Below are 72,089 nucleotides of genomic sequence, written 5' to 3'. Positions count from 1 at the left end.
TAACAAATTCCCAGTATTTTTCAAGATATTCACAGGTAACTAATCTTAAACTTCTTTTAACCTTATTTCACGAATATATTGAAAACACAGTTGATAAATAGTAAACAATTAGTAGACACAACCATCGCTTATATGAACAAACCAAGAGCACGAACACAAGTTTCATAATATTATTGTTCTTGCAGACTCAACTATGCTATTGGTTGTAGCTGTTAGTCTTGGTCTTGGTTTATTCAAAAAAATTGTAAAAAAAAAAGTACGCTAGAATTCTATAAGGTTATTTTCAGAGCTTAAAACCGGTTACAGTTTTTACCGAAAACCGGGAATTTCCCGGAATTTTGGGGAACCTATAATCGGTTACCGTTATTATAAACCTATTTGTACTCTCGGTTATCGGTTACCGGCTACCGTGACAACTTTTCAGCTAACATAAACCTTATAATAACGTAATATGTTTTAACCGGTTAAGAACCGTTTACCGGTATTTATAAATACTGACTACCGTTATGCATGAACTATAATAATAATATGTTTAATTTATTTTAGCTACATAAATGATTAAACGTTCGTAGATGGTTTAATAAATAATAACTTTTTAAAACTATTCTTAAATCATACTATTATATCTTCGTTTTTTTCCCTAGTCTAAATTCTAGTAATAATAATTCAAATAATTGGTATTCTACATTTCTATTTCCTATCTACTTATAACATAAAATATTGTTGGTTGGTAATGACGGTACTCGATAGTCGATAGTCCCGGTCCCCGGTCTCCTTCATAATATATTGTACTGGGAAATCTAAAAATAGCTTGATTCCTATAGCAACACTAATATTGTATGAAGTATACGGGTACAAAGGTGTAGCACAATTTTTTTTTTTTTTGAAAACCGGTATTTAATCGGTTACCGGTAACTGACATTTTTTGGAAGTGGTTATCACTTAACGGTAATCTATAATTTTGAATATAGTACCGGTAACTGGTTACCACTAACAACAGGATCGGAATAAAACCGGTAACCGGTATCCAAAAAATTATCGGTTACCGCTAACGCGGTAACCGATTAAATTAATAACGGTTTCAAGCCTTGGTTATTTTATCATCTCTAAAACACGACTTTTCAACTTCAATATATTTATAATTCAAACATAAATCAGTCCAATAATTATTTAACCATTACCTACATTATTTACCATTGCACATATTGAAAATTTAATTTTTGTTTCCTGATTATGTAACACTATTACGACACTTATGTTATAATAAAATCACTATCTTTCTGACTATTCAAGATATCCATGTCAATTTCTTGACTAATATTTTAAAATATAGCTGATAAATAAAAATTGTACTTTTTTAGTACTTACGTCACTTACCGAGAAATACCAATGTACGTATGAGGCACTACACTACAATACTACAGTTAATACACTGTATGCACATTCCACTATACAATACCGCAATATACACGAACGGCGCACGAAATAGAAACAAACAAATGATAGGTACCTACCTACCATGATGACTTCCGGTTATTAATATTATATTCAAAGTAGGATGTATATAAAAACATAAATAAGTACTGCGGTTTACAGACAATTCATATTAGATTGTACCACAGATTAAATAATATAATCTGTGATAGTACTACTTACTACTTATTATGGTAATAGGTAATGTGCGAGAACATAAACGTCTATATCGAAACAATGAATCTTCGATATTACGAAGTTTTATGGGCAACAAAACAAATCTATATTATAGAGCAATTCGTTAAATACAAATGTGGTTATAATTTTGTTTGCTTCTCAAAAATATTTTGTTAAATGGAAAATTTTGTTAAGAAGACTGCAACACTGGAATTTATTGTCTCCGCCTTACAAAACGAGTGCTTCACATACCAAATTAACGCTCAGCAGATCATGATTAGTTTCTTTAGTTTACAAATTAGAATGAATCGACCAATTATGGAACTTGATGGTAAAAACATTATCTGTGTTTTATGTAGGTTTTTACGATACTTAAATTATTTAACAAGATTTGTGTATATAATATAGTTTAAATTAAAAATGATCATAACTCACTTGACAACTTAATCACCGTAAAAAATCTACATAAGTACCATATACCTACATAACCTAACCTAACATATTGTTAATTCTACTTCATTGTTCCTACCTAGTATATTTTATTATCTTATATTTTCTCTGTTACCATGATAATTGTTTGAGCTATAATGTTTTTTTCTTAAAATAAAAGCACATTTAAAAATAATGAAATCTATATAATTAAATTATAAAATATCGTCAGGAATAGAGGCCGAACCACGGTCTCCGCTTAGAATCAGTTTTCGTGTACAGTAATAGCATTTATCATTAAACTCGAATTCAATACGTCCATGACGTAATACTTGTCCTACTCATGGACAAGGTACAATCGAAACATACTTTACAGCAAAGAAATTCCTCTGGTTTTTTGTGTTTTGAGCTGCTCCCGCGTAGCCCGTGTCCACCCCCTCCCCCCACAACCACGTCCGATTACACAGTGCCGAACGCGAAGTGGTATTTACGTTTCATATTTTACTCGTCTGTTCGACTGCAGATGTTAGCTCGTTTTTATTATTTTTGTTTTCATAATATTATTATTATTATTTCATTCCGGACCACTGCTCACACTCAAATGCGCATTTAGCTTTTTTTCCGCGTCTAAATTATAATAATATGTATATACGGATATTCAGGAGTAGTCGATGTGGAGGGAGGTGGGTGAATATACGTCTTTTTCTCCTCCATGCTCCCGCGATTACCATTTGTTTACTAAATGAAAATTTATTTTATTTATTATATAAAATTTTATTATTATGCGAGTAAATATTTAAATATTTTTCACATTTTTCCACGGCCATTTTGTACGAAAAATATTAACTACACCGGTGTTCTATATGACGTGCTGTTTAAATGTTTTGATTGGTTTAACGTATCCGTTTAATTACATACAGTAAATATCGATTAATTACAGCGAAAATATAATATATCAAATTATGTACTATAAATTAATATAGTATGGCCTTAAAATATAGGTCTTAAGTCATAACCTTTTGTATTATTTAAAATATGACGTACGTATGTGTGCATTACGCCTTGGAGTTCCCATATTTTCTAACTTCAGAGTACCAAACGAACTAGTCGCACTATACAGTTACGTAAGCGACAGGGCTGCAATCGGGTTGTAGATGGATTAAATTAATCTCCATAGATTGTGGTTAATGCAATCCGTGTAATTACGGGCTTGTAGCTGAATGCCTCCGCCTTTAATTTAGTCGGAGACATCCATAACATCAACATTTAACATAATACAATTTACCTATTGTACTATTGTTTTACAATTTATTTCAAAGAATTAACATAACGATCATGTTCTTCCATTCGAAAAGGCTTCGCGCACTAGTTAATCGAATTTGTTTATACGTCCTCAAAATGGCTGCGCACAATAAATTACAACAATTACGGTTTCGTAGTAAGAAACTCTCTTGGCAGCTGCGTCATCTCTCGTAATAATATTGATAATTTTATTAGAATATATATCTAGTGTACATGGTTTATCATAATACCCTATAATATAATGGTTTAGGCATTGTCCACTGATAAATGCCAACTGTAGTAGTCAACGCACCGCGACGCGAAACTACACCATTCATGAGCTAACATTCGAGACTTATAGTGATATCAATTTCTATATTTCTCTCGGAAAATCAATTAAATACATCAACCGTATAACCAATAAATATTATGTCTTTAGTAAAACCTTTTTAATATAAGGCGATGAATGTTCAGCACTTGGAATAAAACCATAATGATCAACATTACAGTAGGTATACCAATTATTATAAAACAAAAATTCTATGTATATTATTAGGATTAAAAATTTTGGAAATTTCACTTGACCTAGTCGTGGCCTATGGGTGTATTTTGCAATACAATGCTTAGCAGAAAAAAATTTATCCTCAAAATAATCACCTTATTTTGAGGATATAATTTTTTTTGAAATTTACGAAAACAAAATGTTGTTATACTGCTCACGACTCTCATCTCGTGTTAATGTAGTGGACAAAAAAGTATAACCATATATAGTTTTCAAGCTTTTATTCACAATTTTAGATAGATACGTATGCAAACAGTGTACAGAGTGCGTGTACAAACCGTTGCATTAAAACATCTTTTTTTAACAATTGCACTTATTCATATTATGATCATAAAGTAGGTATACGTTGTATAAGTATTCCGCTAAAAGATGCAAATAAAGAAAACATTATAGTACTATTGAATTAGCCATTTATAAATGGATTTTAGGGATTGAAAATTATTTTTTTAGGATTCTGTAGGTACATTTCAACTTTTGAGTTCTACATGTTGTAATATACAATCCTGCATGCAAGGCTGACTTCCTTCATTGTTTCCCTACATTTCCCAAATCCCAACGTTTAACTATAGTAACTAGGTATAGCTACACTGTTTGATTTCTGGAATATTTCGAGCGTAATTTTCGTCCGTTGTTTACGTGTATTGTATAACAAATAATAATAATTATGGTCATTATTTACACATGCATACACACAGACACAAATAGATTAGGCCACTTATTATTTTGTGTATTATGTACCAGGTACATTGTACCTACAGCTCATTGCTGACTAAACCACTCTTTGCCACGAACATATTCTAATAGGTAGTTATTTTGTAGAACAACCAATTTCTTTGTATTTTTCGATCAAAATCTTTTGGCAGAAAATCGGCAAAACGATTTCCCTTTTCCATTTTCAGATTTTCAGATTTTAAATATTGTTTATTATTTTAGTTATATTCGTATAATTACATTTAGGTACACGATACTATTTATTTATGCGACACAGCGCACAAATCATTTGGTTAATTTACGTGAAGTTTGTTATATATTTTAATTTAAAATAATGTAAACAACTAAAAACAGTTATTTGTATACAAATATTCTGGTTTTAAAGTTCTTGTTAGTAAAAACGTGATTTGATGGGTTGTGGTTTTTTTTATTCAGCCCTCGACTAAACAAAAAAACGAAAGACAAAAGTTATACTTATGGGTATATAATATTTTTTGTCGATATTCTCCAAACCTCATCCGTCAATCAGTCATGTTTTTAAATATTGTTTCCGAAATGATGGCACACTTTGTTCACACAGGTAGTTCCCAACTTTGACGAAACTTAAATCAATGTTAAAAACTGATGGAACACTTAAAATTTAAATAAATATCGTTGAAAATATGTATATCTTGAAAACCATACTAAATAAAATTATATGTACTATTATTGTTTATTGTACAATGCATATTATTATTGATGGTATTGGATACAGAATATATTAATTGTATCGTTTATAATATTATGTTATAATATTATTATATATATAGATACCCTACCTAATATCTATAATAATATAAATTATGTATATTGAATATGTATATTTATTTAACCTGAATAATAATAATTTTTACCTAATAGAAATTATTATTGCATAAATATTCATGTAATCATAAAATATAAATTTTTTTTTAAATTTGATATAAAATTTTTCAGTTTATTTCTGCTTTTAAATGTTTGATATTTTATGTTTACATTTAAAACGTTCCGTTAATATAACAATAATTCTTAATTAACGGAATGAATTCATCTAAAGTCTGAAACGCAACTGATCAGAAGACTATTATTACATATTATATGTTATATTTAGAATAAAATAATATTTTTTTTTTATTGATCCTTAAGCTCTGCATCTATGGCCATTAGCTGTTAGTAGAGTTGTATTGTGGTGGTGGTAGGGTTTTGAAGTGGTGGGTTTTTACACGTGAGTGTTTGTGTTTGGCAGAATTTTTGATTGGGCTCCCGTAGGTATCTGTCATGCCCGGTTGGGGGATGGTGGTACTTGTTCTCCGGACACCGTGACATGCCAGAAGAAAAATGCCACCCGTGACCAAGGAATCGAACCGGCGCCGGCTGCGTCGCAACCGACGCCTTAGACCGCTCGGCCACTCCGTCCCCCAAAAATAATATATACCTAATTTAAATTACACTTTCTTTTATGTATTATATTATTATATTTATATTTTATTAAAACCAAAGTAAATATGAACAAAAATATTACATCTGTCAAAATATATTAATTGAAATAATATTTTCCGATTTTCGCCAGTTATTTTACTATAATAGTTTTTATTGATTTTTTTCAATAACGATTTAAAATTAAATATTATTTAGGTGCTACCATTAACATTTTTACATTTATTTTTTGTGAGGCCGTAACGTATCGATTTTTCAGTGTGCATTTATAATGATGTGTTTAGAAATGGCTAATAGTATATTATTATACTTAATGAGAGTCTTTTATTCTGAAACTGTAGGCCTGACACAGGTTTTACTAAAAATGCGCATATTATGTAAACGTGATTTTACGTATCGTCGGTTGAAAGATTAACTATCCAATATTGAAGTAAATATAATAGTTATATTGTTAAAAAAAATTCATAACGCGTTGAGCCATTATAATATGGACAAAATATGTTATATTTTCATGACACGTTTTTTTTTTTTTTAGAAAAGATTTTGACAATCTGCACTGATAATACGTGGAAATAAGTAAGTACAAATTATGAGAGGAAGAGAGTTATGTTGAAATTAGTTGCGAAAGAAAACAGAAAACTTCACGTATGTAACCAGTCGGATTTCATAGTAAGTACCTATCTAACCTACCTAGGTATAGATATCTTTACGTAAAAAAATGTCCGTGGCCAATTCGACAATAAATGAGGATAATATGGATTTCTAATCATAAAGTATTGTAGACAAACGGCTATACTATTATATAATTCACATACTATTGCTGTCAATTCGTCAAGATAAAGGTCACCAGTAGACCCAGACAAGTGGCGTGTCTTGGGGTAAAATGGGGGGGGGGGGGGAGCACTTGCAGTCATCAGCATCAAAATATTTATTTTTACTTCTTTAGTGAGTAGTTGTTGAATAATAGTTTTGAACAAAACATATTATGTTATATTTATCCACAATTTGCTCATTTATTGTGGGTGCATTGTTTTAGGTTTTCAATAATAATTATGGTACCTACTCAACATGATTTGACTACTGTTATTTCAGTGTGAACAATAATACAATTAGCATCTACCTAACCGTCATGTAGTCATACAACAGATGAAGTAATTAAAAGTCAGAAAAAACCATTTAATTTAGTTATAATATATTTTGAGTGAATTCGTCTTACAATAAAGTTTGTTAGTTTTGAACAAACTCGTGTGCAAAGTTAATAATAACACTTATTACCTTTGTCAAGGTGCGGAAAATTCAGGAAATTTCAACAGCCAAACTGAATGCTGAGAAAATTTCGATCTAGGGCAAACGGGGTGAGTGACGGTGGAGTCTTCGAATACTTTCTTCATTTAGTGCAGGATTCCCTGAAGATCAAATATAACAGTATATTTTATATACGATCAATATGTATTAATTAAAGTGCATCAATTAGTTTAATATACATTTCGACATGGCTCACAGTGGGTGTGTGAAATGTAAGTGTAACACAACAATGGCTAAGTATTATTTACTAATTATAGGTACTATAATTGTAACATTTGTGAGCGACTGACATACGATAACTTACAAATCTACTAGCTAATTAGAAGAAATATTTTCAAGGAGACTTCTACTACAGAATTAGAGCAACTTGAGCGAGCACAGTTGGTAAAATTGGATTTCACTAGTGGGAAGGGGTGACTTGTGAATATCACTGGAACATTCACGACCACTGGCGAATTAAGACACTTCGGTGTATTTATAAATATTAATGGTATTATTATAACAGCGAGGGCGACCTCAGTAAAGTCGGACTACCGATTATATACCATTATTATTATTTATTATTTTGAAAAATTTTAAAAACGAAAAAATCATCATAAATAGATATATAATATAAACACTATAATATTATAGTTCACTGCAAATAATTATAACACCGTGTTTTTCTGTTGTCGTCGTGAGCTGATGGACAAAGTGTCGTTTCTAGACTTCGTCGTATTAATGTAATATACTATATTATATCATACCTACATATCAGAATAAAAGCTGTAATCGTACAGTAAACGGGTCCCATGGTGCTGAATAGAACGTCGGTTATAATGACACAGTGACGATGTGACGGCGTCGACCACTGTGGTTTTTTTTATTGATGTCGGGCGTATTCATTTTGACGATTACGAAACGCGTATCAAGAAAAAATAATAATATACGAGGGACCCGTGCCAATACAGACGACGCGTGTTTAACGCGGGACAATGCCAAAAATCTAAATCGCCGACTGTTTTATATATATAATATTATAATACACGTAATCAAACAATAATAAATGTAGTCAAGTCCAATACAATATCGATATCGGAAAACGCATACAGTATCGATATGTCTCGGGGGTGTTGAGACATTTTTCTTTGGCAAACATCGATTGAAAATCATATTATTGCGCCAAACAGGTGCGGACTTAAAATATATTTTTCCGTTATCCCTTAAATGGAATACGCAACGCTATACTATGCTAAATGATGTAATAATATAATATTAACTATACAAATTATTTATATTGAGAATTGACTCCGTCAATTGACCGGTGCTTATATTATACCTCTACTATAATAGAATATCGCGATCGATTTCAGCTAGACTAACAATGTGCAGGTATTTTCCGATAGCACTCGTCGGTGTCTATACAATTTGGTTGTTTGTTTGACATTAGTTTTTACTAATGTGGAAAACACGAGTTAGAAGTGTATGATATATTTTTTGATGTGGATGGCTAAATAGTTGCTATGTTTATTATTAGTTGAAAATAAATTCAAGTACAAAAATTACCACGAGGAATAGTCGATACATTTTATCATAAGAATTTTAAGCAAAAAAATAAAACATTACGCATAAATAGTTTGAAAAAAAAACAAAATTACATATTACGTTACGCGAAAGAGGCAATGCGCAAGACTTATATTATTATATTATTTGGCTATCAAGCTTACGATTCGGAAATATGGATCGTGACGTTTTCGCAATCCTCGATTTAATTATAGTGTAGTAGTCCCTTCTCGTATGGTAACAACTGCGCACCACTTCCCTTTGCAGGATACCGCGAATAATATCCAAATGCACAATTTAACACTCCCAGAAAATGAGCTAGCCCGGGAGCGCGTACCAAAGGTCCCTCGGGACTGCTTTAGTAGACCGATTTAGTCTACCCGATAAAACGCATTTCCAAATATTATTCCTACTGCTACCTAGTTGCTCCACGTCCGCCGACTCGGTCGAAATCATATAGTACGACTTAGACAATATTATATATATAAACATTGTACACTGCTGCAGTCGGCATGATAAGTATCACTGCCGTAAATCAGCCATATTATATATCATTCGTATATAGTATATATATTTATGACGTTTTTGCGTTTACTTTTTATTTGTTTATTTATTGTTATTATTATTTTTTTTTCTTTTCTTTTCGGATCTTGCGCACGCGAATCGTAACGAAACAGTGCCAACACCGTAGTAGCGTAGCATTCAAAAATAGCTCCACGACGCGACCCAAAAGACAAATGACCGGCGGCGGCGGCGGTCGGGAGACCGTTTGAAAAGCGTAAATATCGCAGAAAATATATATTATGATGTGTATATCTACCTAAATTATCCGTTTGCCCTAAGGCTTGACCGACTTGTACAAGACTATCGCTGCCGCCTGGTCGGTATATACGTTGATACGCTTTCAAATATGAAATTATGTTATAATTTAATACAATTATAATTTCGCCGTTCGAAAATGTTAATAGGTCTTAGAACCAGAGTAAACGATTACCGTGAATGGTTACGTTGAAATGACGTGGATGGGAACTGATGGATAATAATTGGCACTTATCTCCCTATTTTGACAATTTTGGAATCGTGACCGACCGTTAAGAAACGGCGACCATTGCATAATGTAGTGTATTATACAATGGTATTTGTAATGAGAACAAACACTGCAGAAACTTATAACAACATACATTTTAACCGCGAACATTTTGTCATAAGTGTCGTGACACTGTCCAAATGATTAACTGATACACTCGTAAACAACGCTACTAACAATTATCTGTTTTTCATTTTGAAAAAATAAATTCAAATAATATATTATATATAATATTTAATAAATTGTACCCATACAAACGATCGTGCATTGCTCATGGTTTCCTACTAATAAAAATATAAAAATACCCAACTCATTTTTTCGGTAATTAACGTCAAAAGATCGCCAGAAATGATAAACGACAATCATACCGCATAATCAAGCCCGGATTATGGGTCATTTGGGCCCCGAGACACCACCTATACACTTAGTGGGCCCCTTTCAACTTTAACTTCAGAAAAATTGTATCACTATATTTTTAAGACTATAACTTCTATTTTATAAACTTCATCATATGGTTATCAATTATTAGAATATCAGTATTATATTTATTATCATTTAGTAATTTTTTGTGGTATTTTATTTTATAAATATTACTTACTAAAATTATTTGATTTTTTTAAAACGGTTTTGAATGCATTAAAAAAAATTAATATTTTGGGGATAAATATTGACCCCAGGACCTTGCCCCCTGGACCCAACATGCGCTCAAAACAGACTTGCACATACTTTGGACTTCTGATACATTAGCAGTGCGCATAACGCATCCAAACGTGTAAGACATTTTTGTCCCCTTACAATAAATTATTAATATTTAACGACAGGTTTTTCGCCAATATAATAATAATATTATGTCATAACAAGCGTATTATGACGAACCCACCCCAACGTTTGAACAACATCTTAAAGAGCGCGGGAAATTGTATAATTATACGGAATATCAAATTATTGTCGTTATATTATTATTGTTATTATTGTTGTCATTATTATTGTTATCATTATTATTACGGTGTCAAACCGAACACGGCCATAACTAGTCGAAAACATTGCTCATCGCCACTTGAAACGTCATATTCGGCGCACGCGTCCCACTTTCGTCCGCCGCGCAATTTCATACACATTCGCGGGCACCAATAACGGCGTTTTCTGCGTAATTGGTGGCCTACACTTTAGCCCACCGCCGCCGTTCGCACGTGCAACGTAGTTTAATTACGACCGTGTCGCATTTGCGATACATTGTGTTTTAGTTTTACCCCCGTCCAACTGCCTTATTATTATTATTATTATTATTATTATTATTGCTATTATTATTATTATTATTATTATTATTATTATTATTATTATTATTATATATTAACACGGCAGTGGGACCCGTAGTAATAGTCATCCACTTTATCGCGTCCCCGTAGTATCAAAACGATGTCAATCGATATTATTATTATTAACGCTCTCACTGCTGCAGCTAAATTGTTATTATACATTATAATCACCTCGAGCCTTTCGACGTGCAACTATAATATAGACGTTATACATGTTGAGGGGTGTTAAAGTTGTATACAATTTACTAATAATTACTTTATATTCATTTGTTCGCAATATTTTTGATAATAATAATAATAATAATAATAATAATGTTATCAGTCATTTAAATAAAATATTAATAATAAATAACTAGGTATTTGAATTTAAGGAATATATTCTCCTGTATTCAGTTGCAAATTTATTTGTTATAATATTATATCTTCAGTTTTTTTTTTTTTTTTTTTTGATTGATTTGTTAGATCTTTTTCAATATCTGACAGTGATATGTTTGCAAATCGATCTTGTGCCATGATATATTGATATTCCGTAGCCAATTTTGTATTCATTGCATTATATAAATTAATACACTACAGTTTAAGATGTACATAACTAATGAAGTTTTTGGGGGTGCTGACAACAAATTTGAGTGTACTAACTCTAATCAGTAAGCATCCACAACTAGCCCCGTCTAGCAACTGCCTATGGCGTGTCACATTTGTACCCGCTTAACTAAATATCGTGGTTATTAAATATATTACTAAAAGAGCTGCAATGCATTTGAGATTCGTGTTTGGTTACTAATTCGTTCATATAATAGTAGTCGTTTTGTTTTAGTAGGTTATTGTTCAGGTTCGCCTGCAATGGTGAGCTGGGGAATTCTCTCGGATATTTCCAGCCATATACGGTAGAAATATTTATGTATATAGGTATACTAATAGAAAATTGTGTTTGTAAAAAATGTAATTCTTTAAATTGTGTTTATCAATAGATTAATATATTATATTATTGCCGTTCTGTTTAAAAAAAAATGTATAATCCAATAAAAAATCATTATTTTGTTTATGTATTACCAAATATAATTATAAATATGATATGGTTGGTATTGAGTGGTCTTATAGTAATATAACGTACGTTTATGTTGAAAAGTATTTAGTTATCTATCGTAAATTAGTAAATAAACAATTTTAAATACGACATTCATTATTTTGTGTCATTCAGTCAATGGTAGCTGACGCACCAGCAGACCAGTTGGTAGACACGATCTCGCGGGTGTCGAAAGAGACACGGGATAAGGCGTTTCTTTTCGTTATGATAACGATCTTAGCATTTGAATTTAACACATTCGTTGCAGTGACCTTAGCAAAATCTTATCAATTACGAGGTCATCTCAAAACCTACTATACAGCAGAGTGACTTCTCCACTTTTATTTATGTTTTGAATTTATAATATTTAATATAATTAGAATGAGTTTAGAATTATTTTTTTGATTTCTACTTAAGGGGACGCCACACCCGCATGTCCAGTTATCTCAGTCTTAGAAACGTACCAACACGGCAAATTTTACGTTCAAAATAATATATTTTATTCTGTAAATTATAAAACTCTTATGACAATGATCATAACTTACTTAAAAATAATAATATGAATAAAATCCTCCGAGTTTTGTTTTAGTAGTTATTGTTTTTTATACTTGGGTGTCCGGTCTCAGTAAAGTTATCGTGTATTTCGTCTTAGTGGATTTGAAATTCTGTTATAATTAAATTTTGTTTTATTGTTTGTAGTTAAAGTTGTTGAAGGGTTATTATTATTGTAACGACGCATTTGCTCAACTCTAATTTAGAGTGCGAAGTGAATAAAATGTATTTACGATAATTATGGCACGAGTATTATTGGCGCGTACTTACATCAGTAACCAGAAAATACTCGTATAATCTACGGTTAAAGACTTTTTCGAGTAATATAATACATAAATATACACAGTACTACTTACTACACGTTGTAAGTATACAACAGCGGGGGTTTCCGTTTTCCGCTAAAATGACCCTCGCCCGTTATCACCATGGCCGTTTTCCGCCAAAGGTTATATTCCGATTTCCGCCAAAAAATATTATTAAAGTATTTAAGATATTTTTTTGAGAACCTCTGAACTAAATTCATCAAATAGTAATGATTACGATATTATTATTATTTCATCTCAGCGCTATTCGCTATCAGCCGTTCGCTGTCAGTCTGCACCTGTCAGTTGAAACCACGGTGTCAAAGAAAAAATGTCCGAGAAAATTGAAGTGATAACTAGTAACCGCAGTCATATTATTATGCTAGTATACAAACATTTTAAATTTACACATGCATACACGTCAAAAGACGCTATTACTCGGTGGAGGTGCTACGAGAAACAGTGTAATGCTAAAATTTTTACAAAAAATAATAATTATAATTACGTACTGGTGAAATTTGAATGTAGTCATACACCAGATCATAGTGCTATCGATAGACGTCTAATTGACAAATTATTAATTCAGCCTGTAAGCGTAAAGCGGTAGAAGATGTAAGCATGAGACCCAAAAAAATTATTTAACGGGAAATTGGACAAAGTTCATGTACTACTATTTCCGTTAATGACGTAGATCGTGTACGAAAAAATATGTACGAAAGCCGACGAAAAGTTCTTCCAGCTAATCCAAATTCTATACAATTGTACACGACTCATTACGAGAAATGAACATTTTGGCGATGCAAGGTGAACCGTTTTTATTATTAAACAATGATTCTAAAAATGTTTTGATTTTTTCATGTGCAAAAAATTTAAATTTTTTATGTGATGTCCAAACTATTATATATGGATGGCACTTTCCAATACAGTGCTAGATTTTTTACTCAAATGTATACAATTCATGGGTACAAAAATGGGCACTATGTACCACTCATATTTTTTTTTTGCTGCATGACAAGAAAACAGACACTTACATTTATATATTAAATAAAATATCGGAGTTGTGTGATAACATGGGTCGTCTTTTTTTACCAACTAATATAACTTGTGATCTCGAAAAAGCTATACTAAATGCAATTGATGAAGTTTGGCCTGGGATGAATGTAGTTGGTTGTCGATTTCACTTGACCCAAGCATGGTATCGATAAATTCAATCTCTAGGTCTAGACGTCTAGTTACAAATATGTGTAATATTGGTATGTGCCGAAGGCATACCTTTGGTTTATTATTTTTTAGTCCCAGTGAAGTAATGAGTTGTTTTATGGAAGATTTTATGCCACAGTGTCCATCTGATAATCGTGTTCTAGCGTTTTCACAATATTTATTGAACAATTACATCTCAAATACAAGTACGTCCCCCCCCCCAAGTTACTGGCGGAAGCAACTTCTTCATGAACAAGAACCACGAATGCGTATGAATCATTTCATTCCGACTTCAATCAATCGTTATATAAAAACTCACCTTCAATATTTACGTGGGTTCAGAATTTGATTGATGAGGTACAGACCAGTGTATATTGTAAAATGTCAAGCGCGAATCAACTCCACGAAAAATAATTCAGTTAAGACAATTAAAAAATGAAAAATACATTAAAAAATACATATATGGGCATTTAACTAAGTTCGAGTTTGTCAAAAAAGTCTCTTTTTCGTACAGTAAATATTCAAAATTATGTTAATAATCAAAAATATTTTATACTTATACTGTCTTAACACACAATTTGTTTTAATTTTAATTTTTATAGTAATGTATTATTTGGACGACAATATATCGTATAATATATACTATATGTATCGTTTTAATTTTATTGTATATTATAAAAGCGTATACGTTTGGAAATACATTGGGTGTACCTATATAAGAGGTGAATAATAATAGCAAGATAAGATATAGTCATACAGATAATAGTTTATGATCAATATGTGTGATACAAGGTTAGTCCATACATCAAATTCTGTTCAGGGGTTCTCAAAAAATATCTTAAATACTATTTTTTGGCGGAAAACGGCCATGGTGATAACGGGCGAGGGTTTTTTTGGTGGAAAACGGTTACGCCCACAACAGCAGACGGAATTTCGGACGGTTTTATGGCGTACCTATATAAATGGATACACGAGCGTGCGATATAAATTGAAATAATTTAAGCTCATAAATAGATTAATAAATATTATATTGTTTGATGTAAAAAAAAACTGTGCATTTGTTTGTTGCATTATTATATTTTATCGTTTTTACGAGACAAAAATATAAATTATGGAGCATATTTTTATTGTTGTGTTTGTAATATTAAATTGCAAAATTATCGTTAATGAACGATATAAAACCAATTAAATTAGAACATTTCATATAACCAAACCATTTTAAACATTAAACACAGAACAGTTTTAATATGAATTTTTAATTTTTTGTTCAGTCGTTTTAATGTTATATGAAATGAATTATTACCTACTTGTTTCCCATAGTATTAATAATAATAAGTAACTAAAAAGTGGTTTTTATTTTTTTGTTTTGTAGTAATAGTAGGTATAGCCTGTTTTAATTTTTAAATAATATATTGCCTATATTCTTGTTGTGTCCAATGATACACATTGTATATTGCTTGTAAAAAAAAAAAAATTATATATTAATAAGTTGAACAATTATATAACAACGTTATAATATAGTATGACCAATATTAATTTGATTGGTACAGTATTCATTATTTATAGTATTATAATTATAATTATAATTATTATACCACGTACTAAGGTGATAAGTCATTTGCTTATAATATTTTATAATGTTTTATTTTTATATATTATTAGTTCATTACGAAGATTAAAGGACCAGTTTAATCTCTCGAGGCGATAATTCCCCCTTTGAAGGCTAAAAGAGATGAAAATTAACTTTTTTTTGTAAGTAACAAAATCTAAAGAACTCCTTGCTGCATATGTCTCGATTATATTCTCATTTACCTCTCAAGAGAGATTAATCAATTTGAACCCTTTCATTAGGATCTGCCATTGTTTGCACCAACACTACTCACACCCAGCACAAAATTACACTAATGATACTATATAATATATATATATATATATATATATATATATATATTCAGCAGATTACACGAGTAGATAAAATTATACAGATACCTGTAGATCACAGTATCCTTACGTAATCAATTTAAGTTGTTTGTCGTACTTTTGCAGAATTATTTAATAATGATAACAATAATATTAATAATTAATATGTATATTTAGTTAAATGGTATTCGATAATAATATGGAATAGTGATGTAAATACTTTGATGGTTTTCTCTTTGTATCCATTAAATACTTTATATACATGTAACTAAATAGATTTTGAGCTAAAAGAGAAGGAGCTCCTTCTTTTTTTTCTTATTTTTAACTTATGTAGTCTAAAAACTATTGAATAGTTGAAACCATTTTAAAACATAAATATTAATTTATATAAACATTCTATTAGAATGGCTTTATTATACTGGAGTGTTAAATGTATCGGAAAACAACGTTTTTGGGTAATAAGTGTGATTATGATCGTTTTTTTTTTTTGGCCACATGTAATAATTATGTGCTGACTTAGATCTTAATTCAAATTAAAATCTTAAATTAAATAAATTAAATAGTCAATTTAATTATGGTTTATCAACAGCAATTCCTTAGTAAACAATGTTAGACTCGAGCTAATCTAAATTAATAATAATTATAATAATAATAAAACAAAAAAACCAAGTACTTTTACTATAGGTTAATAATATTATTATAAAGATAGAATCAATATAATCCATGTTTATGCATATTATCAATTTGTAGTTGAATTAACATATTTATTTTACCATGCTAATGTAATGGAATATTAATTTTATTAAATAAACGCTAAAAGAAAAGGAATTTTTTTACATTGTATTAGCTAGGTACCTAAACATTATAAACATTAAACATAATATATATTCATAGGAATGAATAATTTTGAAGCGTTTTAAATTAAAATATTTTTTACACCCTTATAATTCTAGCGATTTAATAATATTTTAATAACTTTGAATACGATTTTAAATTCAGCAATAATTATTATTTACTTAAAAGTATATTGTGTTCTGAATGTATATTTGAATTTTTTTTATGTTAATAAAAATATAAAATTATAATATTATAATGTTTATAAATAAACAAATATTAATAAGTTTTAATTAAAAAGTGTAATTTACTCTAAAAAGTATCATGTTAAGCACTAAAATGATATACATTTAATCTTCATTATTTTAATTACTACAAATGATAACATGTTTATAGTTTTATTTCCGAAAAAAATGTACAAATAGATAATAATATAATGTCACCAGAAAAATCGTTAAAAAACCCCTTATATTAAATACTTAGCATAAGACGTTTAGTACTTGACACCGCACCGAGTAAAAAATTCTTATAAGAATTCCAGACATACCTACGTCAAATTCCATATAAAGTGATCAACGAACGGTCATTTAAAATACATATTTTATTTGTTCATATCGGAGTTACCAAAAAAATGAACGAAATTCTCGCTGACTGTATGTTGAGTAATTTTAGAAAAAAAGCATTTTCCCGAGAATGACGATAACATTTTTTTTTCAATTAAATATTTTTCCATTAGTCAAACTCATAATATAGAATATATAGTTATTTCATGTCAACAATATTATTCTCTTGAACTAACGATTTGAAATAAAACAATACATGTATTATACGTGATGTGAATAGTTTTATTCATAAATAATAAAATATTTCTACTGCAGTATAAGTGTCACGCGTGTGCCGTTCAAACTGTGTTCCAATAAGACTCCAAGTCGAGGTGATTTTATTATTTAACTTCAATATCTCAGTGGCATTCGACCTATAGTATATTTTAGTTTTTTTTTTTCATTTATCATAATAATATTTCTGAATACATTTTTGGGACCACACAATCTTCGGGATCGAAAGTATGGCTATTGTACTTCAGGTAATATTATATTGTTACCTTGGTATTCTGTACTATTTTCATAGATATAGATGAAAATCATATAAAGTGTATTGTAAAACTTGCACAAGTAGGATGCATACAATCTATCTAAATAATATTTTACTGATAATATAAGATACATTTTTTGACGGCCAAATTTATAATATTACAAATTTGCGTTTAAAGTTTTTTTATTTTTTTGTAATTTTGTGATGCTTTCGTCCCATTTTGTCATAATATAAATAAGTCGTGAACAAAAACTAAGCAAAAAATACGGTATAATTAAAATAATAATTACAAGTAGCATGAAGTTATAAATCTATGATAAAATAAATTAATTCATATTTTGGAGGCGAAGCGTATATAAAACGTCATCCCTTTAACAACAAATTAAAACGAATATATTGTATGTGTCAAATACATTCTCTTATAATATAATTTATAACTTAAAATATTATTTTATAAAATAAAATTTAATCTCATATCAAGTCATAGGTACTCATTATTATGTAAGCACATTGTATTTTTATTTTTTCGTTTTAAACATTAGCTTTATTCAGGAGAAATTAAAATACGACGTACAATATTATATAATTAGTACAACAAGCAATTTAATTACAATGAATTATTAATATCGTGAAAAAAAAACCCACTGACGGAAGTCTCACAGTGAAGAAACCTGAGATTATTTTATATTAGTAAAATGTTAGAGGTCACAGAAACAGTTTCGTTTGAGTCAGACGGGAAGGGTTACTAAAAAAGGACCCCAGGTGAAAATATTATTCCTTACGCCTATACTGGTTCTAGAAGAGTATTATTCTTATTACATAATATAATACGAGTTTATAAGGGATAATGGAAGTTTGAACGTAGGAGTTGGCCTAATCAGACGTGTGAAGTCTGCACTTCAACTTCTAGAAATCATCCCTAAAATATGAGAGGACCAGGTAAGCATATTATTATTTAAATCTAGAGAAATTGTTTACTTACGGTATAATTGACGAATATAATTATAAATTTACTGACATTATTTTTAGAAAGAAATTTTACACACATTTGTTGTCACTGTTGTACACTTCGTATTAAAATGAAATTATTATTTTTTTATTTCGTAAACACATGTGTGGGAGGTAACAGTGTTGTTAAACGTCCATATCGTGAACCATCTGAGAATTGGTCACACGTTTAACATGATAATTGTATCTTGATAATGTTTGCTGCAGCACATAATTGATTATTCTAACTGATATAGCTAGTCAACAGTTTTGCAAGGTCTTATAGAATACATACGAACTATTGTGGGGTTAATAGATATGATAATAATTATAAAATGTATTAAAAATTATTAAATTTTTTATTAATTAAAAACAATGACTATTAAAAAATGTACCCATACTATTTTATTTTTAATTACAACAAAATAATATGATTCCCCTGCAATGCAATTGATTCGGTGTTTAAAAACCCACGTGATTACATAAAACATGAGCTGATTTTAACTTATTGATCGGCGTTCATATTTAAGATACCTGTACAGTAATTTTTGATGATGCCATTATCGCATAGTGAAAATTGTTTAACCAACAATGGTCGATATTCTGTGTGTCTTATCGTTTTATTTAATTCGTTGGACGCGTTGAATTTAATACGTGCAGGTGAATCCAAATAACTGGTAAATTGAATGATACCGGTTGAACAGAATGGCATTGTACGAACCGTTTGATCTGCTCATCAAATTTAATTTTGCCAATTTGTACACCCAAATAAAAATCCAAGTGCATAATATAGTCTGTAGTAAGGTTAACGTCTATAACGGTTTATAAACACATTATCTACCTATACCTATATATATATATATATATATAGTAAAACATTATTAAACGATTTACGATTTTTTCATTGCACCGATATATTAATAATGATATCGACATTGAAATATGACCATCTGCGCATATTTTAATTGGTTTTAAGTCCCACCGGGGTATACTTATGGTAAATCATATTATATTATTGCGTGCATGATATATAAGTGTACCTATATAATATGATTATAATAATATATAGGTAGCTACGTACTTGTTTTTTTTTTCCACTCGTTGTTTTATATGCTCTTCTATAGTATAACGAGGACCTTATATCTTTGTCAATATAGACATAACACGCGGAGACCCGGTGATAATATGATTATTGGAGGAAAAACGGCCGAGAGTTGTGATGACAATAATATAATGTACCGGAGGAGTAGAAACTAGTAAATAATAATCATTTTGCATACTGCCAATATACAGTCACACGTGGGTACTCAACTAGTTACGTATAATTTGTGGGCAATGGGCACATTATTGTATATTATATAGTATTATATTTTCTGTTCTCGTGTGTGTGTGTTTCTTTTTACTCCTTTTCTCTCCTTCTGCCGCATCAGTCGGCGCAAACTTCGTCGTGGGTTCCGTTACTCCGGTTTTTGCCAATATTTCACGTATTGTCTTTGCTGCGTGCACCCGGAGTTCGCTCAAATCCCGAGTTGGCTTTTACTCAGATTCGCCATTATTATACGACAACTCGGGACGTCAGTCGGTGTGCTGCAGCTTGCACGGGCCGAGAGCAGGGAGAAATGACGTTTCGAATAATATGTAAATTCGCCATTGTTCGGCAAGAGTGCGCGGGGGGCAATAAAACATATGGTAATGAAAATATCACGTGCGGGACTTGGGAAACGGACGGGAGGAGACGGCTGTGGCGGTGGTGGTGTAGAATCAGCGACGGCAGGAGTGCCGTACAATGTGTTGTATTTATATGTATATTATAGTTACCGTGCGACGGGATTTGTTCAGCAGGTAAATCCGCCGTTATTTACGTATATGTTTTAAGGGTTGTGCGACCAATCTCCCGTGCCCGTCGAAAGCCTCGCGAGACTTGTCCAAGTCGCATCCCAGTGTGCGTGCGTTGTCACGCATAACAATTATTATGACTTAAACCTAAGGTTTTTAGGATCAACGCGATTCGTTTTTCCGACACAAATCCGGAAATGTACTCTCGTATGGTATTTATTTGATTAAAACAAAAAATAATAATAATAATGATTTTGATATTTATTTTTTTTCTTACGTTTCATGTGTGTTTTACATTAATACATTATATTATAATAATTCGTGGACATAACACTACACTTTTTTACGTTTGGTTCATTAGATCGGTTTGCTTTAAGACATTAATTGCCTACACGTAATATAATATTCTTGTATTGTAGATTAGAACCGACAACCGAGTGAGCAGTCCAGCTGGCTATGTGAGATGTTCTACTTCAGATGATGAGACACGAGTAGGTATTTGAAGTCAATTTAATAATAATACTGTGCTTTTAATGTCATAACTGTTAACAAATTACAAATATAATATTAACGTAATGTTTATAAACAACTTTATTTTAGTAAATTAAGTTAAGCTGATTGATCACTTAGTAAATTGCTTTACCACACGATTCACTAATCAATACTAATAGAACCTACATAATGTTTATTTAAAATTATTAAAGTTTGATGAGGATCCTTAAATAAACTAAGAGCGAGCCGTAGTACCTACTTGAGATAATACGCGAAGTTGTATATATTTATAAATGTTTGTTAATGAAATAAGAAGGTAAGTATCAATTTATTAATCATACGAATAATACCGAAATATTATTGACTTCAGCTACATTACATAATGTTATACGTATTACACTGTGTACGCACTGAAAAACATATTAAACGTCATATTTACAACACAATATGTATGACACAATGTGGCGTATATTTCGTGCCGATTAAAAATAATAATTAATACAATACACATAATTTACACGCGTTAATAGGAAATCGGATTCACGTTTTAAGATTAATAATATCCACACGTCGTTTACGTACATTTACGGTGAATAATTTCAAAACATATTTATATATTATATTTCAGTTGGCACTTCACGGGCACCATATATACTTCAAACTCTTAACGGTAATTTATTATAGCTAATTATACCTATCCGGTAACAGTATATAATATTATAAAGTATAATGTGATGATAAAACTGTGAGTAGGTACTTCATATTTTCTAAAATATTATTATTAAAATATAATATACCAATACGCTACTTGTACCATAATATTATAAAAATGTTTTATGTTTAGGAGAGACCTATATAATAGACGTAGACATCGAACGAGTAATATTTCATTACAATATTTATTTAAAACGAATCCTTAAATGCACAGAATACTGCATTTTCGATCAAATCGAACTATAAACTTTGTTTACCCCGAATGGCTGAATCAACATATACACATATACAACATCCATGTATTTTATGTTATGTTGTTTTAATAATTTTGCTTGTTTTGAGAAAATTAAATGGCCAATAAACGCACAATTCCACGTATGTTTGCAATATAATATATAATATTGTAAGTTTATAGTTTTATCCGTTCGGAAAACATTGTTTATGTACAGGAATGAAAGTAATGTTAACTAATTAATTTTTAATATATTTTTTAGCGTTTTTATGTCTATTGAATTTATCAAATCTAAATAATACTACCTAGATAAGTCACAATAACGAAACAAAAATTTGGTTTATCCAAATTATTTTAAACTCCGATACCTATCATCTGTTTTTAATAATATAAATTTATAAATTAATGGGTAACAATTAAAATAAAGTCATAAATTTATTGATAATTGCCCATATTGATTATTAAATTAGAAAATACGAATGTGGCTCATGCATAGGTACAATTTATCACTGAACTAATCATAAATTATGTTTTTGTCGTCACATAAAGTAATTTAGTACATTATGTGCCTACTTATTTCTCAATGAAACGAATAAATTACTATAGACGATGCCATTAGATCAATCATATTTTTTAACTAACATAAATTATTAAAAAAGGATGATGTATTAGGTTATATAAAAACGTGAAATAATACATTTTATATACATGGCAGTTTAAATTATTAATTAAGTTTATTATTATATTTATTTTTTCCCATTTTAGAATAATAATTATTTTGTTTTTAGTGTTAGTATTTTTTTTTTTGTTATACATATAGTATATAAAACAATATTATTTTAATGATCAGTTAAGTGGAAAGTTAAGCAATGTAACATGTATATATTATTATATAGCTAATTCGGATTAAAAAAAATAGTTCTAGAAAATATCAAACCATGTTAATGTAATATTTTCCCAATATTTAAACTATATGTATTGAATAATATAAACTTTTCAATACTGTAAATAATAGATAAATATTTGCATCTGCAATATAGATGACATAATCTAGAGTTTATATATAAACATATAAGTTTGCTGAAAAATAACAATACATTTTTTACCATTATAGAAAAATATTTAAAAAATCAAATTAAAATTCTAATAAAAAAAACTTTACCTACAAAAATCTAAAATATGTCCGTAATATTTAAAAAGTTTTAAAATATTTTAGTGTCTTACGATTGCAACAACCAAAAAAAAAAAAAAAGTACAAGTACTTTTTGAAGTATTTGAAGTATTATAGAAAGCATTTTAGATAAAACTTCGCAGGAGGTTTGAGAGCAGGAACAAAGTAGCTAGTCTAAAAAAAAAAAATATATATTTCATAAACAAACTCGATATCTTTAAACTTTGTGTATGAAATATTTAAAGTACATCATAGTTTTTGATGGACAATAGCTATCAACAAATGATAGCAAATTTGATAAAAAATATTGCTTTGATAATTTCAAAATAATAGGCAGGTTTGATAGGCGACCTGAAATACAACACGCCTGACATGTATTTTTACTGTAGGATAGCAGAACTTCAAATTGTTAAGTTACTTAATTTTCAGTTTTTTATACTTAAATTAAAATATTGATTTATAGGACATTTCAGGAAGAGGCAACATATAACGTCTTTAGGTCTTTTTCTTACCACGTATTATTAGTAATTAATTTATTACTATAGTCTATAGTAATAATATTTGTGAAGAATAAACATCTTTTATTTTTTAATTTTAGTGCTAACTGATAGTGGTTAATACATTTAATTTAAGACTATTAAGTATAATTACCTCCAGAAATTACAAAAAAATTCATATTTTTGTCATAACGTAATACAACCTATCGGCTACCACATAATATAACAATAAATTATTCGTATCACAGGACTTATATAATTATAATGATAATAATTACTATCACAAACAGAATTTATTTTTAAATATTGGGTATCGGTAGGTATTATGGTGTTTTCGGCCTGGATTTGACAATAAGAAATTACGATGGGTTACAGTTTTATCGTCATAAGCTAATATAATAATATACAAACGATAAATTGTAGGCATATATATTATTAGATTATAATGGTACCATTCCAAGGGAGAAAAAGTTTCTATTGCTCGTAAATTATATGAATTTTATTTGATTATGAAACTTTTGAAAGACACACACTGCAAATTATTACGCACCAGAGGTAACCCTCGTGTCCAGGTGTACGCAGGAGCCGATTTTACCACAAATAAGAGGGCGACTGTGTAAGCTATTATTATGGTGGTAATATTATTCAGATCATTTTCGTTAACCATTTTATTGTTCTGGAAAATTACTATACGAAAATGTGTTTAATCACTCACGGTATTTATTCAATAAAAATATAATAATATACACGTATTTAATAAGCCATTCAAATAATATAAAAACGAATGAAATTCTAATTTCTACATTATGTTTTGCACAAAATGTTTGTATATGTATCACAAATTTTAATTGAAAAATAAAATATAATGAAAAAAAACCGCTTGAATTGAGAATAATAAGTTTTCGTCGTAAAAACGTGTTAACCGCTGCTCAATATACTATTCGCTGAAATAATGTCCAATTATTGTAAATAGTTGATTAATATATTTATTGGGGACAAAATGGCCGAGCGGACCAAGGCGTCGGTTGCGACGCGCACATACGCCGGTTCAAAACCTCGGCCGCGGGTGGCATTTTTCTTCGGGCAAGTCATGGTGTCCGGAGAGAAGTGCCCCCCCCCCCCCCCCAGGCATGGCAGATACCTACGGGTGCCCACTAAAAAATCTGCCAAATTAACAAACACACGTGTCTAAAACCTACAGTACCCCCCCCCCCCCCACAGTTAAAAACCACCCAATGGCCTAGGTTGCCGCTGGTTAATTAATAATAAAAAAAAAATTTAGTGTTCTCGCCTAAGAATATGGAGGGAAAGTGCTATATGACAAATCGAGTTATTTTATAGAGAAACTACTACCGATAGAAGTTACCAAAATAATACGTTTTAGATAGGTCATAATATGACAATGTTGATCGATTATAAAGCGGTTAAAAAAAATGAACAAGTTTTGAAATAAAAATAAAATTATGTATTCGAAAACGATCTCATTATAAAATATACGTACCTAAAAAAAAAATCTTATTTACATGTACTAACTATGCTTCGTTTAAACCTTAATGTAAACCAAAGTACTCGAAGTGATTTCGCCCTGTTTTGGTAAAAAAATTCTATTCTGTTTTGGGAGTTTTTAATGTTTAATAATATGTTTAAATATAATGTTTACTTTTCTTTTTTTCATCGATATACTTAATTTAAATACTATTAAACAGATTTAAATCTAACACAAAAAAAAAACTTTAACACCATTTTATAAAACAATTTTGTACCAATTCCAGTTTTAAAATGTTTTAATAATTAAAAGCAAATTATCTAAAATAAAAATAAAGTTTACCCAAAGCAAAGTACATTTATAAATATTATAATAATATAATGATAATAAAAACATAATGGGTACCTACTTGAATAAACTGCAGCATTAAAGTGTCTAGGTGAATTATATTAAATTAATTTCCTAAAATGAAGATTACTAGATCGTAATGTGATGAATAATGCTGTAATTATTCTGCAGCATTGCGGGTACAATATTATTCAGAGAATAAATATTATATTATTCGCAATCGTATTAATTACGTTAAAGACTTATTTGGAAGACGCGCGTAAATACGGAATCAACCCGTTCAAACTCTTTGAAAGCTTTCCGGTAGAACTCTGCAGCACATTACTTAATTTAACCGTCCTCCATATTTACACAAATCAATAACCGTCGAGGAGCGAGCAAAGATAGTCGCAATCGAAGAAATAGCGACTTTCGGCGTGGGTAGATACCCACAAAGTACGATAACCGCGACACAGATATATGTATATATCTGCGTTGCTTATACAGCGTGATTAACTAATTCAAATATATTATAACCACTACGCGAGTCTAAATATTATATTATTGAAATGGAGTACCGGAACGATTTTAGGCGATATTCGGCTAAATATTGGTGTTGGTTTGAAGTAAGTCGGCCAAAGTGTGTGTGTGTGTGTGTGTGTGTGGGGGGGGGGGGGGGCTAACTTCATACGGTCAACAGTGGACAAAAAAAAAAAAAACTAAAATCATTGTATTTAGGACGGCTGCGTTAGCGCGTGTAGCGTTCGGGTTTTAAATATACATCGGGCCCAAACACACGGAAACGAGTGTAAATAATATTAATTTATGACACGCGTTGGACGAAACATCACGTATCATAACCCGGGTGCGTCGTAAGACATGTTTACCATAATATTATTATTATTTTATGCGTGTCGTTATTGAGTATAGTGTGATTGTAATAATCGTAAATCGGATATTATGTTTGAAGATTACATATTCAAGATAGAATTATTTAACACGATAACGTCTTATTAGAATCAAATACGCGCAGTGCGTTGTTATTAGAGCGAGACGTATAGGCAACTATAATAATAATTGTGGAACGGATAAAAGTGCAAACGCGGTTCGAGAAAAAAGCAAAACTGTCAACTGTCTGTTGATGTGTTTGACTACTCGAATGACTACTACATGACGACTTGAAGTGTTGAAAAATTAAACACATGACATATAAAAATAACTATTTGTACCTATATTATACACGTCTAACTATCCAAGTATAAAATACACAATATCAAAAAAAAAAAAAAAACGGCATGCATCACCCACAAATATAATAGAATTGTATTGAACATTTACAATCGATCTCCCCTATCTTGGACGAGCTTTAGATTGTACGCCATTTATTGACAGTACAATGTATTATATACAGTTTGGATACTGACATTAGATAAATAACATTCACGAGTTTGAAATAACATAATACTATGACCGTAATAGGGAAATAATCATAACCTAAACTAACCCACTACATATACTAGGATATTATTATTATTGTTACTTGAAAATTAATGGAATAATATTATTGTATTTACATACATGAATAATTAAAATAATTAATTTAAGCTTGAAAAAACTTATAGGTGAACGTCATCTAAAACGTTTATTATAATTTAATGCATTTCGTTATTAATTAAAACAAGTAATAAATAAAAAACTGCAGATTGTTCGAGTTTATAAACGAAATATATAAAATGTATATTTGCTACGAATGTATGCAACACATAAAAATAAATCTTCTTAATGAATTATAATGGTTCGTTTTATGAAACTACTACTCCCTACCGAACCCACTGCGAAACATTGGCTAATAGGTATGAAAATAATTTTAAAATAAGATCTTCTGATGATACAAACTACTTAATTAATAATTTAGATAATGTGCGACATGTTTTAAAGTTCTAGACCACACACTGCGCCAAAAGCCATACTGAATAAAAAACGTGGAAGTTAAAATAGACAGAAGTGTATTTTTTTTACGTCTGTTGGCAACAAGAGCGCGGTCCGTAGAACGATGTTTAAAATTCAAATTTGTAAATTTCAATTTAAGCGAAACTGAAGTCTAAAAGTTAAAAGGCCGATACATTATTATAGTTAATGTCAGTGTCAGAGAACAAACTGATGAATGGGTGATCTCAAATGTCAAATTTGTATAGGATATAATAAACAGCTTGTAGTGTGGAAAGTCTGAACTTGAGTACTTGCATCAATGTAGGATCACGTGACTTTTCCATTACAATAAACAAGTTAGCGAAAAAAACACTGAGTAAGTATATTATTATGACGGTATTAAGGAACAGGTTATAAAATGTATAATATTCTATCTAAAAATATTAGATATTATGTTATTTTAGACGATGGGTACTTTAAGAAAAAATAGCATCGTTGTATGAAGTGCCTATACCATGATATATTATATAATGTTGCAGTAAATGTGTAATCAATAATATAAAACGATGGTCATGATTGTATTTATTAGAAAATATATTTGATGGGAGGGGACAAGGGGTTAACCGACTTCGGGGTGTATAGTAATAAAAAAAAACTCACATCCTTAAAAATACAGTTGTTCATTTAACTTCACACTACGATGTCCAGTATCTATAATGAGTTAACATTCATAATAATATCCAAAATAAGTTAAATTTAAGAAGTTGTAGATATTCAATATAATATAACACCGGTAGTTTAATTGACTTTGTTGTTTTAAAACATTAGCCCAATTCATTAACAATTCAATTTGTTGTTGTTTCGACTCTAAAATAATGTTTAATTTAATTAATTACTCATTCGGAGGGTTTTTTTCAGTATTTCATTGCATATGCACCTAGCCTTAAAACTAAAATGTAATTTATTATTCAAAAGTTTTTCAAATTTGTTTTTAATTGTATTAAATTAATTTCAAGCCACAAGATTTTTAAGTATTTGAAAAAATAATAATTATTTTGCCCCTCTCTCCCCCCACAAAAAAAAACTATTACGTACTATTAAACTACCTAATACGTATGCAACTGAGCCTGACCGTATTAGGTATAGTACTCAAAATGTAAGCAAGTTTTAATTTTTTCACAAAAGCAATATGTAGTAACGTTAGTTTTCAACATTCCTTTTCCTAATTGGTATATTTTATCCCAATTCAAACACAGTATCCTGTAGGGAGGTACGTTAATGAGTCGGAAAGGTAATAAGAGGTTTACCATAGGCTACGGTTTCGATTCCTTGGAGATCCCAGTTTTTATATTTTTTATACTTACTTATTAATAAGTATAAAAATATATAAGTAATTACCGTTGGTCTGGATCTTGAGGTTGTTTTAACCACATCGAAGTCTCTATAGAATACCATTTAAAAATGTCAATTTTTTTAGCCATTTCCACAATGTAGTTTCAATTTGAAACCAATAAAAAAAATTAAATTTACAATATTATGAAAGTTAATCTTACACCGTTATAATATATCCTAAAATATCACTTTTTGTATCTGTCTGAACAATAAATTTGAACGCATTTTAATAATGATGAATAGTAGTAAAATTAACATTTATTGAGTCCCAACCCCAAGGCAAATCGACGTTCAAATGTATTCAATATTAACTACATTTGAAGTTAAAACAACTAACGATTTTTATGTGTTTGTAAGATTTTTTTGCGAGGAACCTACACGTCTTATCTGTGTATATTATATAATAGGCGTTAGATGCATTAATGTATACCTACAAATATTACAAAACTTAAAATTAAATACACGATAAAGAACCTACATGTTTCAGTTTTTATACTAGCCGTTTATAAATTACTAGGAATTTATTTTGCAGAGATCAGCTTTAAAAATTTGACTGGCTGCAGACCAGCTGCAGCATTTAATAGTTAGGTACATGACATCGTACACTACATACCCACATAATATTATTATTCCCAATAATATATTCATTGTTAAAATAGAATCGTCCTTTGGGCGATGATTAGAACACAGATAGGGACGCAGTGTGTCACAATTCACAACTCGCATAAGGTAAAAAATAAAAATAAAATTTCCAATCAGTCAGAAGAGAAAAAAATAAACATTGGAACCTATTGCAACAATATTATTATTATCCATACGATACCAAACACAGTGCGTGTATGTCTCTCTGTTTCGACATTATCTATACTCGTTCGGTCGACAGCCGCCGACCACAAATCATGTCCATATATACGATGATAATATATACTACGAATTGCTAACGACAGCATAACAAACATTACATTAGCAGTTAGTAAATTATTATTAATATACATACAATATATATATATATATATAATATTAAATATGTATATTAGGTATAGGCACTGTTACATTACCTCATTCGAACGCGAGATGAAACGTCCGGCCGATGGAATATCTAAATTTCAAGGAAACACACTAAGCTACGTGCTACTATATTATAATTTATTTTGTATTATGATTTTTTATATGTTGTTTATTGAATATATTATTTCATTATTTATTATAATATTATTTTATTTTTATGTTCGAGAATTAATTTTGTTAAGTGAAATATATATTTTGAAAGTTCCCTATTAAACTTTTTTATTATTATTATTATTCTAAAAATAAGGTATCAATGAGGAATTGGATTTTATGAAGAGATCACAAACAAATAACACGATTGAACGCATGACCAATGTCTTGAAAGACACGTCATGTACTTATGAAGTACTATTTATTTACAAGAAATGTACGGACACCATCTATCCCGTAGACTTGATACAATAATAATTGTTTACTATTGAATCCAAATTGAGTTTCTAAAACTAGGTTTTGAATTTTGTATTTTGTAAGTACATAATATTATACAATCAAAAATGGAAAGTAAAAAGAAAAGTATCGAAATGTGTATTTATAGATTTTTTTTAGGTTTTGACCCAATGCAGTGACCTACTCAAAGAAGAATTAATTACACTCAAAACATCTACACTGCAGAGCGACTTCCATGGATTTAACTTTTAGATTTATTCTAATAATATAAATAGCTTGTAAAATATTGTAGACATTTATAGTGTTAAAATTGTTACGTCTCAGTTTCTCTGAGAACCCGTCTCACACAAGTCTCACGAGTCAATCGAGTCAGTTGAACACTGAAGTTATTCACTTGAGGTTTCTGGGAGATAAATAATTAATATGTACCTACAGTATTAATTACCTATACTTATAGCTTGAGTGAATAGGACGTGATACCTGGATTTGAGTAGCCTTCGTCTTAGGAACGTACAACATACAAAATTTTCGTTCATCAGAATTAATTTTATGTCGACAGTTTTAAATTGACAGTAATACTAAAAATAACGACACCAAATTGATTTGGCTGAACGAACATTTGCTATGGTATATACTGAGATGGTACGCATTTGCAAGACGGATACAACAAATGCGGGCATCACGTCCTCTGATGCATTTAATTCGACAAGTTGTCTAATGTGTACTTAACAAATGAGATCGTTGACTTAGAGTTTAGTTGGAATCAACTTATTTTCAAAAGTGACTTAAATTAGGTGTTATACCTACTTATATTACAGTGGAAAAGGGGATAAAGGTAGAATATAACGATTTATTTTCATTTTGTTTACCTTTAAGAATGATTCATTATAATATATCTACCATTTCTAAATTAACGATTTTGGACGTTTTTTCACTTTTGTATGGTCATCGGAATACATAAAATAACATGTATCAATAAGAACGCATATTGCCATTAACGGTATTTAATACTCTGTTGCGAGATAGTGCATGTGAAATGGGCACATCGGATTTATTAGTGTAGGTAGCTTTAGAAGGTATACTTCGAAAGATAAACTATCCAGGCGAATATTAGTAAAATATAACTAACCTACAATAGTACCATTAAAGTTCAAACCATTTCTTGGGGTATTCGATAACATTTCGTAAAAGCTATAACGTAAATTCTTACGTCTCAAATAAAACATGCCCAAAATATGTATAAACCATACAGAATATCATTATTGATGGTATCAAAATTATTGTGGGTCACAAAATATTATAAACGTTTTGTATTGTTATTTTTAGATTCTGAGCGGAGCGAGGGAGCTAGTGGTTTTCCAATGGTGTTTATTATTTTTATTTTTTTGGTCCTGTATACAAAATTTCTAACAAAAAGAGTGCTTCGATTTCAATATATAGTACCTTATCTTTTAGAAAATTGGATCAAAATATTACTTTAGAAAGGTCATTTTTCAATTTTCTCAAAAGTTATTTTATTTCACGGGAAAAACCACCGACAAATTAAGAAAAACCGCTAAAAATTGTATTTTAATTTCTAATGCTTCGTTTATCATTATCACTATAGAAACGAATACAAATAATAATATTATAATATTAATTCAACTTACAGGATATAATAAATAATAACAATATAAAATATCCAGACTAACAAACCGTTCAGAATCGTTTTTCTTATACAAGGATATTATATCATTAAATTCAAGTTTAATACAATCCATTATACATTGACCCACTTCACACTTGTAACATACTGTACATTAGAGCGACATCCACTTTTATTTATTATTATTTATTATTAATTAAACCTTCATAATAATCTACTTACATTGGAATAATCGTTATAAACCAATTTTAATTATTTTGTTTAGAAAACCATAAAATTGGCATCCAGAAACTTACATGAAAATATGAAATTGAACTATTTTATTCTAAGTTCACAAAGTGTGAACTCTCGGTTAATTAAAATAACATTTCAAGTAAATTATTAAAGAGCAAAATTATTATGACCAACTTAATTATAAAAAAAATGAATACTTTTAAGATAAATTCTAGACTTTGAGAGGAGTTTAAATTCTAAATTTAAATACTGTTTCTCAATTATTATTAAAGCGTTATACGAAATAGGTGTTACGCTGTTAAACTAATTATGTAATTTGGTTTGGCTATAATATATCAACTTCCAAGGATTGTATTTTAACAAGAATGAAATAATTAATAAATATGACATCTAGTGAAACATTTGTGCTCATATTTTGATACGAATACAAATTAAATAATTATTAATTAGTTTTACCTGTGTTGGTATGAGTTACCTACCTAATGAGACTTGAAACATGGTATAGAATCGTAAATTAACAGTTATTCTGGTTATACAGAATTCTGGTTATCGTTGTTTCATATTTTCGATCAAACAAGTTTAGAAAAATAATGTATATTCGAATAACATGAATGAAATTAGATAATACGATGATAGGAACAACATAGAAATAAATTAAATTGTTTTCGGGACTTGAAAAGTTTGATACGAAAATCTATAGTCAGAATCATACTAATTAACCATATTAAACTCTCCTTCTTCGTTTAAATATTATACATTAATGCATTGTGCTTTATCGACGGATAGAATAGTGTATAAGTATTTTAGGGACTCAATGTTCAAGGAAATTATATTTCTATATACATAATTAATGATCCATTACTATTACAGGTAATGTAAATCTAATGATTTATTCACTTTGATAAAATTAGTTTGTTATTTATGCCCCGACATATTCTATATTATCCATTTAAAAAAATATTTACAATTATTATGTAATAATTAAAATTACTTTCCAAATTATCAAAACGCAAGTACAACATTTAAAATTGCATTTGATTACTTTAGATTACAAAATTCGTGATGATTTCACTTAAACTAAGAAACGACGCAGACGCCATTTGTGATTCTCATTAACAATGTCCCTTTAAGCCTAAACAAGGGAATAATATTGTTCCTTCTTCACATTTAATATGGATTTCATAATATACTCACTACACATTTTAGAAACAAGAGTGAAAGAGTAATACAAAATACGTCTATATTACAAGAGCAAAAATCATTTTACGGTAGAGTGTATAACGTATAAAAAGATTATATTATTTTTGTATTTTTAAGTATCAATTATACTAATTGTACATTCCATTCTATTGTATTTCAATAGTAAAATTGTTTTGAGATAAATCTCAAACTAATTACTAGTAATAACGATAAAAAAATTATAATGTTATATTAAAAATATATTCTATAGAAGTCAACTTTACATTGTGACTCTCAATATTACTGTGAAACAATTTAATTAAATATATAATTCAATATTTAATTGGTATAACATAATATTATACATTTTATTATTGTAAAATTAAAAATATCATTAAAATAGGTTGTTAGTAAGTACTTTTTAAAACATGTAAGGTATTAAGATAGAGAATTAATTAATTTATGATCGGAATAATAATTTAACAAGTCATTCAAAATATAAATGCCCTATCATTTAAAATCACTCTTTGTGGATTTTCTTTTTCAATAATTATTGCAGTGTTAGCCGTTTCACCGTGATATTCAATGTGTAAGACTCTGTCAAATAAATTATAAATTATAAATTCGACTATCAGAATTATAACGAGCTTTAACACTGTTCTCGGTTTATTACGGTTTTTTTTACAGTTGTGCAAAGGTAACCTTATTTAAAAAATAAAATGTACAAGCAGTCTAACTTTCAAATGTGTTCATAAAACTCCAATATATTTGGTGGCGAAGAAACATATTTTCTGAAAATAAAATAATAAATACAATAATTCAATAGGGTCTCGGTTCTGAAACTTAACTTTGTAAAAATAAAATCAAAGGACTATTATTCAAAATAGTAAAATTAATTAATTAATTTCAGAAAATTAATCCTTTAAAATTTTTTGACCAGATCACGCGATTATCTTATCATTGTTAGCGGTCGTCATCGAAATTATCGCGTGTTGTAAATTAATTAAAAGTTATTTAATACCATCTAGAGGTGAACTTCTCAAAAAAAAAAACCCTGAGACCACTGAAATAAAATCTGCGCTCATTACAACCTAACACGCGCTGACTTCAAATTTAAAAAAAATCTGAAGATAGGAAAAACCTTTTTTGCATTTTTCTCACTTTTTTAGTATTTCATGCGTTTAGTGTAAATACTGTATAGTTCATATTATTAACACTAAAGTAATTTAAAAAACTATAGGTACTTTATTTAAAGTTAAATTATCTATAAAAACATAAAAACCACTACAGATACCTACGTATATTTTTTCTTATTAATTTGCCACAAAATTAAACGTGCTGCGTTTAAATATAAACATATTATGTAAAAATGCGTTTTGCCAAAATAATTAAGTGTAAAAATAAAGCTGAATGTCGTCCAATAAAATATTATTCGCGTGTTTTACAATAACTTGAAACGAATAAAATGTTATTATTTTGTATTTGTCTATAAAATATATTTATTTCGTGTAATGAATTATTTGATACTACTTATAGAGAAATAATCTTACGATATTCGAACTTACCAATTAAATGATGTGTATGCAGATTCCATATCTAATACGATACCTAAGTATCAAATTCTTATTAGGCACTTCTTTGATACATATATTTAAATAACTACAACTATAACCTATACATCTATGTATTGTAATTTAATTAAAATTAGAAAAAGTGTTATTTATAGAAAAAGTCCTAAACATTGTTTTATCTTAATTTAATGTCCAATTCCTGTCACATAGGCGTTAATAAACTTTGTTCACACCAACTGTGGCTTTATAATGAGCTCATCTACACGATTTATCAGTGAAAAGCAAGCAGCTGGTATTATCAGCATATGAAACAACTAGTCCATCAACATTTAAATCACTAAACAAATTAGTATATAATATAAACAAAATAGGGCTCAGAACACATCCTTGAGGGACACTTCCATACCTAACATCATTTATTCTAACCATTTTTGTATGAATTGGAATTAATTTTAAATTTTAATAAGCATCGCCCAATGTCTCAATTAATTATAAATAACAAACGCAAGTTTGATAAATATTATGTTATTATTATTATTATTATTATTAATCTACGTAACATCTGAATGATCATATTTAAAGGTTGTTGTTAGGAGAAGAAAATAGTATAAATTATTAGAATAATTAAATCCAGAAACACTTTGGCTGGGTTATTGCATAGTAAGTGTACTACAGTCTGCAATATCTAATTAGTTACCTACTCAACATGTATGTTTTGAAACCACTCGGAGGAATCATCGATTCGAAAATTCCGCTTCAAGAATTAGTCATATCACGACGACGTGTCCAATTTAAAATTATATATTATTATAAAGTGCGTGGGCGGAGGCGTTGGGAAGAGCTTGGCAAGCTGCATTTGATAGTATGATCAAAGCGACAAAGAACCAAGAAAGCGATATGCATGAGGATAAGTGATAATAATGGTTTAGATATAATGTGTGCGAGAGTCCTTGAATCTCAAAACAATAATTGTTCATGCAGTAGCAACATTAATAATAAAAAAATGTTGAGAAAAGTTACCGCAAAAATACTGTTCATTGTAATCAAAACCAAATGGAACTTGCTTGTATATTATTATTATTTTTTTTTATTAATTAACCCGCGGCAACTTAGGCCATTGGGTGGTTTTTAACTGTGGGAGAGGGTACTGTAGGTTTTTATAAACACGTGTGTTTTAGTTTGGCAGAATTTTCAAGTGGGCACCCGTAGGTATCTGCCATGCTAGGGTGGGGGATGGCGACCTCTTTCTCCAGACGCCATGACTGTTCGAAGAGAAGTGCCGCCCGAGACCGAGGTTCGAACCGGCAACCGTGCGCGTCGCAACCGACGCCTTAGTCCGCTCGGTCACTCCGTCCCCCATTATCAATATTATTTAGACACCACAAGTTGTATTGTTTTTCCGATTTTATCAAATACATTCAGTATTATAAGACCCAAGCAATGATTAAAGAAAAATGTTTTCCGAAATTAGAGATAATTACACGTCATCACAAAAGTGAGATTGCTCTCAACTCCCTGTGCAGTTCTTAAAAAAGGAAAATTGTAAGTCATCATTGGGATTTGTTCACAGTTACCTACTAAAGGCCTTGAAAGTTCACCGTTTTAATTTATGGAGTGGGTCAAAAAACTTATCACCTATCACTTCTCAGTTATTACAAATTACTGGGAATCAATCGGAACCTATACAGTTTGGACCGCCTGTGATACAGTTAGTTATATACATTATTATCGGAGAAGCTGTTTGATAGCTTAACATATTTTTTATTCGTAGGCATATGCATACGAAAATCCCTAGAACACATGTTCCTTTATTGGCTTTTTCGCTTGTCGCTTACCGTGTTTTTTTCAAATAGATGAATATACGATATAGATTAGCTGGTTATATTTAGTTGCTTTTTCATATATTATTCACCAATAATCGAAACAACGCAGTATATTTGCCAAATGAACGATCATTGTTTAACTGATAGCAATAGGATGTTGTTCTTTATCATTAGAAATACTTGACAATATTCATGAGAGATGTATCATATATGGTAAAGTTTAAAAGAGTGTTCGATAGACGCGTTGAAAATAATTGGTGTCAATGATAAAAATTATCAGTGTTCGACGATTCAACAAACGGTAAGCGTTCTAGAGTTAGAAAAATTACATCTAAATTATTAGAAAATATAACAAAAATATAAATAAAATGCTTAGTTTAGTATATTATTGGGCTCGAAAACGAATACACAACTTATCTTTTTGAGGTAACAACGTGGTTTGGTCTTAAAAGGTCCAATTCAGTTCTCGGAATGTTAAGTTCTTACATAATAATATAATGTAATGTACGATAGTTTTATAGTAATTATATAACCATTATAGATATAATATCTTTGAAAAATTTGAAAAATTTGAGTTAGTAGCAGCTATATTATACTTAGGTAGGCACTACTTTATTATCATCGAATGAAATATAAATCTAATACCGCTATCGGGGGACAAATGTGGAAATATAGACTACCTATTATGATTTACTAGTATGCATCAGCCCACTCGCGCTATACGAACAAAAACACTATATATTTATGTATTTTGGACACGAGAAAACGCACCTAAATAACGTTTACTCTGCTAAAAAAAAAAAATCTCCTCGAGAATGATATGAGTATCATTCGTTTCCGTATAACACAATAGTTTATTGTACGTCGTCGACCGCGCACGTTCGACTGTATACGATTCGTTGGCGGATTTATCGACGGTCCGCGTATAATTATACGAAATGATCGGCAAAAAGGAGGAGCGATAACGATTATTTACGCCGTCTGTGCCGTTATATAGCAGACAATATAATATATCTATGACCGGCGCTACGGCCGCGAATAAAGATATATATACGTACAATATGTGTGCGCTCCTTAAATTATTATCGAACGATTGTAAGACGTGTGGGCTCGTGTGTGAGCATACGTATAATACGAACGGCCGTACGTCTAATATATGGTTTTAAAAAGGAGCCGTTTTCGAAAAAGTTCCGATCTTTGCGATTCGCGTGTGTCTGGCGGAGGTTGTTTCGTATATTATATTCTTTTTTTTTTCTTTTTTTTTTTTTTGGCACCGGCAGTGGCGGGACTGTCCGCTTAACAAAAACAAAAACAACAACAACAACAACAAAAACGTCAACAACAATGACGACGAAGAGCGAAGCACGTTTTATACTCATTGCACGAACACGCGAACTATACACACGACGGCCATTGGTTTTACCGGACGGTGCAGTAACGGACAACGCACTGTAATTTTTTCTCTTTTCTCTATTTTCCTTTTCTTTTTTTTTTTTTGGCCCTAACCCTGCTGTAACCTATATCGATCGGTTTTCAGCCCATCACCGTACACGTTGATTTCCCAGTAGTGCGTATAGTTTTCAACCAAAGATCGTAAAGTCGATATAGTAGAGGTAATATACCTACACACTCCTCAGAAAAACGCGTGCAATCGACGACGGTAATTTCTGTAGGCGATGACAGTATATAGATTTGATACGATTGTGAAACATCTTTCACTGTAAAATGCTTTCGTAAAGAAATTGAAAAGATGTACGTTTAATTGATACTCATACATGTAATCGATAACATAAAAGTATAGAAACTTTTAATAATAATATATGTGCTGGGTACTGAATTTTAACTTTCATAAGTACAATTGAATAAAAGTTGATGATATTATACATGATGTTACACTAGGCATAATTTAGGTATAGGCATTAGGTTCTTAAATTTTTAATAGTATTTCATACATCAATACAGTGAATAGTTTAAATCTGATCAACTATTCCATACTACCTTAAGATTTTGGTAAGAAATTAAAACATCATAAGAGAAACATTGTATTACATTATCTTTCACTATTAAAATTGGAAATAGTATACATTTTTAACTGCCAAATAATTTTCTAATGTTCGTTTTTTAACGAATGTTGTCAACGTTCCCACTTAAAAAACAATTGTGACCATGTAATAAATAATAATGTATTTTGTTATAATAAATTATAATATCACCTCAGTATTTTTAAATTGCCATTTAAAAACTTTATGAGGAACCTAGTATATTGTATTAAATTTTGAAGTTTTTTGACCGAACATTTTAATTAATATTTATTTAAAAAAAAAAAAAGAAACACTTCAAAAATCAAAAATGTCAAACACTTATAATATCTTAAAATTATTCAAAATGATTAATTGGAGTTGTTTTGATTTGTATTTTTTGAGTTAAAACAAAATTATTTAACCATAAAATGTTTATTTTACGTTTAAATAACGTGAATATTTTAGTTGAAATCGCTTATGAAAAATTGCGATAACGTATTTTTTATATTTCTAATTGCTTTAACAACTTTTTATAGGAAATGTTGTAACAAATTTTAATTTTTTTTGTCTAACAATCAAAAATTTAATCAACGTAAATAAAAATAATAGTATCCAGAGTTTAAAATGTCAAATGTATATAAGGTATATATAGCACAGAAACCTCCCAAATATTTTAAAAATTATAGCTCGTATCTAGAAAATGTTAATATAAAATATATTTGCTAAAAATCTCGAGTAATTTCAAATGATTTTCACATTAACATTTTTGTGGAAAAATATTTTTCTGAAAATTAAATATTTTCCGCTCTCTAATGATATTATAATATTTATACATTATACGTATTATAATATACGAGTGCATAATATACCTAGGTATATCATGAACATTATTCGCGAATATTAAACATTTTTTTTCGCAATATACCTTATTATTTATTATATAAGTACCTAATACTGACGTACTGATTTTAAAATGATATTAATAGTTCGTAGGTCTGCCGTAATAGTTATACCTACTTCAAACTTGACAAACGATATTATACGTGTCTGACCTTCTGCAGCGGTAATATATTATCTTTCTTTTTTTTGCACCACGAATAAAGTCCAAGTCTCACTCTCTCGCCCCACATCTCTCTTTATAAATGGTGATGATGATGATTATAATAATAATAGTATCTTAGATATTTTCCATCAGTTATCTGCGGACTTATTATTACGAGACACTTTTTTTTGTTTTGTTTTATTGTTTTGTTCCAGCGGCGTAATGCGAGTAGCTGAATAATTCTCTCTCGGAATTGCTAATGCTCGCAAAAGCCCCGGCGAGATCGAAATTCATTGCGCGCACCGAAAGTCCGCGTTGCTCGTGATTTATATCTCGCATTATTTTTAGGCCACGATTAGTTGCAACGTGTACAAGACGTAGGTGTGTGTACGGTTTCTCAACGCGAACGCCGCTGACGTTTTCATCGTCGTAAATAACAATTAAACATCAAGACTGCATTGAATCCGGTATACGGTTTAGGAAAAAAAAAAATGAACGGTATAATATATTTTACTTAAAAATATATATACAGGGTGATGTTTCACCGCAAGCGCGCCCACCTTCTCTTTTATCTGGTAACGCAGCTATTCAAAATCTTGGAATTTTTAAATACTTAAAATACTTACCATTTTTAAGAATGCCTGAGATTTTCTTTACCACTTCTTAGACCGGTGCTTCCAGTGGTCATACGAACCCCTTTTTTATCCGCATTTAAATCGATCTCTTTTTACTGTCGATATTTTTACTACCTATATATATTTTTTTTAAATGTTTATGTAGGTATTTCTAAATTTAAATTCGAACGAATAGCTTCTAAGTTATTAAAATGTATATTCCAATATAGGATAATAGTCCTTAAAAAATATAAAATGATTTAATATTGAAACAAAAATTGAATCAAATATGTAATGTACTCAGACAATTTTTACAAAATTATAAATCTTTGATAGGTATTAACCCATATCATATCATAATTAATGACTATAATTTCTAAATTATCATATCCCTTACTATACGTCTTACATTACTTGTATGCGATAGAAAATCTCAAATATTCAGAAAGATAGTCATTAAGTATATTTGATAGTTCCATAATTCAGAATTTAAATAATTGGATTATTAAAAAAGCAAACATTTTGGTCACTAGAAATGCTTGATGAATCATCCTGTATATAAAATTACGAGTGTATAGTAAATAGAGTTGGGAATATAAATCATATAAAACATAAATAACAAAAACGCAGCTAAAACGCACATTTCCTTAAATGACAGGATATAATAATGTTTGATTTTTGGCTGCTTAACGTCTTATATTGGAACATTTAGAACCATATGGTGCATAAATAGTAAATTTTCCGAAGATCGTACATGTCATAGCTTCCATAGCGAGATAGAATAACATCTAAAGTCATTCATACATTCCAGTCCAATGTGATATTTAGTGTATTGTTTTGATTTTTTTTTTTTTGACGAATGTAAAATAAAATGTTCTACTAATTTCTATTTTTGAACATGCTGTTGTGTCTTCATGAATTTAATTTTCAACATTTAATTTCACTGTATTCGAAGGCCGTTGTTTAGTTTTTAGTCAACATAGTTTTGTAAACCGGCAATGTATCATTTTTTTTATCAGTTTTAAACTACCTATTTATTATAATATGTAAGCTCAGTAATATTGAACTAAATTATACATTTACACTAACCACCACGGAATAACAAAAATCATAATTTGTTCTGCCAATAACGTTTAATCGCATAAAATATCGTGCAAATAATAAAACAAAAATAACGTACAACTATTAGTATATTTTACACTGAGATGTGTAGAAATATTACATGAATATTTTGAGGCTATCTCAATAGTAGTTTTACAAAATATTTAAATGGTAATAAGTACATAAAATATTAAGCTGAAACGTGCAATTGAAAATATATTTATCTGATTTTACAATAATTTTGTTATTCCAATATTTTTAGTGTAATTTTCGTTGGGTCGATCGACATGGGTCAGATCTTGGGGACGTCTCGTAGAACGCTCCATAACTATTATTTATAATGGCATACTATACAATTTCTATGTTAAGAGTTAAGACCATAATTTAACTGTATCGGTTTTTAAGAAATGATCAAAGTAACAAATAAAGCCGTTTGGTAGGTAATAGCATTGATAATAGTATTTATAAAATCAATGGTAATAAAATAAAGACGTAATATTTTATTTTTTTGGTGTATTTTTAAAATTATACCAATTTGAATTGTGTTGCTTACACGTGTAAGGTATTTACTTTTACAGATTTTTCTCCACCGTAACGGAAATACGGGTCAAGTTTTAAGAAACCAAATTAGTTTGTTCACGGTGAAATAGCTCGGCAGCATATTGGATACTAATAAAATCTACTTTTACACTTCCCATCGTTTAATCCACGCTGCGATGATCAACGTATAATATTAACGACGCGTATTACATGGTGGCAGAGGTAAAGAAAATATAATATGTTTGGAAACGATTTTTCTCGGACCACATAATATTATGCACACCGATATTGTTTCTTAAATCACCTCTGGCAAGTACTATGGGTGTAAGAATGAAAATTTTGAGAACCAAACCAAATTTATTCAATTCTATTTTAAGAAATTCTCTGTAGTACGAATTTTTTTTTATGACCCATGGCACTTCGTAGTATAAAAGTTTCACTGTATCTCCCTTTTTTTTATTCAGCTATGTTCATCTTGTATTGGTTCGTTTTTGCTATATACCTACCTATCTTATAGGTATACATATAATATTTAATGATTTTTATGCGTTTTAATATAATACAGTAAAACATTATGATGGCACTGTGTCCTGAAATGGTAATTTAGCTACACCACCGTCGTGAGTTTGACATTTTTTCCGGTATCTCATTCTCATAATAATATGTGTGATATATTAATTATTCTATATTAAATATTTAAATGTAAAACAATATTTAAATTGGGCCACCCATTTGCAAGTGGAGTGTTTGAGTCTAAATGACTGACCAATAAATGTCCTTACAACTTGACTTTGTTAACCAAGTTGTAATAATATTTTAACATCAACAAAACACAGATCACTCAAGTACGTAACCCTAGGCACACTGGAAGTATTTTAATTAGATAAAACAATAATGACTTTAAAGTTAACCTTATAATTAATATGATAAATATAATATTATGACTCGTTGCACGTATTTTGCATTAATCAGCTATCTGTATAGTAATTAATAGTATGTAGTAAAATGTTTGAGTGGAAAAAATTTTTTTTTACATTATTATAATAATCATAATACAAAACTCAAAACAGACATAATCTTTTTCTATATAAATAAAACAAAATGTCACGTTTTCAAACGCAAAATCTCGTGAACAACCCGTTCTATTTATTTGAAATTTGCCATAAATATTCATATGAATCTTAGAAAGGTCAGTAATTACATAAACAACACTCAATGTACCTTTTCCGGGATCGGCATGTAACGAGACCGAAGTATCACGCTCTAATGGATTAATCTATATAAATTTAATAAAATGTTGAATGTTGACCCGTCCTATTTAGTTGGCATTTTTAATTAAACCCAAGACATTTAAAATAGAGTCATTTACACTTCTCATAAATTATATTAAAGGCTTGGTATTTCCCAGAATAACATACATATCCCATAACATCTTTGACATTTCTCTTAAAAATCACGAAGTATCCCATTGAAGCATATATTCTAGAAAAGAAAAATATAATACTACACAACTATAATTGTATCTATGACATTTCCTATTAATAAACTGCAATAAACAGGTGCGATATTAACTTGTAAGCAAATTATCCACATTTCAGTGAGTCATAGAAAACCGGATATGGTTAACTTAAAATATGACAACTTTATAGACCGTCAAAGACAACTGCCTTGTGCTATGTATAATAATAATAATAATAATAATAATACGTATAAAATACAAATATTAAAAATATATATTATTAACTTATTCAGACCAAAAACCACGAGAATTTCAGCTATTTGAGTCACAACATTTAAATAAGTAAAGACCGTGAGAATAATGGATCATAAATACTAATATAAAACAGTTTTTAATAAAAATATCATGACTTATTCAGTCAAAAACGTTATTTAGATGTTTATAAACGCACATATTATTTTCAGCAGGGGAATGTCAGAATGCATAGAAGTGTAGAACTTGTTAGTTCAATATGTCGTCCAATAAGTTTTCTGAAACGAGCATATTATAATAAAAACACACCGTACCTAAAATAATAATCAAAAATTTCATTTCAAGAATGAAAGACTTATGACACAATAACTTATAAAATACTAGATCCTGCAATAATTTAAATTTATAACGATAATCCAATATTTTGTTAATGACTGATCTACAAATATTTTACCTAAAATAATAATCAAAAATATAATTTCAATATAAATAAAGTTCAAAGTCATATAACTTATAAAAGACTAGATCCTGCAATAATTAAAATGTCTAACAATAATCCAATATTTTGAAATATTACTAATGTGTAGAAATATTTTACAATATGAATCCAAAGAATTACTAATATCCCGTTTAAAATTCTTAAAACCAAACCAAATATGCATTCAATTAATTTATGTTAAAACAAAGCAAAATACATTTTTATAATATTTTAAATAATTTGTTTTAGAAGACTATCGAAGCTATCCAAATTATTCAAAGACTTTTTTTATAATGCAAGAAAATTTAATCACGAAATTAAAATGAAAATTGTATATTGTGTTACCTAGTACATATTATATTTTCACGTTAAACGTAAATCTTCTTTATTTGTATTTTTAAACGTTCATATCGTCAAACATTAACGTTCTATACAATTTAAAATGTATAACGTATTGGTTTTATACATTTACATAGAGTTGATAGGTAATATAATACAATTATATAAAATAAAAATTATTAATATTTACTATTATATTATATTATGTTAATAATTTAAGTAATTTAAGTGAAAACTAAGACAATATAAAAATAAACTGACGTGAAATTTGTAGCATCTTTTGAGGTCATTCGTACATCAGTCACACATCTAATATTACACTGTTTGTTTATTAGATAATTGGAAACAAAAACTACACATTTTATAGTCTGCATTTCAATAAATACAAACAAAAAAATAACTCAAAAGCACAGTTATATGTTGGTTATGACAAAATATTCTAGATAATATCCATGTTGATAAATAATAAAATGTTAAAGTAATTTTAATTTTAATTTTTTCTCCGAGGAGGTTAAAAAAAAAATGGCCAAGAGACGCTCTTGCCTAACGGTCTTCATATTATATGAACCCATCAAATTAAATAGGAGGTACTGTTGATGGACGGTTTTCCCCCCTCAAGACATTCAAATCATTTTAATAACCTATGTTATCAAATTTACTTATTGTACAAATTGTATAGATTGTAAATATGCTTAAATAAATTAAATAAAAAAAAAAAAGTTTTAATTTATTGTGTTTATTGGTGCCATTGATAACTAAACATATTTATTGGTGAAAAAACAAACAAAAATAGACAACTACCGAATATTAAACAACATATAATTGTTTTTTTTTTCGTTTTATATTTTATGTGTATGGTATTTCGTTTATCATATTTTAAAATACACTATTAGAAGTTTTCTTTAAAACGATATAATGGCTACAATAGAATCGTACAAGACTGATTTTAAACACTCATTTCGGGTTGTTCAAACGCCCATTAGAGTTAAGCGGATCCTTAAATATTTAAATGACTCTTAATCATCAAATTGTGACCCATGATCAGTCCATCCATTTTAATCAGCCTTTAAATTTAACATTATTCCTTGCAAACTATATCATTTAAATGGTAATTTCACAAGTGTATGCCAGTAAATCGTATGTAACTATTCTAAAATAATAGAAAAAAAACCACTCAAATTTGTAATAGCACTGTTTTGTGAATTTCAAGGTAGAATATTTATAAATAAAGTTATGTATCACAAACCATTAAACAGTATCTTAGAGAGTATCGGTAATGTAATACAAATAAAAAAATAATACACCAATGCACTTTTAACTATAATTCATACATAGATAGGTATAAACACTAAAGTACACTATTATAGTATTATAATGAGAATAATAATGAACCGATTTTTATATTGTGTATTAATACAGAAAATACTGTAAGTACCTACTTTTCTTACAACTTTACGTTTTATGTACAACCAAATTGACTGTAAACATTTTCATTAATACACTTCTTGCCGTTAGGTACCTACGTAGAAACCTTTTTTTCCTTACATAAGTATAGGTACTTATGGCTTAAGTTACCTACTAAAACACATAAATAAAAATGTTAACCTGCTATTTAAGCAATTTAATATTATTATATAATTTCGAGTTTTAATTAAGAACCCATAATATACAACTTAATTAATTAGTAGATTTTTTTAACTCATTAAAATCTTTTTTCTTATCAAGTACCTACTTTAATACAATTATTTTATGAAAAAAATAAAAAATATATATACGAGTAGAAAATAATTACTGAAAATAAGAGATGAATTCAATACAGTAGCTCAAATTGTATTAATAAATACCAAGAACGGGGTTCGTAATTATATTTGCATTTATTAATTTATAAAGTTTTTATTTGTGTTCCAATAGTACATAGTATAGGTATAGTATATACCTACGATAATATTATAATAATTTCAATACTATTGAAGTGATATAATTGTTTTAGCTTAATTAACGAAATTATAAAAAAGAAAAAGACATGGGTAATTATTCACAACTAAACAGATTTGTACCTACCTGGAAACTATTATGAAGAATACTGTACACGTATTATAGTAATAAAATAGTAAGTTAATACCTAATTACTATTAACTATAATTGTAACAAGTGCCTACTATTATCTACGATGGTATAACACGATAGGATTATGAATTATTCTAACTTACGTCGCGCAGACATTTTTTTTAATCATACCATCGTTAGTTATTAATCCGAGGGGCTGAAACTAATTTGATCACGTGTGAATTAGTTATGTAAACTGTATAATTTTGGTTAATGGATGCGATCTATGCGACGCAAAATAGCTCGTTTATAATATAGTAGACACCGATGAACTCGAAACGCGGTTAGGACGCCAATTATTATTATTATTATTATTATTATTATTATTATTATTATTATTATAGGGTACACACGGAAACTTCGCCGTCATCCACTGCCACTCATCTCTTCGCGTATAATTCGTGGACTTGATTGATGAGAACAATCGCATAAAATTACACGACTAAGAGTTATGTCGGATTAAGTTATCGCGTAAAACCGCCGACGACCGTAGCGGCGGACGGACGAAATCCGATCGACCGAAATTTCGTTGTACGCTCTCCGCAAATGTTTTTTTTTAAGTTCCCCGTCGATTTTTATCCCCAACTCACTGTCGTATATAATACACCCGGATTTATCGTTTGTCACACCTATTGTTACTCGGCAGATTCAATTCACGTTTCACCATTTATTTTAGATTGTATTTTTTTCCCAACACATTGCGTTTTTTTTTGGAGAGGGGGGGGGGGGGGTAGGTAAGTAGGTAGATGCATTCAAATTTCACAGTGATTCATAATTTTAAAATATTGTGTGTAAGCTCCACAAAACATTATGACACCAAAATAACAATTTTCGTAGTCAATAAAGCTGAACACGTCGTCGAACTTTTTCGTGATTATCCGATTTGAAGTGTCAATTGCGTGTCAACGTATTGTTGAAATGTTTTATGTCGAAAACGGAAAGAGATTAAACACACTCGGTAAAAATATTTCTGGTTTAATATTTACGGTACCTATGTATTTATGTACAGACTCGGTACGAACTCACACCATCACAGTATTGTTAAAAATTAACAATATTATAACATAGTTTAGAAAAAAAATCATAATTAATTTCCACTGCCGTATGTACCGCACAAACATATTTATACAAGTACATATAGTATTCTTTCAAGTAATATAATATAAGAGTATTACCACTGCTTTGTTTTTATACCACCAATTGGAGTAAATGGCGCATACCGGTAACTGTTTGTAAAACGCAATGGCCAAGAAAAGAAACGATTTGTCGGATGCACGTGACACGCCTAAAACCTTATCTCGAATGTTTAGGAGAGATGAATTGATAGAGTCGAATTTTTGCACGTTTAGAGATGCAGACAATAATGCATGCAAAAGATTGCAAGTTAGAAACATTGCATTCGTTCTGAATTGAGCACGTACGTAACACCCTAAACGATAAAAATAAAAATACAAATACATCGAAATTGCGGCGATAGTAAATGATCGGATTTTCGGTCTGCTGTTTGATTTATTAAATTACTGAAAGACTCGACGATAAGACGTGCTTGACAGGTATTTGACAGATTACGTGTATTATATAGGTACCTATGTGTTAAATCTATAATATAATACAATATTTAAATATAAAACAAGAAATCGATTAAAAAAAACCCGGTCATGGCGTGTAAACGTAGTAACACCATTGGACGATTATATTTCGTAAGAAAATGTCAAATATTTGATTGCGAATATATTTACACTACCGTGAACATAAAACACTGTAATTATTCGATTTCGATGGCAGATGTCTGAACAAATAAGCAATAAAAAAAACTAGTACTTTGCCCTTTGGATACACTCATTAAATTTAATATATTGTACTGAATTGAAAAAAAAAGAATAATTGCATTTCTCATATTGAGTACATTTGCAAAAGTGAACATTTTTTTAAGTAGGTAGATACGACTATTGTAAAGTCATTAAGAGTACATTAATTTTACGTACTTATCAAGCAATGAAGAAATCATATGAAATGAAAAAAAAATTGAGTATTTTTTAGTAAACTAAAAATCGACAACTGATCGAGTAGGAATAATAATATTATAATATTATAAAAATTATTATGAATACAACTGTGTTGTATACAGTTCATAATATTTATGTATGTGCGTTTAAGCATTAATACATTTAAAAATTGAAATTTTCACATGAAAAAATAATCAAACTGTACAGAATAAATATTATTATTATAAACGACTAATGATTGATTAAAATAAATACTAGAATTACTTTTTAATTCATATTTTATAATATAGGGATAATGCGACCATAGTGTCGAATTGTGACTTCTCGCGGATTTTACCGTGACTTTTATTTCAATACTCATATTATTATATTAAAGTTAAGAAACCAATACCAGGAAAGTTTATGAAAAGCATTAGAATGAGATGAAACTGCAACTGCATCATATATGTATGTAATGTATTTTTGGCGATTCGCGATTATGGTCGATATACCAGCTGCACTTACGACCGACTGCATTATTATGGATCTTTGTTGGCACAATACACCGATGTACGACTAAACAAACAGCTGATTTTGTTTTTGATCTCCGACCGCGGTTACCATGATATTATATCGATCGTAATCCATCCATAAGACATATTACACGCATAATATTATTATTTTTCATTTTAATATTCGGCAAATTTCATCATGTCCTATTATATCGTTATGTTTATCTGAATATTATAGGTAAGAAAATATAAATGCCAGTAAAGTTTATGAAAACGAGATGAAACTGCAACTGAAATTTTTGATTTCTACGGACATGTATGAAATGCATTTTCGGCAATGCCTGCACTTTCAACCGATTGCATTATGCTTTGAATCGTTTTAACTCCGATATACGACCCAAATATTATGCAGTTGATTTTATTTTTATCTCCGTCTGCTGACTGTTATCATATTATAGCGATCGTGATCTGTTCAGAATACAGCCGAGTCTTTATAACTCGAATTTGTTTCTTGCCCCTTGAAGTGTTTTTACGTTGGTTTCACCCCTGTGAACATGGCAGCACAACATTAGCAGACATCGATCCAATCAATCCAACAAATTTGTTGGTGGATTGTTGGACACTGTTGGACAACTTTCAGAATTTGTTGGACATTATTTTCACCGGGGGGCCAATTTCCAATTTTGCGCTGCCAAGTTCACGACAGCAGCGCAACTCATTGTTTGGACATGTTTTTTGTGCTAGACTTGTTCGTCTCCATTTGTTGGACACTGTTGGACAACTTTCAGAATTTGTTGGATATTATTTTCACCGGAATAAAAAATTCTAGTTGCGCTGCCAACTTCACGCCAGCAGCGCAATTCATTGTTGGGACATGTTTTTTTGTGCTAGACTTGTTCGTCTCCATTTGTTGGACATTGTTGGACAACTTTCAGAATTTGTTGGACATTATTTTCATCAGGGGGCCAATTTCCAATTTTGCGCTGCCAACTTCACGCCAGCAGCGCAACTCATTGTTGGGACGTGTTTTTTGTGCTAGACTTGTTCGTCTCCATTTGTTGGACACTGTTGGACAACTTTCAGAATTTGTTGGACATTATTTTCACCGGGGGGCCAATTTCCAATTTTGCGCTGCCAGCTTCACGCCAGAAGTGCAACTCATTGTTGGGACATGTTTTTTGGTTCTACAAAGGTACATCCAAAAATGGATCATGTTAGGATTTTTACATTATGTTGTAAGTAATGTATTATGGAATGGTGTGCGTCTCAAGTATGAATTAATACTTTTTTCAGGGTCGTGGTATTTTGTTAAGTATCTTTTCAGTTAGCACTATGTTACAATGTTACATAATCCATATCAAAATTTCCACTGTAGAATCATAAAAAAAAGTTGCTCATTTTGTGTGTATAATTTTTCCCGGCGCTTGTGAAAACTATTGGGAATTTTTACCTCCCCAATACACCAATATGATATTAACTTTCGAATCGAACAAGATACTGAAGTTGAAAATCGAAGCATTATTTCGACTACGTATCGTGTACACAGGCACAATAATAAATAAAAAATTAAAAAATAAATAAAAAAATAAAAAAACATACATCATTGTAAAATAAATACATTCATCGTTCCACTCAGAATCTAAAAATGGTATAAAGAAAAGTTTTTAAATAACTCTGAGTTTAACATAAATAATAAGAACTTTAAATATATTATAATAAAACTATTATTATTTTTATGTAACCACATTTTCAAAAAATATTGACATATTTTATCTTAAATAGTAATTTTTATTTTAATAAAAAACAATAAAATATTAATAAAACTTTTTAAAAATATATAATACAATGTAAATTAAAATAATTCGTATTCTTTTTCTTATGCATTCAGTAGCACGAAATTCAGGGCTTGAAACCGTTTTCAAAACCGATTTCAGAAACCAGTATAAATCGTTTTAAAACAGAAACCGAAACTGTAAACAATAACGAAACCGAAAAAAATTATATACCGGTATCAAAGTCAAAACCGAAACCGGAAAAAATTGAATACCGGTATATATAATTTAAAACCGAAACAGAAAAAAAAATCGGATACCGGTATTAAAATTAAAACCGAAACCGTAAAATATTGGAAACCGGTATTAAATTCAAAACCGACATCTAAAAAAATTGGAAACTGTACTTTTTTTTCAATTGACGTGTTTTTAAATACTCGAATTCCATTAATACGCAGTAGTATAAAACCATTCAATTATAATTTCAAGTCTTTGCTTGGAAATCCGTTTATAAAAATTTAAACCGGTAAACAAAACCGAAACCGAAATTTCTTGATACAGGTATATCTAACCTAACCGGTATTGCTAAGTTGAAACCGAAAAATTTAGAAACCGGTATTTAAAACCGAAACCGAAACCGAAATTATTTCAATCGGTTTCAAGCCCTGGCACAAATTCACCGAATGGTGTGATTGAAAGGACAATAATATGATCTTTATCTCCTTCATAACCTATGATTAATTGCTCTCCACCAACTCGAACATTGGGTCACGCGTATTTTATGATATTATTATTTTTATAGTTTAAGAGTGTTGCATTATTCGCAATGGTGAATACTCAATATATATTTATATATTTTCCATATGTTAAATTTTTTATTACATACTCAGTCTTTTAAATATTTTACTTTTATTTAATTTTTTTATTTTATACTCAGTTATTTAAACACCACTTTATTTAATTTTTAATTTTATATTTAAAAAAATTATTTAAATAATTTCCTAATATTACATTTATTATTATAATATATTTAAAGTTGATAAATATTTTAATTTTATTTAATTTTTATTATATACTCAAAGAATTATTTCAATACTTTTCTTAATAGAAAAAAAATGAAAAAAAAAACAATAATAGCCTAAGCTTATAAAGATATTAAGCACGGAAATTAAAATTCTCAATATCGGGAAAATTAATTTCATCAAATTTCGAAAGTGAATGAACTTAACGTATACATTGCGTGAACACATAAGATGCGCAACTCTTTTTTGTGATTCTACATTAGAAATGTTGATAAGAATTATGTAACATAGTTCTAACTGAAAAGATACTTAACAAAGTTCCACTCGGAAAAAAGTATGAATTCATACGCACCCACTTGAGACACTCACCATTCTTAATAATACATTACTTACAACATAATGTAGAAATCCTATCACTGTACATTTTTGGATGTACTTTCGTAGAACAAAAATCATATCCCAACAATGAGTTGCGCTGCTGGCGTGAAGCTGGCAGTGCAAAATTGGAAATTGGCCCCCTGGTGAAAATAATGTCCAACAAATTCTGAAAGTTGTCCAAAAGTGTCCAACAAATGGAGACGAACAAGTCTAGCACAAAAAACATGTCCAAACAATGAGTTGCGCTGCTGTCGTGAACTTGGCAGCGCAAAATTGGAAATTGGCCCCCCGGTGAAAATAATGTCCAACAAATTCTGAAAGTTGTCCAACAGTGTCCAACAAATGGAGACGAACAAGTCTAGCACAAAAAACATGTACCAACAATGAGTTGCGCTGCTGTCGTGAACTTGGCAGCGCAAAATTGGAAATTGGCCCCCCGGTGAAAATAATGTCCAACAAATTCTGAAAGTTGTCCAACAGTGTCCAACAATCCACCAACAAATTTGTTGGATTGATTGGATCGATGTCTGCTAATGTTGTGCTGCCATGTTCACAGAGGTGTTGGTTTCAAGTATATAACTCGAAAAATACATGAGGCGGATTTACTTTTATTTGCCTCGAGATTCGAGTTACTGAGAGTTGACTGTGCCTATATCGTTATATTTATTCGAAAAACGAGGTCGGAAATGGTCGAAAAGCCTCAGCTGCTCCATTTACGTCGCGTGCACTCATCACCGCGTTTCTTCAAACGGAAAATCAAACACGGATAGAACTGCGACGATTTATCATTTCCCACCTCGTGATATTATAATATACACAATGTACATATTATTATTATGCATAAAGCCTCCGACGGCTCGTCAAACTTCAAGTATCTGTTTTTTTTTTTATTATTCTTTCTTTTTGATTATATTACACAATAACGCGTCTTTCCCTCCTCCCCTCGTCATACCGCCATGAACGACAACCCATCGAAATCGAATTTTTTCGCACGTCATCGCCAATTTATTATAATATTATTGTATCGTCTCGACCGTTCGATAATTACTTTTTCACCGCAACTCCACGGTTACCTATAATATTATAAATGATGCGGTTGTTCGGTCAGATAATTTTTTTCTCAAAGTCATAAGTATAGAATAACATAATGTTTTGGTTTCGTTTTTGTACGTGAATGTACGTTTTCATGTATACCGTGATCACGTGAATGAAACAAATTAAATCACGTATGGTTAATACATGTGAATCAACGAAAGCTTAATCACGTGAACACGTATCTGAATCAAATTCAAATGAACACGTGAATTGGTATATTCATGTGAACAGGCGAACAAATGTATTTATAACTTTATTTATGAGCTTCATGAATCGTGATCTTTTATTATGAATTTAACCAATGTAAACGAAAACGTGAAACGGGTTGTAGTACTCTGTAGTGCCCGTTGAGTTTGTCTTATCTTATCTGGTTGTTGGGATAGTTAGTGGTGTGTCGGGACATCTTTATATGCTCGTGATAATTAACAGTGTCCGGTTGCGAAAATAGAACTCACACACACTGATAGCATAATTTTTACTGAACGCTACAAGTTATATACCTAACGAATTCATCGATACCTTGATGATAATAAGACCTTAAAGTAGTATACGAGTATACGACTCGTTTAGTTTGCATGCAACCATCGAGTGATCGTATTCATTAAAAAATAAAAGTTTTCTTGACAAAATGGTAAAAAGAAAAAGTTGGGTATGGGATTATGCCAAACGTGAAGGTGATCGCGCCTTTTGCGATTTATGTGACAGTGAAAGTAATAATGAATATTCTTGTGTAGGTGGCACTACAGGGTCTTTAATAAGACATTTACAAAATTTTTATGGTATTAAACAACCAGAAGAATCTATAGGAAAGAGGTAATTAATAAATTATATTTTTAATTATTTATTCAAACCAAATAATTGTTATTTTTCTTAAATACTTGATGTCCTAAATATTGACATCGATGTATGCAAATATGAAATAATCAAATCCTGTTGAGACATGTTTATATTAGCCTTTTCTATACATGAAACATTTTCAAAATATTTTTATTTGTTTTCAACTGTTTAAGAATATTTTCAGTTTCCAATTTTATTAGTCATTTTTTCTATAAATGTCAATAAAACTTTATTTGTTGGGTAAAAAAGCTTGCAAATTTAATACAAAGCTCATACTATATTGTTACGATGAGATTTAAAAAATATTAAAAATCCTTAGTCACAATTTTTTTTTTTATACGCATTAAAGTTCAAATCTTGAAAAAATACGAAAAAATCACAAAATCTAGCGAATTATTTTGAGTTACAATTCATAAAAACTTTTTTTTTTTTATTGGGTAACCCGCGGCAACATAGGCCATTGGGCTTAGGGGAGGGCACTGTAGGTTTTTAAATTGGGTAGGTTGGTACACGTGTGTGTTGTGTTTTGGCAGAATTTCTAATGGGGCACCCGTAGGTTTCTGCCGTGCCCCGGGTGGGGGGAATAAAAATTTTTATTTTTAAATCTAAGATTTGAAAATTTAATATAAGATTTCTTATAAGTTTCCATACCTTTATCAAAAAAAAAATATCCACAAGCGAACAAATTAAATTTTTATAAATGTTTGAAGTTCATATTTTTATAATATTGGATATTCACTCGATTTCTCATATAGCGATTTTGTTCTTTTGTTTTAATGCAAAAACGAATTACTTTATATACATGAAAATTTTACTCAATATTTATATTTTTCTTTTCTATACACCATAACATTTTGAAAATATTTTGACTCTTTTTGATCTGTTTACGGGCATTGTTAGTATTCAATTATTTTGGTTTTTTTTCTATAATTATTGTCAATACAATTTTATTTGTTGGTTAAAAAACGTGATTTTTTAATATAAGGCTCCTGATATATTATTACAATAGCAGTTAAAAAAAAAATAAAAATACATGAGCACAATTTTTTTTAAGCATTTAAAGTTGGAACTTTGACAAAATTTATCAAATTTTTAAATTTAATAATTATTTTGTAGTTAAAAATTTATAAAATGTTCAACTTTTGTAGCTAAGAATTTAAAATGTAAAACAAGGTCCCATGTAAATAGATTATATATAAATCATTTTATTCACAATAATATCATAAAATATAGGTACTTAGTAATATTATAGGCTGACTGACCATTTTCGCTCAGAATCGTTTTTCTTATACAATGATATTACATAAATGTGTCAATAGTTTTCGAGTTAAATCGGAAAAACCATGAAACTATCCTGTTTGATCATTGTTCATCTCTCTTGTGGCACGGGAAGGAGGTATCTAACCTAACCTTACCTAACCAAATCCACCACAAATTATTTTCTCATAACTCTTAAAAAAAATGGGAGGGCCCTGCATCAAAAATTTAAAATTTAAAAAATAAGGACCATCCTAGTACACATTAGCATAATATTCTATTTGAGTCAAATTTTCATAATATATTAATATTTATAATATAAATAAATACATTTTTTAGATTGAAATTGGGGTTGAAACGTGTATCTAATGATTTAGAAGAAGTAGATTCTGCACTGAATAATGCAACTTTTACCAATGAAGATGATGATAAGACCCACCTGCTTCAAATCCTGAAAATATCGAAAAATCTAAATCTCAAAAACGTCGTTGTATTCCTAAAAAATGTGGGTCTGGTGTTAATTGAGAATGTAATTATGAAAAAACAGAAAAAATTCACCAGGCCTAAACCTTTTTGCTCGAGTCCTGGGCATTGTCAATTCATGGCTGTTGTTGAGCCTAATTATAAAATATGCAGACATGAGGCAATGAAAAAAAGGCTGCTTCATCGAAATCAAAAGTTGAGGACAAAATAAAAAGCGAATTAAGAAATGTGAAAAGTTTAGTTTGTACCACTGGTGGTTGGTTGGTCTTCAATGGCACAAAACTCATATATATCATTAACTGCTCATATAATAAATAACCAATGGTTATCAAAGTCATTTACTTTAACCACACAAGAGATGAAAGAAAGACACACAGCAGTAAATCTAGCACAAAAATTAACATGTATATTCGATGACTAAGAAATCAATGGTAAAGTTTCAACTGTTATCACAGATAACGCAAAAAATGTGGTGAATTCTATCAAGTTACTACCTCTTACTATAGACAATGAGAACATGGATGTGACATGTGCAGCTCACAGTCTACAATTAGCCATTAGTACTGCACTTAAAGATGAAACATTTTCAAAATTAATAAAACTATGCAGTGCTTTAGTTGGGCATTTCAAACACTCAAATGTAGCTAAACAATCATTACTTAAAAAACAAGAACAGCTAGGAATTCCTCATCGGTCACTCATACAATGTTGTAAGACACGTTAGAACTCAATGTACTTAATGCTAGACCTCCTTTTACAAAATAGAACCTCAATTTTAAATGTATTAACAGACAGAACAGTTATTTCTTTATATATTGCTCAGAAATTAGAAATTACAGAATCACAATGGTTCAAAATAGAAATTCTAGTAAGTCTTCTTAAGCCACTTTATATTGTGACTAATCTATTTTGTTCTGAGAACCATTCTCCAGCGTCTAGTTAGTTTACACATAATTGTTGTGAACCCCTGTCTGTATGCTATACACAGTATGATAATATATAGTAATAGTATAATATAGAATAGTGTGTAAGCATATTAATATGTGAACAGGCAGAGTCACACGGGCTAAGGGAATTCGCTGTGTGGACAGTTTTGAGCCCGAGCGAGCCCCTACCGTGTCTCGCTGTCTGTATTAGAGTCAGTGTAGTACTGTCAGACCATCGAGCAGAACCTCTGTTAATCTTTTAAGTCTAATTATTTAAATCTAAGTATTCTGTACAACTGATTATATTAATAAAGTATTAGTGATAACTCCTACACCACGTATTTCTTATTAGCGAACAAACTCGGTTTTGGAGACGTCCATAACATAATACTCATACTACATGTCTCATAGATGAACGTGATTATCCAATTCACGGAGTCACATGAATAAAATTGTAAATACACGTGAAATTTTAAGCAACGGGTTATATAAATTGAACCTTAATTTCACGTGAACACATATATACGTGAAATAGGGAGCTCTAAATTAACATTATAAACATAAGATTTATCTTATAGATAAATTGATAGATCTACTAAATTAAAACACCCCCCTCTAAAAAATTTAATCTTAAGAGATATAAATCACATTTAGATACCCCGATATCAATAATATTCGATGATGTACCTAAAAAACCAGTGCGCGTCATAAATCGCTCAAAAATTAAATGATGTCGCTGGGTAATAATTAATTTATCGCTACGCTGTTATAAACTATATTATAATTAGAAATTTACTGATTTTCTTTCGGGTGGAAAATGTATTTTTAATTAAACATTGTAGTTTACTTACACCAATTATATTGTTCGTAAATACGTGTAAAAATGTGTTTTTCAAATGAGTTCATTATGAAGACCGCGGGGTGCTCTCTTCGTCTTACTACATATCGCATAATATAGCAACATTCTCCGTTCAGAAAAATCAATTTTACTCTGTTATTTTAAATATTTAAACACATTTCCTAAAATCAAATTTAAAAGTATTATTTACGCACAATGTACCTATATAATATACCTACAATATGTTGAATTTATATAGAAATATAAATTATAAAAATGTAAATGGATGTAGCGCTAATGGGCAAAAAGCGAAAATATGATCAATAAATAAAATAAATGTGGCTCCTCAATATGGTAGTTTTAAATTTGAATTATTACCATTTTTTTTCTTCACTTAAATTAAATATTTCATGAATGTTTTATGACATTCTTTCAGCAAATAAAATTTACAAAATTCTAAACTCTAAATAAAATATTTTTCAGTTTTTTTACGATGAACCGATATTTACTTTGTGGTGCCGTTGTATATTAACAACATAGTACTAAAATTTTACTATAGTTAATGGGATGCAACACGATTCCTCAAAATTACGAAATTGTATAGATTTTTAGAGACCTTTTGTACACAGTATACATACATATATTTTTATAATTTATACACGATTCCGCAAATCAAATTTTTAAATATACGATTTTGCATGGTTTTAAAAGCTGAAACGTTGCCATACAGAAAACATGAAGAAATAAAACATACATTTATTATTATATTGATGTACAATTCAAGACCGTGTGCAAGGGTAGTTTGGGGGCCTCAAAATAGAAAAATCATAAAAATACAATACACCTCATTGTGCTATAGTTTATGTAGGTAATATGAATGACTTCAAATATATTTTATCTATTTCCAAATATTATTTTAATTAGCTATCTTAATATCTATATAATTCTTCAGTACGTCTGTACCTATTTGAACTCCTATTAAACGGCTGGATCGATTTTGATAAAATTGTTTGGGTGTTTGAGTGCGTCCCTGGGATGGCTTAGAATTTTAGATTCACAATTGGAACCATTAGGTCCAACCCCGGAGAGGTGCTTAAACAAGCATTTTGAGATGGAAATCGATAATTTTTTTTTGTTTATAAATAATATTGCTATTGGTTACAGGTTAGAAATTATAATAGTAATAGGGAAAATAAGTATTTAAGATTTTTTTTTTATAATTAGGTAATTGTTTTGTATTTAAAATAAATATATTTATAAAAAAATGTATATGCAATAGTTGTTCTAACTATAATAGTAATATAAAATGTAACCAATGGCAACCGTTTAGATAAACGTAAGCTGAAAAAATATCATGTGTGAACTACCCTTTAGCTATATACGGGTGTTGAAAAATAAGCTATAAACACCCTCCAAGTCTCAAGGATTCTTTTGATATAGCTTTTATTGAAAACGGTTCAGTAGTTTTTGAGTTTATTAACCTTCAACCAGTATCCATTTTTAGTATAACTCGATTCCACCCGTGAAAAATTTAATAATATAAAACAAGCGCTATATAGGTGTATTTTGGTTTTGGTGTAGGTACCTCTACCTCAGTTCAAGGGAAAATTTAAGTCTTCCTACCTCGATTTGTGAACTAATTTGACCGATATCGACATTCGCCCGCGGTCTGCCTGGATAACAAATGACAACAGAATATAGGTACTATTTTGTCCTATTAATATTATAATCCGTACATTTTAAACGATAGAAACAACAATTTTAAAGGTAAATGTCAACAAGTTTTCTTTAATTTGCAATTAAAAATTAAGAAAAACTTATCGATATAACTACTCCCATCTCCTATCCTATCTCCAATCATCTCTCAAGTGGGACCAAGTAAGAAACGTTTACAAAATGTCATTAATATGTTTTAATATTGTTAAGGTGTTTCTGAGATTACGTGATCGAACATGGTGACACGAGATTTATATAATATATAAAAGATATTCGACACTGATTCTCACGATTTTTAGTGTACTTTTACTAGTTTTACTTTTAAATTACAACAAGTACAATACATTTATATGAATTATTTTTATAAATTATAATCTATAAATCAATAATAATGAAAGCAAACAAATTAATGTATAATAATGCCACAACGTATTACGATAAAAAATCATGCATACCTAATTATTGTGTTTGTATATTATAAAATATATGAAATTTGCGGAATTTTGTATAATATTGTATATTACATGTATTAAAATCTTTAAGCAATAATAATAATATAGTAAAGATAACCTAATATTGTAAAGATCCCATTTGGATGGGGCAATCGTATCATAATAATAATAATATTCATAAGCGCTGGCTGACAGGCGTCGTCGAGCAGTGGTTTTTGACGGGAAACTCGTCGGCGGGAAAACTTTCGCACGTTTATTACTTTGATTATTTTTATAATATCTCAACGCTTTTCACAAAAGAACGACGACTTGGATGACGTATCATGAACCGTACTGTATATAATAATATTATTATCACGTGATATAGTCGGCATCGCCGATTTTCACGGTTCATTTTATTTGTTCGTCATGTCCTAACGTTTTCCGCTAATAAAGTATATTAAACGGCTTTATAGCATACGTGCGACGAGTCATTATGACGTACAATACTTGCAGTGCTCGTATTGAGACTCAATTATTACGTCGCCGTCGACCGTATTATATGTAATCACTATAATATACCTAAGCGCTTATATTAGGTATAATATTACTATTATCAATATACGTTCAGCAGTACGCCAATCGTTTCGAGGTATACGTATAGGTATTTCCATATATTTTATCTTTTTTAAATTTTAATATTCTTCCGGTAGATTTTTCAGGATTTACTTATCTTTTCTGGTAAGTACCTACTTCTTTATCGGCGCAAAGACTGTCGAAAACTATAAAATAGAAAATATATATATTATGTACACGTTTTTTTAAAATTTTTATTAGCGTTCAACTTGATTTATCATGTCGGAGCACTTCCCCTCCACTCCCCTCCCCCTCATACACCCGATTATAGACGGCATAATACGATTATTACGATATATTATTACGGTTTTAGATATTAAAAAAGCACATAATTCATATGGTCCTTTCGAAAAGAATTTCACAATTTGTCGTTTCTGAAACTTCATTCTTTCACGGTTGTTCAACGATCAGAGTGTATCTGTCTTCTGGCTGTCAACTGCACCCTTTGTTCGATATCTAAAGCATTATTTTTCACGTGACACGGGTTTCGATAACCAAAGACCTAATAAGGTGTACCACGGTCCTTGGTTATATTTTTATCAGCCATTACTTATTAGTTATTACCCATTATTTATTTATTCTATTTTATCTCGCATAATGTGCGACGTGGGTTGTAAAATAATTATGCTTGAACAGAAAACGAAATAATGATACCCGTCGCTATAAACATATTGAGTTAAAACATTTAAGGGGATTATCATTAATAGTATGGAAAAATTCTAAGAAAATTAATTTTTGTATTTCCAATGATATTATGATTTATTGAGTGGTTTAAGCGTAAAACACATATTATCGATATGGTACAAGAGTTCATCTGTGCCTGCATAAAAGTAAATTTTCGATATTTTAATTAGTAAACTCGATAATTAAAATACAAAAATAAAATATCACAAGTTTTAGAGATAAATATTAGACATTGAAAATAATATAATATCGAAAATCGACTCAAATACAGGATAAAACGGATAATTTCTTTTCAATTTATAAGAGTGTTCATACTATAATGTCACCCAGTAAGCTATATTTACATTTGTAATTAGTGTCTAAAGTGTTGCGTTATTTTCATGTACGTTATTCTGTATAGAACTAGGTATTAAACGACAAATTTCACTAAAATATTGCGTCCTTTTAAACGAAATACTATTTAATACTTAAAATATATAATATTACCTATAGTAATAATTAAATGTTCTAGATCCTAATCATTGTGCCTTAGTCCCTTGCAATACCCCGCATCATCAAACCGTTGAAACATTATAATTTATGATGTTATTAACGAACATTTATGCTCGTAAAAATATAATCTAAGTAATCATTTTAAAATTATTATAAGTTCCTCCGAATTGTAAAAGCAGTAAATAAATAAAATAAAGTAAATAAATAAATAAGGTATAGTCTTCTACAATCTACTTATTTAATTTACGTGCTTAAATTTGTCAAATATAATATAGGTACCTACCATGTGTAAAAAGAGAAAAAATGATTTATTGTCATCAAATTACAACAATGTAAGAAAAACAGACCAACAAAAAATAATAAATATTTGCACTAGATCACCAAAGTTAAACATAACTTATACGTACTTTTTACCTGCGTAGATGTCATTTGATATTCTAATTTTCCAATAACATTTTAGATTGTATATTATACATCGTTATAATAATATATTCGACCACAACACCGCAACTACATTAGCTATCATAGGCTATATCTAATTTTACGAGATTATTTTCGGAAGTTTTTACCAACTTTACATATAATTGCACTTTATATTACACACATTTATAACAATTTAAACTTACCCAAGGACTTCAATAAAATGCCTATTAGTGAAAATGTTATTTTTATAAATAAACATTCAATGATGCGCTCGGAGTAAATGTACGGAGACAAAGTTATGTTCACGTGTTTATTTTTCGTCTCGACTATTTTAGAGCATAGGCTAATTTTAATTATTTTAAAAACGAAATAAAAATTGTATGAATGTCGGTCAAGTTGTTAGACAATATTAACTTTATTAGAATGATTCGTTTTTGTGAATTCGTATCAAAATTAATTATATTAAAACAAAACGTTTGGGAGGTAATGAATATTCCGAGTTGTTTAAATATTCCCCTTGATCTATCATTGCCGTTTTATTTTTTTATTTTTATAACACTAAAAATCCGAACAGTCTAATTTTAGTCTTTTTTTATACACACACACACACATGTAGCTGTGGTATTAATTATTTTAAAGTTAACGTGGTCTGAAAATATAATGTCACGATAAATATAACAATATTATACTGTTACATACATTAAATGTACCCAGTTAAACTGTATACTTTTATGTTCACATATAAACGTTCATTTTAGTAGGATTTGCTTCTTACCACTCAGATAAATCAAGATATTTTATATATGTTATTGTCATTTTTTAGTATTATTTGCAGCTGGAATTGAAACCGTTATTAAAAAGCAGTAACCAAAAAATAATTGTTTTTAAATAATTTATTTCTCCTAACGTCATCCTAAAACTGCAACAATTATATCTTAGCTTTTTATTTAATATCCAAACATCTGCAGTTGGATTATATACTGTAATAATAATTATCAATTCGTTTTGATTTAATAATAATACAAATATACTAATTTCGTATTTACAAGTCGTTTATAGTACGTTTTTAAGCACGTTCTTGAGTGGGTAGTGGTTCAGTAGACTTAAGTAAACGTATAGTGTATATAATAAATTATGCATTGAATAATATACCTACCATGGATTGAAAGCCTTTTAAAATGTAGCCATTGACATTTTCACGATATCGTCGAGGAAATATCGCATTGAAATAATCTTCCATGTCTTTCCGAATTATAATGTGTAGTTATTATTAAAAACTTTAGATTATTAATGAATACGAGTGTTCAATATTCTCCGAAGCAGTCGTTATATTTTATAAATCGACTGCGGTGGATTGTATACGAGAACGCCGTAGGATAGGATTTGATAGTAATATTTCAGTGTTTAAATGGAAAAGTTCGTCAACAAATGGCGGTAAAACCGAACGCGTGAGTTATAATATTAAACTTCGTAAGGAATCGTGTCCGATTTCGAGTTTAATTTTGCAGTTCAAGCTATATGTATATATTATATACTACATAGTACATACTCACAAGGCGAATATCTCCAAGAATGCTTACCCTTATTATTTATTCCTTTAACTATAAATTTATTCAAATTTAATTTTTCTTAAATATTCAAGTACTCAAGTAATAAGTAGGTATATTTAAAAGTTAAATTTAAGTAGGTACCCTTTTGGTACTCGTTTTTAATTGGGTTCATAATATAATGTTTTATAGTCTAAAATAAGTATAGAAATTACCATTAGTCATTACAGGTAGACAGTCGAGACAGTCACTCAGGGACCTCGAAATGAAGCGCCTCTCGTCTGATCTGTATAATCGGCCAGCGGCGCAGCCTTCCTAGAACACGTCAGCCGTAGGGACCGTCAGGACGTCTTATTATTATGTGAGTAATATATCATTTTATAAGACTTCTGTAAAAATTAGAATTTTGGTCAACCATTTTCATTTTTGAACCACAACAGTGCGTCGTCGCACACCATGGTCGCGGGGCATCACTTTTCAGAGGCGGTGGCTCTCATTCCACAAGTACAGCAGCCAAGTTACTGACGTGGACCATCACATGGCCAAATACGATAAGCGATCGGCCATGGTGTCAGTTCCACTGCAGCGGGCCGATTATTTGTATTTTCGAGTAGGAACCCTGAGACATTCCGGAGAAGTGGTTTTGGTGGTTACTATTTTTACCCTTAATTGTTAAGTAAGCTAATTTATTTTTTGAATATTTCAATATATTAAACTTGAATGGAAATTCAAACGAGTTGGTTTTGAAAATGTATGTAATAAATAAAATCTATTATCATTTTAAAACTTTGTAAAAATGGTCCGATTATATCAAGCATATTTATACACTAAATAATGGTTTAAACTTATTATTATGACTATTTTCCCTAGTACCTAAAGTTTAATAAATGATACATTTTGAACTTTTATTTTTATTTAACATAAATCAGGGGTCATCCGTACCGAGAAAACTATAGTAATTAAATTAAAATCTATCGTAATACAATCGTATCGTACCATTATCGATCGATAACGTGCATGGTCTAGATAACTCGATGTCTGTAAAAATATATTGATGAAAGTTGAATCAGTGGAAAATTGGTATGCTCGTCGCATTGTGCCGTGCCTTAGTACCACAGAGATATATTTTCATTGTCAGTTATGATCAGAGCTTAAAACTGCTTCCAAAAAAAAAAAACGCTAATCGGCTATTATGGTCGGTTTTTAGTCCATCATCATACCGTTGATTTCCCAGTAGTGCGTATATTTTTCAACCGAAGATTTTACCAAAATCGAGTAGAGATAACCTATACTCGTCAGAAAAACGCATACAATCGACGACAGTAGGTAATTGCTGTAGGCGATGACAGTATAGATTTGCTACGATTGTGAAACATCTGTCACGGCAAAATGCGTTCATGAAAAAAATGAAAAATGTACGTTTAATTGACACGCTCCACTTGTAGTTACTCTATAATTACGTAGGTACCTACTGTATTCGTAGGTATAAACGACTATACGGTTAAAAGTTATAACTTACAGGTAATAATATATTGCTTGATTTGGACAGTGAGCATATTAATATTAGAAATGTAAATAATTACCTTAAAGAACGATAACATACCTCAGATGTATAAAACCATGCGTGTACCTATTGATTTTTCAAAAAAACCTAATTCTAGGGCTGACACTCCGTGTTAGGAATGTTGGGTTTTTTTGGTACAACTTGGCTACATAAATCATTATTTAAAAGCAAGTATAAAATACTTGAAAAGTAAATACTAGACAATAGACGAGTAACAATTTATATCTCTGTTAAGAGCAGAAATGTTCGATTAAGTTCCAGAATTAGCGAAATCAGTGTCAATATTATTGTCTTGTTCTTATCAGTTTGACGCCGAATACTCGTGCTTGATACGAATTACACCATTCTATTGATTAGTAAATCATAGAAAAAAAAAGGTACTTGTGTACAACATTTCGAATGATAATTTAAATACAGCGTAGGATAAAGAGTAGCATAATAAAATAATATAATAAATATTATAATATGCATACAAAAATAATGTATGAAAAAAATATATAACTATAGAATTAGATGTATCTGTGTATAACAAATAAAAATGAGTATTCACATATATTTATTATATACAGTAGGTACCGTATAGGAATAAGATTTAGGGATGACAAGCAACTCGTGTTAACGCTAAGCACTAACCTTATGTTTCACGCCAGTCCAACTTCTTCGGGTTTGAGATGTCTATTTGAAAAAGGCTTAACCACAACACGTGTTAGATGCCGCAATTGATAAGTTCATTATAGATGAAAAGGTCATTTGGGCGGAATCAACCTACTACGCACAGTCGAAAAACTTTGAAGAGCCACGTCTATTTCTCCAGCCGAACAACGAAGATAATAATCATAATTTACAAACTTGTTTCTAACGAAAGACAATCATCGTTATTATACCAACGGACAGAGACAAAACTCGTGTACGGCTATGGTACGGCCATAGAACAGAACGCGCACGTTTGTTTACCTATACACGCAACGGTTTTCACCGTCACGCCGTGTCAGCTGTTTTACGGTACCTCCACTAACGTTGATTCTCGATCAGCGGAGCAATAGCGTTCGCGTCATGTAGTTGCCAGGAGGTAGACGGGACGTGTCGGGTATGAACGGTACCACTGTACCAGCTTTCGCGGACATTTCTCGTTAGGAAGGGAACGCCAAACCCACGTGTGCGTATCAAATTTGCGTTAATAAGAACCAATTTTCTTTTGTTAGCTTTAAAGTGTAGAATAATTGACATGGTATTATTATAATCAAACATAAAGGTAAGGAATTATCAAGGTCACTTAACACTCGTCATATAGCGCTTTATTGATATTATTTACACTTCCATGAAAATACTAAAAATCAATTGGTGCGTTATGTTTTGCTAAACAAATATTTACTTAAAAATGTATAATGCAAATAATAATTTACAAGCTTACAGCAAAACAAAAAAATTAAGTTAAGAGGACTTTACACCCAGGGGTGGATTTACCCATAGGTCACCAAGGCACTTGCCTAGGGCGCAATTTTTTAGTTAATTTTTACTTTTTACTTTTTCATAATTTCATGATTATATTTACCTAAATTTATATTTTATATTCATTTTTTTTGTATACAACTTGCATGAAACTGGAGAATGGTTCACGTAGTCACGTCGCAGTAACGTTTTAATTTATAAGCTATAATAACTTTGCCGTTTGAGTTTAATTCTGCGACCGGCGCGCGCCATCACCGCTAAAGGTTCGACATCGACACTTCATGATATAATTCACTAGGTATGATGCACACATCGTGATACGCATCCTCCTCACCCGCCGACCATCACTCTGACAAAAAATGGCGCTGGTCTTTCGCCGTTTTTAAATTTCTCATTGTGATAATATTATCTAAACCAATGAAAAGTGGCGAAAGACCGTCACCATCTTTACGTAACATAATACAAAAATTGGTTTGTTGCCATCATACCTAGTTTATTATATCATGGACACTTGACGAGGAAGTTGCCGGCGTTGCCTATGTTCATGCATGGGAGGTGGTATACGGGTGTGTGGGGTAAAAACATACAATATTGTGAATGGCGCATGCGCAAAACGCCAGCCAAGGCAGTCAAATATACTGCCTTGGGAGCTCCACCAGGTACATTGGTATATAGCCGCTCTACTAGCTAGGGGGGGGGGGACAGCTCGCACAGTGATAAGCAAGTAAATTATTTGATATTAACTGGAATGACCCGCCTCACCCCGCACCTGGCACCACAATAAGTTTGTAAGGGCGCGCGGCCACCAAACTAGTCTATTCTTAGAATACTGGAATTAATTCTGGAAATCAGATTTCTTGATAAAGTAATTAATAATAATAAACATTTCGACGACGCGCGACGCTGGCACTGTCGCCAGTCTCCTGCATAGTGCATACTGCTCAGAAATCTGCTAATCGATTACGATTATAGAGACCAGAGTGCTCACTACTTTAATCAGTACCTACCTGGCTACCTATAAGAAAACATTAATATTACAATATTATAGATTAAACATGGGAGCACGCCAATGTACGGGGTGCTAGTGTTGTAATGCATAGGGGCGGAAAAATGGTAAGTCCACCCCTGGCTACACCCACATGCATTATCACCGTTTACAAACGCAAAATGTATGTTCTGAATAATCAATTTATCTCTGTTACTATATTAGAGTGAATTGTCATAATATTATTATCAAATTTTTAAATGTTCATATTATCTCATTTTAAAATTGAAATAAAAAAACCTACGAAATTCACTACATAATATTAATACTTCAAAATGTGATAGTCATATTATGATACCATCATCTTAAGTGTATTTTAATGATGGTAAACGTAACGCTACTCACAAAAAAACACCTATCTACCATTGTAAGACTAATATATCGCTGCACTCAAAATCTAAAACGAATAGCAGGTGATCACTAAGATCTTCAAGTTGTATTTGTAATTCACTTAGGTATTTGAAAAATGTCCTAACACTTTTTATAATCTCTGATAATAAACACGAAAATTTTAAAATATATATTTGCTTTACATTTTATTAGAAAAAGGGTGACACTGAATTGCGAAAAAAATTACATAATATATTTTAAGTGTTTGAAATTATAGTCTTTAATCTTCATAATATTATCTTCACCACAATACACAGATCACAAAGTAATATGAATTATGATCAGTACGACTACCGACGATGCATATTATACTAGGTACCTAGCTACTATTATATTTTTTGTGAAAACTAATTAGGTCAAAAGAAGCCACGCGCAACTGGTCGAAATGATATTGACTGTGTTAACTTCGTCCTGATAAAGTCAGACAATTATAATGATATGAAGTGTAATATTTGCGAATGAGTTATGGCAGCCGATGGCGTAATTTTCGAAATTATCCAACATATTTACACGTGTAGTATAATTATTGTTATTATTATCATTACTAAACACTCACTGCACCGCCTAAAAGACGGGAACCGACGAGTTTATATTATTTTCCCCTTTTCTATTATACTGCAATGACGATCGACGAGCGTGTGAAGCAGATCGCAGATTAAAAGTTATCTCCACGCGCACGCGCACCCGTTGGTGGTCATAAAACATATTATTTTAATCCAGTATCACATTGTTGACATATTATTATTGTTATGCTCCATCTACATGTGGTACTAGCGAGTCCATCCGCTTCGTTACTGTACATCTGAATTGATTCCCGTTGTATTTATTTTTCGAAACACACGATAATATTTTTGTTTTTTATTTAGTAAGCCAGTGATAACATTTCTGAAATATAGTAATGTATCGATAAGTTCATAATAAAATATGTGACACACATAATAATAAATAAATAAACAAGCTCATTTGTGATATTGATTTCAAGTAGATACATATTACCACACGTTCCCATAGTAATTTTTGGTTAAGACCAAATAAAATTCATAAAAAAAAAACTGTAACAAAAACTATAAAAATCTTGTTGCTATGGGCAGCTATAATAGTGTTTGAATTATATATTCTTCTTATCTGTGTCACGGTATTATTATTTCAGTATAGTTACAACGAACACTACGAATAATTTATTCTCTTCTAAAAGTTATAACGCAGTTTCCTTATATAATATAATAACGTATACAATCTTATGGAATATCGAAGTTCAGATGTCTTCCGAAGTCGAAATCCGGTTACCGTCGATGCGCCAGGTTTTCACCAAGCTTAGGAATGGTCCGACCGAGATCGCGCTGGCAAGTCGTGATTTCCTGAGATCGGGTTACCGTCCACCGGCCTCGAATGACTCATTTTCGGTAGAACCGCTGTCTGCTCAAATAAAATTGAATGTAAAGCGACTGCTCAACCAACCGAAATCGTCGTGGCAAATAACGCCAATCCGAAATCTTGATGTTATATTTTTTTGTTGAACATGGCAGTGATGACAGATGTTGTTTCGGAAGTTGATATCGAGACGTCTCATCAATGCCACGGGTTCGGAAGACCATTTTGTACGTGCAGACATCTTGCGGCTCCGCCGCGGAGACGTTACAGTTCAATGTCAAACATTGCAATGCAGTTTGGTGTGGTCGAAATCGAGTCCGTCCCGATGCAAGGTTTGGCCTAATCTGATTGCAGAATCTGGTAACCACCCCATGGTAGTGATGGGACGGACCCGCAAGTAATCATGGTTAAACCTAAACGCTGTTCGTTGTGGAAACGGACGAAGAGATTCGTCTGGGGCATATTTTTTTGCGCTTGATGTGGTCTGTACTTTGTAATATAATAACATTATAGAGTTTATTGTTCTAATTTGAGTTGAAATCATACCTAGATAATAAAATGGCTTCATTAGATACTGCAAATCCTATATTGATTTACACAAATAAACGTTTTTGTTATGTTATTTATAATTAGTTTTCATTTCATATATTATTAGGTACTGATAATTAATATGTCAATATACCAGTGTAAAATTAATTTATATGGCTTGTGAAAATCGTGACTTGTACATGTATACTTTTGGTTTTTTTTTGTAACTGGTGTAAAAATCTCAAGAGGAACATAGCTTGTATTGCATTTTTAAGATTTTTGACCAAGAAACAAAAAATGTTATTAGTATAAGGTCGTACATAGAAAAAAAACTAAAAACACTGCAATGCCATGCGAAATACGATGCATAATAAAGCTCAACGTATACATTTTGATTTCTTACGTCACTGCTTAAGTACCTTGCCTGCCTCAAATGGTGACCTTGAATTGTTCTAACGTTGAACTAACACAGATATAACTTATGCGATATACTAGGAATAAACTCAAGCATTCAGAAGCAATTATTATAAACTGCCCCATTACGGTCTAACACATATGCTCTGATTTTTACTGGTACCTACACCCTCACTTATTATTTTATATAGACTATTATGATTCTGAATTTGAAATCAATCAATATTTCTTTAAAAAAAAACATTACTTTTCTTTAAAGTATGTCTATTATTTCAATAATTAAACTATGGACATTTTTTTTTCTATCATCTTGACTTGAATGATTTTAGTATTGGTTATAGACGTAGCAAACATTGGAAATCCTATTGTTAATGATTAGGTATAACTTTGTTAGTTATTATACTTATAACCAATAAAATATGAAATAGGCTTCTATTATTTGTTATGCTTTTTGGAGCCAAATAATACTGATAATGTTTATCATTTTTATAAATACATTGCAGTATTAGGTATTTGGACATTTTCCATTTGTTTAATAATTATGCGTCCATATCTAAAAGTAATAACAAACTAACAACACTGCTACAATTTTATAATTTATTGTAACATTATAATTTGAATATTTATCAAACATTATTAAGTAACAAATATTCTAAATAATAAATATAACACATGTTATGAGTTATGACTTTCTGCTGTTATGTAATTAGGTTTAAATTGTTTTATATAGATATAATATTATATTGTATGATCCAAAGAATTTTAATACACGGGCAACATCTAAATATTATAATGTATTCAAACAATTTCACTTCAAGAGTTGTCTAGAATAATGCAAACACGAATTTATTTATGTGCCATTACGAAACTCGTTGTAACTGCGCGCTGCTGATTATATTTTGAGACGAAAAAAAATGTTGATATTTAGCTTCGACAGCTGTGGGATGATTTTACTTTTTTGAAACTTTTTATACACCAAGACCAACGATATACATTAAAACAAATTAATTTTTAAATATCTCCACAAATGATCTACATCAATATAATAATGGCAATCTTACTAAATAT

At 30.1% G+C, this 72,089-nt stretch overlaps 1 long non-coding RNA gene and 1 pseudogene across 2 annotated transcripts; both read left to right on the top strand.

The window, feature by feature from the left end:
• Positions 1–38,181: 38,181 nt before the first annotated feature.
• LOC132952698 (uncharacterized) lies at positions 38,182–65,120 on the top strand. 2 transcript variants are annotated; one of them, XR_009665489.1, is made up of 3 exons: positions 38,182–38,725; positions 64,491–64,621; positions 64,701–65,120. It is a non-coding gene; the product is annotated as an uncharacterized LOC132952698 (long non-coding RNA). The 2 variants fall into 2 exon arrangements; XR_009665490.1 differs by having other exon boundaries at positions 64,482–64,621.
• Positions 54,619–57,228, top strand: LOC132951658 (uncharacterized; annotated as a pseudogene).
• Positions 65,121–72,089: the final 6,969 nt, after the last annotated feature.

Source organism: Metopolophium dirhodum, chromosome 9, assembly GCF_019925205.1.
Source record: "Metopolophium dirhodum isolate CAU chromosome 9, ASM1992520v1, whole genome shotgun sequence".
NCBI lineage: Eukaryota > Metazoa > Arthropoda > Insecta > Hemiptera > Aphididae > Metopolophium > Metopolophium dirhodum.
Note: the sequence above shows the minus strand (reverse complement) of the source record. Positions and strands in the feature narration are given on the sequence as shown.